At 55.7% G+C, this 68,455-nt stretch overlaps 2 protein-coding genes across 2 annotated transcripts in view; both read left to right on the top strand.

Annotated features, from left to right (window-relative positions):
* RXRG (retinoid X receptor gamma) overlaps positions 1 to 12,388 on the top strand; it is a 21,398-nt gene extending 9,010 nt beyond the window's left edge. Inside the window, exons 2-10 of the mRNA XM_067300430.1 lie at positions 931 to 1,190; positions 4,332 to 4,476; positions 5,152 to 5,331; positions 8,532 to 8,692; positions 9,147 to 9,276; positions 9,542 to 9,674; positions 10,178 to 10,269; positions 10,567 to 10,672; positions 11,938 to 12,388. Coding sequence (XP_067156531.1) covers positions 931 to 1,190; positions 4,332 to 4,476; positions 5,152 to 5,331; positions 8,532 to 8,692; positions 9,147 to 9,276; positions 9,542 to 9,674; positions 10,178 to 10,269; positions 10,567 to 10,672; positions 11,938 to 12,085 — 1,355 coding nt within the window. The 3' untranslated portion in view covers positions 12,086 to 12,388. The remainder of the gene's footprint in view (positions 1 to 930; positions 1,191 to 4,331; positions 4,477 to 5,151; positions 5,332 to 8,531; positions 8,693 to 9,146; positions 9,277 to 9,541; positions 9,675 to 10,177; positions 10,270 to 10,566; positions 10,673 to 11,937) is intronic.
* Positions 12,389 to 20,803: 8,415 nt separating this feature from the next.
* LMX1A (LIM homeobox transcription factor 1 alpha) lies at positions 20,804 to 68,232 on the top strand. Its single transcript, XM_067300429.1, has 8 exons — positions 20,804 to 20,879; positions 21,483 to 21,669; positions 62,939 to 63,171; positions 66,685 to 66,854; positions 67,099 to 67,176; positions 67,284 to 67,353; positions 67,548 to 67,718; positions 68,051 to 68,232. Exons 1-8 carry the CDS (start codon positions 20,804 to 20,806, stop codon positions 68,209 to 68,211), a joined length of 1,146 nt encoding a protein of 381 aa, XP_067156530.1. The 3' UTR covers positions 68,212 to 68,232.
* The last annotated feature ends 223 nt before the right edge of the window (positions 68,233 to 68,455 follow it).

Raw genomic sequence — 68,455 nt, 5'->3', positions numbered from 1 at the left:
TGTCACGTAAATAACTTTGCAATAATGTTAAAAGGAGGGGGGAAAAAAAACCCCAACCTGGCCTTACCTTCAATTGTAATGGGAACAAACATCCTCTGTGCCAGCCATGGAAAATCAACTGCGTGACATTCCTGAACAACATCTTGCCTTGATACTCAAGGGAATGGTCTCCTATGTTGAAAAGCCAACAGAAGAACAATGGTTCATTGAAATTTTAATGACAAATAATGCCAACTGGAGTCAGTAAATTCTAGGGGAGGGAGAAAAGGTCATATATAAATCCTTAAAAGGCAGCTAGGTAACTACCCCATCTAGATTGGTGGGCATTTGGTACCTAAATACCACCTGCAGATTTGAGATTAGTCTTGTTAAAGACAGCATTTAGGCCCTGGGTGATGTGTTCAAGCTCCAAGCCTGCCCCAACGTGACAATGCTCAAGGTCATATTGCTTTTCTGTGCTGCGTCCTTGCCAGCTGGGGAGGAAGAGTTTGGAGAAGACCAGCTTGAGACAGGCAGGCAGCAGCACCTTCTTCCTGAGCTAGCGGAGGTGCGGGAGCAGGGAGGGAAGACTTGATCATTAAGTATTAGCTTGATAATATGTTTCGTTGCTTTATGTGACTCTATTTCCTTTCCCATAATCCAGTGTTTTACTTTTTCCTGTGATAGAATAGAGCATGTTTGCTCACTGGCAAACGAAGCACCAGTGACGGGTGGGCATGTAGATGTCCTGTGACCCGAATTAAGATGAGCTTGTTTGGGTGAGGACACCTAGAAAGGTCATGGGTCTAATGGGAAGCTGGGCATGAGACCAGGAGAAATACATGCATGATGTGGACCACAGCTGCCACACTCCTCGCTATGCATATCCGTATGTATTTTATCCCCCCTCCCATGCCTCTCAGCACTCAGTGTTTCTGCCTTTCCTCGTAGATTCCCCTGTTCATGCCAGCTCCACGTCCGTGAGCCCCTCATCGAGCCTTCCCACGGGGAATTCGGCGGACGGTCATCACAACTACCTCGAGGTGCCTACGAATGCTTCAAGGGCGCTGCCGTCCCCCATGAATGCCATTGGGCCTCCTGTGAACACACTGGGCTCGCCATACAGGGTCATCGCATCCTCCCTCGGGTCCCACTCCGTCTCCCTGTCCTCGGCCCCGGGCATGAATTTTGTGACGCATGCCAGTCCGCAGGTAGGCAGATATCTTCATGCTCCCTTCAGACTATTGATGGTGCTCAAGGATTGGGATAAAGTCTGAAAATTTGAGAGGGTGGGTTGAGTGGTGGTGGTGGGGTTGGTGTGTTTTTGACCACGTATGGAGATAGGATGTAAAGAAGAATTTTTGTCATGTGAATCTTCCTGCGTAAATCCCCTTGGTGCAGACAAAGAGAAGACGCCCATATGTATTTCAAAACATCCTGTATCATAAAGGGAGAGAGCTAATTCCCAAGTTTGTTCTCACCAGGGGGCAATCTAGTCTCACTCCACTGCACTAGGGTGTAATTTTTCTATGTGGAAGCAGTCAACATAGCCAAGAGCTGCAGTATAGGAAGCACTTCCCTTCCTCCTGGAAAAGGATATCTGCTTCATTTCATTATTCAGAAAAGAGGCAGACAGTCAGAGACAAATGTAAATGCTAAATGCCAGCCGCATACTCTGTGTTGCATATAAACTTTGCATGATATGAATTGAAGGAAAACGGAGCGCTCCTGTCTTTATCGCCTGAACTACGTCAAGTGCTGAGGTTTACCCTCCAGACAGAGCGGAGAGATCCCTGGGGCTGGGGCCGATGCCTCCACTTCGCCACAGCAGGGACTTTGGTGACGGCATGGGATTTTGCCTCCTTTCATGCCCTGACCTTTAGTGGAGCTGATCATGTGCTGACGTGCTCTGGGGGATGTGGGTCTAAGTGAGAATATTGTGTTTCACGAACAAGATTCTGCATTTTATTAATGGGGTCCAGAGGTAGGGAATGCTCGAGAGCCTCACAGCTCCAGCTGGGTAAGTAGGGAGGAGATCACCTCCAAGTCCTCGTCGTCTCCTACCCCACTGCCCCAGCCAGACTGACCCATCTGCAGAAGCACTTCTCCCCAACACCTGCAGCAAATGCTAGAGAAGGATGGTGCATGGAGGTCCTTGAAGAGCTTGGAAAGTTATGAGGACCTGTGATTTGAAAGGTTTGGCCTCCCAGCACCTTCGCTTCTGCAGAGGTCTGAGCTGTCTGCGGTGGACATGCTCGGCCACCTCCTCCCCTCATTGCACCCGGCTGTTTCCCCATCAGCCTGACAATATCTGTGACCATGATACCTGGGGGCAGGTACTTCATCGTCCTGGAGCTCACAGCAATGCTGGCTGCGCGGATACCTTTCCCTCGGAGCTAGGGACGTACTGGGAAGCGGTTTTCTTGACCTGGGTGCTGAGCTAGCTGCTGCGTCGAGTTACCAGCTCTGAGGAGTGTGTTTCACTTGCCTTCACTCTAATGCAAGGAGACAGCTGAGCCTCGGGGATTCGGCAGGGAGGCAGCTAATGGATTTGGGTTCAGGCAGGTGTCCCAAATATCATACATGATTGCACTTAACCTGCAGGAGCTGAGCTCCAAAGGCACTGATGGCTAAACCGCCCTGTTTCTCCCCCACATACACCCTCTCTCTCCGTTACTGTCTAGAAGTGCAGCTAGAGAGAAAGAAAAGGTGACACCTGAGCTCTCAGTAGCATTTTAAACCATAAAAGAATTCCTCCTGGCTCAGCATCTTGGCAAGAGGTTTCCAGGGTAAGGAAAGTGGCTGGATGTTTGGAGCAGGTGGGGTTTGAGTTCTCCTTTCCTTGGGCCAAACTCAGGTTTTGGAGCATTTGGATTTACAGCTATGCAGAGCCTGGGCTGGCTCCCTGCTGGAGAGAGCGTACCTCTGTTCCTCTGGGCAAACCTTTTCTGCGAACTTTAGTTTTCTGGTGGGGGGAAAACAAGCTGGTTCTTAACATGGTAATTGCTGTTGGATAATTTGTATTTTCAATGTCATCAAACCTTTGAAACTTTGAAAATGAAGGGCCTGGGGGTGTGTGTGGGGAAGATGCACAGACTTACTCTGTCTTTGCTTTTTCTAATGAAAGGTCCAAAACCCGAATGGGACCAATCCTCTTGTTCTTTGCTGAAATTTCCCATGGACATTTTTATGCTTTTTTTTGTGAGAAATGGGCAGTTCCTCAGAGAAAAATGGAGAACTTGTAGCAATGGGCATGAGCTCAAGTGGTTTAGATATTACAGAGGCTGTAACTAAGGCTGTAGCTGGACTTTCCTCCAAAGTCTCATTTTTTGTCCCTACTTCTGTCCTTTTGCTTGAAGGAAGAAATACAGCTGATAAATTGGGGGGGATAATTAAAAACAACCTCAGTGAGACAGAAGCCATCCCCAGCCCTCAGAGCATGGAGGCTGCAACGCCGGTTTGAGGGTAGCTTTGGAGGGGCAGACCTCCGCATTGCCCTGCCCAGACAGCTTTCGACAAGACATGCCCAGCGGTCCTTAATCCTCACTGCCCTGCCATCAGCAGCTTGAAAGCAAACAGCAATAAAACTAAGCCCTGGGCAACATCAGGCTCGGGTCTCTAATCGATGTCCGTTTGTAACCTTTAACTTCCAGCAGCCGCGAGCAGCTCCCTGGGATCTCAGCTGGAGCCCTGAGCTTTTCGCCTGCATTTCACTGCAACTGGTTTTAGATGCTCGGTCTAGCCCCTTTTTTATGTCTGGGAACCCCAGATCTGCACCCTTCCCCAGCCTGTGGCAGTATTTGGGAACTTCAGTCTTAGGAAGTGACCGAGGTGGCCATGTTTTCATGCAGATTTGTACATCATGAATCAGGGAGGGACTTTTGGTTAGAAATAATAAAGTTAAGTGGGTTAACATCGTTTCAGCTCCTCCGGCCATGCAGCACTACAAGTTTAATTGCAACAAATCCCCTGGCTGCAAACCCCTTCCTTACTAAGCATTTAGCACCTGATGCTTCGAGCAGCCACTGATCCACATCCTCTAACGAAGCAGGAGGGATCTCGCCAGCCCCAGGACTCGGAGGCTGTAACTGAGCAGCTCATCTTCCCGTCTTCAGTTACAGCGTCAGGGCTGGGTGAGAGCGAATCTCTGCTACTGGGCAGCTGCTTAAACCCTTCCAGCTAGGTTCACCTTGCCACCCCCACGGGATCGCCAGGGATGAGCGGGAGGATGAGCCTGGCCCCATCCGGCACCAAATGCCTCAGGGTGCAGCTCGATTTTTTGGGTGGTTTTGCTGGGGTACTGGGCTCAGGCACTAAACCCGCCTCGTGTCCCATGAATTGTGCTTCTGCAGCTCAACGTCCTGAACAATGTAAGCAGCTCCGAAGACATCAAGCCCTTGCCAGGTCTCCCAGGGATCGGAAGCATGAATTATCCATCCACGAGCCCAGGATCCTTAGCCAAACACATCTGTGCCATCTGCGGGGACAGGTCCTCAGGTACGAGGTTTCCTTTCCCAGGGAAGGCTTTGGGCCACAAAAACCTCCCCAGGTGCCCCGAAGCGAGGCTGGCACAGTAACGAAAGCTGCGGGGTTTCACGGACACTGTACTGGCAATGCAGGACTTGTAGTTGGGCTTGGCTGACCCCAGGGCAGGCTGTCTGCTTTGCAGACGAGTGCCAAAAAGAGAACCACTCCAAAAGCCATGCTCCTCTCCCTCTGATGTGCGTGACCTCATTTTGCATTTCATCTCTGTTTGTTAAAAATAACTATACTGAAATCACTGTGTTCTTACAACCTGCGTTTTGTCTTAGCGGGGCTCTGGCTGTGTCTGGGTTTCCCTCGTACGCCAGGGGACCGCGACCTGGCCGTGCCTGGCAGACCCCTCTGTGGCAGTGCTCTCCGTGTGCTACCTGGGCCTCTCCTGCTCCTGCATCCCGGCTGGGGGGCTGCTCCGTAGCCCTCCCATGGGATGAATGTGGCCCCTCTGCATGACCAGAAAGTGGAGGTCTGGCCTGTATTTTGACTGCCACTGGTCATTATTCCTGCTAATGGCCCCCAAAGCCAAGCCAGTCCTCCTCCAGCGACTCTCTGCAGCCAGTCCTTTCACCTTTTGGGTTGGTTCAAGCTCATCCGTGCTGGCTCCCTGGTGATGGGCTCCCTTTCGCTCCGCAGGGAAGCACTACGGGGTGTACAGCTGCGAGGGCTGCAAAGGCTTCTTCAAGCGGACCATCCGGAAGGACCTGATCTACACCTGCCGTGACAACAAGGACTGCCTCATAGACAAGCGCCAGCGCAACCGCTGCCAGTACTGCCGCTATCAGAAGTGCCTCGCGATGGGGATGAAGAGGGAAGGTACGTGTGGGCAGATGGAGGGAGGGGGCATATTCCCTACATGCATGCTCTTTGTGTTAGTGTGAATCTGGTTCCTGGTGGCCCTCTGGGGCTGGAGCACTCCAAAAACCCATACTGACAATTTCAGGGCATTTTAGCCTGGTTTCATAAAGGAAATGAGGCTGGTGTGAATCCATTGAGATAAGGGTGTAGAGTGGGGCTCAACCTTTATCAGACATCAGAGAATCTGCACAGGGCTAGGCAGGGATGTTCTTCATGACTCAACTGCAAGGAGCAGTCCAGTCCCTGAGAGAGAGACCTGTAAAAAACCAGGCTGCAGGAGCTGAGCTGCTCCCAGAGCTGCTCCCTTCGGGTAGGACTTTTCCAGACCAGAAGCCGGTGATGCCAGTTGGTGGCCATGGGAAAGCTGTCCCTCAGGGACGTGGCACCAGGTCCTACCAAGCACCTCTTGCCAGGCAGCCACGCTGCCAAGGCCGGTCTGGGTGGCCAGAGCGGTGCCCATGGTCTAGGGAGACGTGTGTCCCCGTGGGTGCAGCAGGAAGACAGCGTGGGTGGGGGCAGTGACGGGACGGTGCCATCCCGTGAATGGACAGGATGAGCCAAACAGAGCTGCTCCCTGGGGCAGATCTCTGGGTGGCCCAGAGCATCCTGAGCCCCCAGCTGCAGCCAAGAGTGGGCAACTGGGGAGGAGGCTCTGCCCTGGGCGCTCTTGAAGCCACATGGGGTGTCTGGAGGCAGTTTTCATCTGGGCTTGTCCTGTTGCTTCCTGAGCCCCTGTAAACTTCTGCTCTCTACAATGTCCCGCAGCAGGGAGTTGGGCAACTTGTCTAGTTCCCCTGTGAAGGGCTGCCTCCTTTTGCTTGCTTTCAGCTTGCTGGCTTCGTTTGTTGCCCTCTAAATTCTTGCACTGGAAAATATAGGGAATGGTTTATTTCTATCTTTGATTTTATAGTTCTTTCTCATTTTCACACTTTCACTCTTTGGAGATGAGCTCTGGTACGGCTCCTGTCCTGTGGCATTTTCACGCCGCAGGAGAGCGCTGTTAGGAAGCAGCTTTTGCAGCCTCTCCCGTGCTCCACCTACGCTCACCGCATCCCCAAAGGACTGCGTTTCTGGCCCAAACCACCTAAGGTGTTGATCTGGAGCAACCAGCCGACCTGAGGCCGTTGGACTCAGAGATTCCTTGCATTGGCTTGAACGAAGCCTCAGAGAGCTGCTGACTGTGGCACGTGTCCGTGGCAAGCCCTGCCTCACTCCCACACAGCCTCTGGAGAGTGCAAAAGCCTTTGGAAAAGCCCCTGCAGAGCAAATCGGTGCCGCTGGAAAAGGCGAGCCCGTAGGCAAGGGCATTCTTCTGTCTGCCTCAGCTGGCCACCTGCAGCTAGCTGCTCCCCACATTGGCTGAGCAAAGAGGACCGATGAGCTAGATTCTCTCCTAAGTTATACCGGCAGATACGAGGTCAGGTAGTGGCACAGAGCCCAGCTTTTAAGCTGTTTTTTTCCAAGGTAAAATAACTGTGCTGCCTCTGGGGTTCAATGCCAGCACCAGTGTAACAGTCCCTCTTGGAAGCCACGTTGTCCCCTGCAGAGCACAGGAACGGGGCCCACCGGGAGCTGAGGTGGCGTGGGGCAGAGCAGCGATGCTGGGGCGCAGGCTGAGCCGTAGCCCCTTCGCCGCAGCTTTGGTAACACCACGCTGCCCCAGCAGCCAGCGACCACAAAATGTCACGTCCGGGTCAAAACCCCGGTCCCAGGCACCATCCTCCCCTCCAGCGGGCTGCAAAGCGCGTCCGAGGAGCAGGGTGCTGATGCTGCTGCCCTTTGCAGAGCAGGACGATGCAAACCCCGGGCTCTCTGTGGACGTTAGCAGCACAAGAACGACCCTCCGCAATCCTCTCTCGTCCTTCTTCATCCAGCAGCACTTACCTAACTGACAAAATGGGGTGCAATTCTCACGTGATCTTGGGGCTTTCGAGAGCGGCTTGCTCGTGGAGCTGGCTCCTTCCTCGGTGTTCGCTGGTGCTCACTCAGGTCCCCTTTCCTCTTAAGGGTCCTCTTGTCCCTTGGCTTCATACGAGGGGGGGTGGTTTCCCCATGCTCCTGGCTACTGACTGCCCCGTGCTTAGTTGAATGATGAGGAAGTCATTAAGCTGTGGCATAACAAAGTGCCTGGCAGGGTTGCGTTTTGAGACATTTCTCCCCAGCGGTGAGCTAAACTGATATGACACCTGCTGGTCACCCACCGTTTATTTTTCAGTAAGTTGTCCTTATTTTGCTCTGGGATTTCTCAAACAAAGATGTGCAGACAGAACTTTTTTGGGGCACGAGGCTCAGCATACAGCATGCGTGTGTCCTACGTCTGCCTGTCCTGCCGCACACCTGGAAATCCTGGGAGCTAATAGCGTAGGTGTGCAGAGAATTTCAGTGATCCTGTGGTTCCTATCAGATGATTTTTGGGAAAATGCTCAAAGAGACAAGAGAGGAGGGTGAAAGCGCTGGGGATAGTACTTCAGGATAGGTGCTGGGAAGAGCTTTCTGGTGGGGAGGGCCGGAGCCCAGGTTGTGTGGCTCCGGGGGGGGGGGTGGGGGGGCGGACAGCCAGCCCTGCCACCAGGTGCTCTGGTGGCTGTGGGACGCTTCTGGGCGGATAAATCCAGGTGCGACTTCTGGGGGCCGATTTTGCTGGCAAGTTACGTTCTGCAAGAGAGAGGGCTCCCAGCCCGCAGCAGCGGGAGCTCACAGGCAGCCCTGAGCCCTCATACGGCTCCAAGCACCAGCTTAAACCAGGGCTTCGGCACGCAGCAAAAGCGGCAGACCTGGGTGCCTTCGGTGTTTCGGAGCAGGCGTCCCTCCTCCAGCTTCTACTGACGGCTGAGTCCGGGCTGCCACCTGGAGGCATTAACTGCTCCTTCTTCTCTTCTGGAGCTTAACGTCTGTGAAATCACTGCCTTTTTGCCAGTCCAGAGGCAGTTGGTCTACAGCAACCCCAGAGTTAACTGGGATGGGGGCCAGCCTGGTGCTTGTCATTTTAATAGACCAGCATGTGATACATCTACTTATTTTCTGTTCTTCCCTTCGTTGCCCCCAACGGGTTTTCTCAGCCCTCCTCCCCAGGGACAGGGGGGTCCGCCACGAAGGGGGCGTCGGGAGAGCAGGTAGGCGTTGGCGCGGGTGTAAAGGACGGCTTCCCTGTGCTCCAGCCGTGCAAGAGGAGAGGCAGCGGAGCCGGGAGCGGAGCGAGAACGAAGCAGAGTCCACGAGCAGCGGCAGCGAGGACATGCCCGTGGAGAGGATCCTGGAGGCCGAGCTGGCGGTCGAGCCCAAGACGGAGGCGTACAGCGACATGAGCACAGAGAGCTCGGTAAGCGGCACCGTGCCATTTCAACAAAATCCCTGGCAGCTTGAGATGAGAGCCTCCTGGGTGAGATTTGAAAGGCCAACCCCCCCCCCCCCCCCAAGGAATGGCTAGTGTTTTCTACGGGGTTTTTGCTTTGCACCTCCTAAAAACCTTTGCTAAAAAGCAAGAACTTTGGGCTGCCTTGAAGAACTTGCTTTGCAAAGAACAGCAAGCAAACAGAAAGGGCTGTCAGCTCTCAAGTTTGTCTGTTTTTTGAGGGAATAATAAAAATAAAAGATCTCCTCTCCCCCAAACTGTACAGCTCAGATTACAGGTGATTTGATCATTTTGCTTGTGGCTCTGAGTGTTGTTAACACAATAGTGTGTGCAGTGCAGGTGGCGATCATCAGTGATTCTTACACTGATAAATTCTTTCCCTTTCCTCTGCTCCTTCCTTTTGGCGTTGCTCTTCCGTTAGACCAACGACCCCGTCACCAACATATGCCATGCTGCAGACAAGCAGCTCTTCACGCTCGTCGAGTGGGCCAAGCGCATCCCTCACTTCTCTGACCTGACGCTGGAGGACCAAGTCATCCTCCTCCGAGCAGGTACCGTCCCTGACCAGCAGCCTCTACAGCTTTTCCTGGTGCATCCATCTCCTCCCTGGGAACTGTGTGTCATGCCACCAGGAGGAAAGCAGCTGCCCCCCTCTATTTGGGAATGATGGTTTCTGGGTGCCGCACCCCGAATAGCTGCTGGTGTGGCATCTTTTATCCTCTGCCTATCCTCTATGCCAGGCGGAGAGAGACCTTGTTGACCTCCCCCCTCAGCAGCACTTGCATCCTGCACACCTTCCTCTCCTTCCTCCTGCAGGCTGGAACGAGCTGCTAATCGCCTCCTTCTCCCATCGCTCCGTGTCGGTGCAAGACGGCATCCTCCTGGCGACGGGCTTGCACGTGCACCGCAGCAGCGCGCACAGTGCTGGCGTGGGCTCCATCTTCGACAGGTACAGGGCCTGTTTCCATCATCCCCAGCAGTCATGGCCATCCTGCCTCTGTCCCTCCCCTCCAGAAGGGGAATGTCTCCTTGGCGAGAATTAGAACAAACTGATGGCGATTTGGGGCAGAACTAGCTTAGAACGAGGAGGGGACATTCGACTGGCTTAAAAACCAAGGATGGGATGAAGGCCCCCTGGAAAGGGATTTGCAGCTGCGAAAGAGTCTCCTCTGTTGTGTGCGCGTCTCTCCAGGGGTGGGTTGGCTTGTCTGCCCTCTCCTCACAACTTGAGGGCTAGCCGTAACTGGATCTAGAGCTAATACCGATCAACAAGAGCTTTAGCTGTCAAAGCCTTAAAACCCAGCTTGCTGCATTTGCCCGTGTAACGACTGCCCGCGCCACGTCTGCGCCCTGTGCAGCAGGACGCACTGCATTGCCGCTCTTGCACGTGTGAGGGCAGTGCCCCTGCTCTGCGCAGTGAAGCGGAGTGAAAACAGTGTCACCTCTGTGCAGGGTTTTGACAGAGCTGGTGTCCAAAATGAAGGACATGCAGATGGACAAGTCGGAGCTGGGGTGCTTGCGAGCCATCGTCCTGTTTAACCCGGGTAAGTGGTGGGGCTGCCAGCCCTCGGAGCCGGGGCAGTTGCACGCTGCTCCCTTCCCCGGGCCCTGCCCTCGGTCCTTCCCTACGGACGGCACCCGTCGCCTCTGCGGTCTGCTCCCACGTGTCTTTGCCTGCCGGCATGACGTGACATGCACCTGGTGTGGCCGAGTGCGTGGCAGGGACCAGCCTGGTGCTCCAGGTCATACGCAGGGGAAGATGAGCCAAGCTTGGCCTTCCAGAGGCAAAAAGCTTCCCCGCTGCAGTGATTCGCTCTGTCTGGGGTCTTTCCCTCATCCAGATGCCAAGGGTTTGTCCAGTCCTTCAGAAGTGGAGTCGCTGCGGGAGAAGGTCTACGCCACGCTGGAAGCCTACACGAAGCAGAAGTACCCTGAGCAACCGGGACGGTGAGTGTCCCCGGGATCCGGGTGGAGGATGAGTGTGAGTATGCAGGATGCTTCCTCCTGAGGAGCTCCGAGTCTCCAGCTGTTTTGACTTCCTGCATTGTAGGACCCAGAGTGGTTTCTATGAATTTATAACTGTCCCCAGAATTTGTCCTGCTTCCCTCTGAATCCAAGGAAACTCCTCCAGCCTTCATAGGATCCTGCAGCAAGGAGTTTGACAGCTCAGCTGCCCTCTGTGCTGGGAACTGGTTCCCATTAGCACCGTTTGAAGCTTCCGGTTTGGGCACTGGATGAAGGAGGGAGCTGGTCCCTGCTTGCCCATCCCTAACTGCCCACCCTGAAAAGAGGAGGCAGAGGCAAGGGGATCTGCACCAACTCCACAGGAGCTGCCCCATGGCCCCGGAGCAAAGCAAGGGCAAGATGCTGGCCAAAATTGCGTGAGAAATCCAGCTCTTGCAGGCTGGTGGATCCTGTCGGTGCCCTAACCCTGTGCCAGAGCCTTCAGGGTGTAGGTGGGATGCGATTTTCTCGCTTTTTGATCCAATCCTACCCTCTGCTGGCCAAGCTCTTGAAACGCCAGTTCCCGGATGCGGCCCGGGGCCGCTAGGCAAGGGATGCACCCACGGCATCTTCTGCTGTTTTTGGCTCTGAGCTTGGCTGCAGAGAGCCGCAAGGAGTAAGCGGGGAGGGAGAAGGGGGAGGAGAAGGTCAGCTTGCCGCGACCACGCTCGCAGCAGGGTGGTGAAGAGGGAGGGAAGGGCTGGCAGTGGTGTCGCTGAAGGGTTGCGCTGCCTCTCAGGAGGCTGTGAAGTTTTGAAGGTGATCTCGAAGGCACTGTGGAGATGCAAGTCCTTAGTTCGAGCCCTGGCCAGGTAGAGAGTGCAGGGGTATCTTTTCTTTTTTCCCCTTGCAAGTTTAAAAATGTAAAATTCTTTTTTTAAGATATGTTCTCCCCCTATGCATATGGAGAGGAATGCTTATTTCCCTGCTTTAAAAGCATAGGGAAAGAAAACTGGGACCTCCTTTTTCTTTGCACCCTGCTCAACCTGCCGGGGATGCCTCGGGGAGAGGGAACGCTCGGAGGCGTTTTGGTGCGGGACTTGGGCTCTGTTCCCTCAGGCACGACCCTGTCCCCCACCCCGGCCAGGCTGTGCATGCAGGACCGGCCCCTCCTGCCTCCATCCAGCCCCCAGCGCAGGCTCAGCCACACGTGGGAGAAAGCGGTCGATGCCTCTCCTGCAACTCTGACCTTGCTCCTCACCTTGCAGGTTTGCCAAACTGCTCCTGCGCCTGCCGGCACTGCGATCCATCGGGCTGAAGTGCCTGGAACATCTCTTCTTCTTCAAGCTGATTGGGGACACCCCCATCGACACCTTCCTCATGGAGATGCTGGAGACGCCCCTGCAGGTCACCTGAGGGTCTGGCCACCCTGGACGGACCCCAGCCCCTCTGTGGCCCTGCACAGCCTCCCACCCCTCCGCCCCAGCCCTGCGAGGGCTCAAGAGGCTTCCCCCACCCTCTGCTCCTCCTCGGTGGGATTGTCGTGGTTTTGTACAGCTGTAAATCACCCCCTCTAACCCTCCCTGGCCTGGCCCCAGGGGCTCTGCAGATTCTCCCACCAGCTAACCAGCCACCTCCCCCTGCCCTGTACAGATAATCGCTTTAAATTATTTTTTCACTCTCACTAAAGGCCAACGGAACAAATAAAATAATATATAAGAGAGGCACTGACTGGAGCCTGCAGCGCTGTGTCCTCCTCTGCTGTGGTCGCGGGTCCAGCCCGGGCTGGGGCTGAGGGGCTCTCTGGGGACTACTCAGCAGCCCCAACCAGGGCAGGAAGAGCCCCTGGGGTACTGCGCCTTGTGCGGTGGGGCACAGTGCTGGGGCCAAGGGAGGCCGGGTAGTGCTGCTTCTGGCTGTCACCCGGTCAAGGCGGAGGGGCTGGCCGGCTGCCGTGCGCGGGGTGGCCCGGCACCTTCGAGCTGCTCTTCCTGCTGAGGAAAGAGCTGGAGAAGTTTGCTTCAAACAGAATCATTTTATTTCAACATCTTAAAAAGAAACTTCTGCACTTTTGGTTTCTTTCACCTGTTTAAAAATTGACTTTTTTTTTTTTTTTTTAAATGCTCTTTTTCCTTTCTGAGCTAGTCTAACTGCCAAGGGGGAAAAGCAAACGCTTTCTTTTCGGGGTGACCCCAAACCCGGTGCTCCCGGTGAGCTCGCGGGCGGGCTGGCTGCCTTCGCGGCGCCCAAGCGGCAGGGCTCCGGGCCGCTTTCCGCCAGAGGGCTCCGCGAGATGCAGCGCTCGCTTCCCGACAGCACCGAGCTGGCCAGCCTCAAACGAGTTAAGGACGTGAATGTGTCCAATGCGAGGAGTTTGTCCTGGTGGGAAAGTGTCCTCCCAGGAACCCGCCCAAACTGTCTGTATTATTATTATTCTTAAAACAGGTGTAGTGTTAAGTGATCTGCCCCTCCTGACCCTCTCGGCAGACAGTGCGGTGAGATGCAGCCGCGCTTCGGCTGTCCGCCTGACGGATTGCAGTGCTGCCGCGCGGCAACGCGGGGAAGTTCGGGGAAAAGGAATAGTCACAACAGGAAAGAAAGAAAGATAAAAATGAAACAATTTGTTAGGACTCCCACGCTGGGACATGATTCATTCTCCAGTATTTCACTGTGAAAAGGAGAAAGAGAGAATCGAAAGAGTAAGGGAAAGAAACAGGAAATCAAAAACTATGAAAACTCCAAAATTTAAATTTTCCCAGTGACATGGGAAAAACAGGGAGAATTCCAGAAGAGGTGATAAGCATTGACCAAAGGATTATTTTTAAATTGAAAAGGAAATTTTCCATTGAAAGGGAATATTTTTAAGGAAGAAGCAATGTTCAACCTGCTCTTTGCAGAAGCTGTGCTGGAGTTCGTGGTGTCGTGTGTGCGCTCCTGCATGCAGAGCGTGCTGAGGCAGTTCACAGTGGGGGTGGCTGGGGTGTCCTGAGCCCCAGGACCTGGGCACCCACCCTATGCTTCTCTTTAAGCAAAGCAAGAGGTTACCTCCGGCCTGGGCTGCAGCGGGCTTCCCCCACCAAGAGCTGTGGGATTCTAAGAGCTGGGCACCAAATAGCTGGGTTTGGTTTTGTTTCTGATTACAAAACCTTGCATTTCTCTTGATTCCCCCCCCCCCTCAGTTTTGACAGTTTAAATCAAGGTTAGTTGGTGTTAGTAGGCTTAGCAAGAGAAGGCCTGCAGAAGTTGATGCCACCTTCTGAAGCTGATGTTGTATTAATGCTTTTTGTCCAAATACACTGAAAAGCCTAAGGTTCTTCGTGCCTGCAGAAGACCTCTTGCTAAGATGGTGTCTAAGTGCTATCTAGGATCAGTTCTTCCTGACATCCTTGGAGCAGAAAATTTCATTTCTGAGGAGCTTGAATGACTGCATGAGCTTTTGAACTACAGAGCTGAGGCTCTATGAATATGCCATGGAGCAAAACCTGCAGCACCAGGCAATAACTCAAAGTGTGCTTCTGCTGTGGGGTGAGCTGCTGCAGAACGTGGGGCTGAGAGGGCCGGGGAAGACTTGCTCAAAAGGACGGGGTGCTTCCTCAGCAGTAAAACTGTCCCTTTCAGGAGCTCACAGGCTGTGTTCAGCATGACTCTTGTTGCAGCTGTGATCATCAGTGTCTTCCTGGAGCTGCAAGGTTTAATTTGGCCAAGATATCCAAAAGTGTTTTGGGCCATGCTTGCTCCTCTCTGAGAGGGCTTTAATGTAGACAGCATGATGCCTCTCGGTGGCTTAGTTTGAGTGATGAGGGATTCAGACTCCCTACTATTACACATCAGCAGAGCAGCTCAACACACAGTCGACAGAGAGAAATAAACTGGGCAGCAAAGTGGGCTCCAGCTGCCCAGCTCAGATGTCCAGTATCTAGTCCAGATGGCCCTGCACGTGCCCACCACAGTCAGCACAAGAAGAGCTTGCTAATTCTTGTGAACAATTTCCCTTGACTGTCTTGATGCTGATCTCAATCCACTGTCTAGGGAGCAAATCCAGGTCATTATCTGCAATATGAACAGTCACATTTTGAAGTCTAAAGTTATGGGAGAGGATAACCAAGGCTAGGGCAGAAAGTCTCAGAGTAGCCATTTGCGGCTCCGGAACACCCTACTTTTGGTGGTCTACCTTGAGACACTTGTTTTTGGGCCACCAGATCTTCAGGTTTCATGTCAAGCAGGACTTCTCTTCTTTTTCCAGATCACTAGTCCTTTTTTTGGAAAAATTTTGGTGCTTGATCATCTGCTTGATCTCCCAGAATCTGGTAGAGTTGCAAGTCCATGAGACATGGAGCGTGGAAAATAAGATATCGCTTGCTTGTCTGAAGCTGTCATCAGCAGACAGCTGTCTTACGCAGAGGAAAGAAGTCATTGAGCAACCCAGATCTATCTGCAGTCATTGAGGACCCGGGGTACAAAGCAACGTCCTGGGTTTGGTCCCGTCCCTCAGATTCTTCATCTATGTGAAGGACTTCTAGGTACTTTAGGTGGTGTCTAAATGCTGCCCAAGAGCAGTCCTCCCCCAACACACTCCTAAAGAAGTGGGGCTGGACTCACCAGATACCCCAAGAAGCAAATCCCACAGCAGTTAGTAAAAACTTCTGGTGTAGTTTTGCTCCAGGGTGAATTGTTGCAGAACATCAGAATGACCTAGGTGGAGCTGACCATATCTGCAGCCCTGAAAAAAACAAATTTTTGTAAAATAGTAGAAATCACTGTCATGGGTAAGCCAAAAAAAAAACTTCTGTCCACACACACATCTCCAGCCCTGGCTTTTGCAGGGTTATAGTTGCACACTGAAAGACTGAAAACCCAAGAAATACCAAAGGTTAAGGTCCATTCAGTGTGGCCATTTTTCCTTGCAGACATAAGTCATGATGATGGCTTCAAACTCCAGGCACATCAGCTACTTTTCAGGAAAAACAAATCGGAGTGTGAGAAGTGACAGGGTCCAGCTACCTGCCCATCTTACTGAAACTTGGCTCCTCCTATCTCATCTGAATTTTGATCTTTCCAGTTTCCAGTTGCTGGGTCTTGCTGCCATGAAAACCCTCGTAGTCTCAGATTAAGCTCTGCATTTTTCCCTTGCTAAATCAATCAGACTGCAGGAATGAGTGGTACAAGGAAAAGTGTCAAATTCTCTTGCCTACCACGCATCACCTCTCATGAGCTTTCTGAGTTAGCAGCAAGTTCCCACCACCATGGATGAGCTCAGTTTTAGTGCATGGGCCAAATATTTCCAAATATTTATTAATTCTAAACTGCTCACTCTGTAGTTCTCTGTGGAGGGGACTTCAAAAAATGGTGGGTTTAGCCAGTTGTAGTAGGAACTTTGGAACAGGAAAAAACCCTCCTCAAATTCCACTGATTTCTGTAAGCTGGATTTGTTTCTTACCCAGAAATCAAATCAGAGTATTTTCCTGCTCTGTCATAGTTTGGGTTCTGTAGCGGCTTCTTCAGTTCCTGCTGAAGTTCAGCAAAGTTTGGAAGTGTTTGTTCTGGTTTGGGAACAAAAAAAAAAAAAGTCCCAAACCGTAACGGTTTGAGCTGGTTTGCATTTGGTTCAGCTCTGGGCTTCCTGCTGAGTTTGGTCATTCAAGGGCACATCCTATGGACCCCAGATGACTTTCAGCCACCAGTGTTGCAAGACCGGATGTGATCACGGCGTGACTCCGAACTGAGTGCCAGCACTTCTGCCCTTTCCTCAAGGACTTCTCGGCTGGGCTGGGCCTTGCTCTGCCTTTGCCATCACACCCAAGCTTCCCCTGCAGTGCTCTCTTTGCTGCCTGGTTTCTCTGCTCGTTCCCTCTCCTTCCCTCCCAACTGGCAGCCCTCCTCCTCCCCATCAAAGGGCCAGCATGGGTCCTGGTGGTGGTGGGGACGGAGAGGGTGGTTGGGAAGCAGGGCGCATGTGCTCTTTCAGGGGATGGTGGCTTTTATTTCACAGTGAGGTAAAAGGGCATAGTATGCAGTGAAAGGCATAGTACGAAGACAGAGATGCCTGATAAATCCGCAGACCTTTGTCAGCGTTAGTGGACTGGGACCAATTTACACCCAAGCAAGGCCAGTGGCTGCCAACCCCTTCTCTGACTCTCTCTCTGCCACCTCTGCCATTAACCCTACCCTGAGGCAGCCTTGGTTTGGTGGATGTTAATAGTAAAGCAGGTGTGTGTGTGTGTGTGGGGGGGACTTTTATCATGCCAGGGGTATTTTACAGTGTTGGGGCTGTGGGCTGATTTCTGGCCTACCTCCTTAACTGGGGCCAGCCCGCCCTGCGGGATGTGCAGCAGGTGATGCCTATAAAGGCGGTGAGGGTGGCAGGAAGGAGATGGTGCTGGGAGAAGGGCTGAGGGCTTTGCAGGAGTAAGTGATGCAGGAGGAGTGTTCCTGGTTGATTCCTATTTGTTCCTCTCTCTCTTGCCAGGTGGGACTTTGGTCTGGCTTCCTGGGATCAAAGGCTGGAGCCCTTGCTCTAATCAGAGATCGATTCCTGGCACCACAGCAGGGAGCAGTGAGACTGTCAGCTGGAGCTACAGGGCTCCTTGCTACTAGCACTGAGGCTCAGAGCTCTCCTCAAAGGGTCTTGTGTGCTGGGCAGACCCCACGTGGGGCTGCCCTGAAGGCTCCCCCCCAGCCTGGGAGCAGGGGTGCTGCTGCAGCTGGCAGCTCTCAGATATGAGCACCAGTCCTGCAGGCCAACCCAAGCTCCTCAACCTAAAACATGAGGGTTAGGCAATCCTGGCAGGGAGTGTATTGGAGAAGGTGTGCAGCTGCTCTGTGAATGTTGCAAGCTAGTGCCTGGCAGTTTGGTAGACAGTTCCTATTTAATGCTATTTTTTTTCCCCCTGACCACCCAGTTTCTACAGCTCCTGGCTGCCTGCAAACCCTTGAGCTAGAAGGAGAAAGCCCAGTCCTGTTTCTCCTTGTGTTTAACTCTCTTCAGCTGCTGCTGCTGTGGGCTGCTGCACCTAATTCAGCCCTGGGTGAGCTGATCGTTGCACCCATGACTCTTGGAGGATGCAGTGAGCTGGCTGAACTACCTCCAGCCTTCTGTTGGGCCACGGTTTGAGGAAAAGGTGTGGTTTGGGGAAAGGTGAAATTGCCAGGTGAGCCTGTAATTGCTGCTAGTGAGGGGTTTGAGGTGTGTGTACATGTTTTAGTGATGGATCTGGTGGCAAGCCTTTGCCCTGCATGAGGCATGGTGGGCTCCAGTCCTTGTGGTCTATGTGTGGGCTTGTTTCACTGGCTCCGCACCCAATTAGTAGTGTGATGGTGTCCTTCTTACCCCTTGGGATAATAACAGTTCAGGGATCCTTCAACCTCCACTCAGCCTGTGACTTGCTGCTTAGTGAAAGGAAAAGGAAGGGAAACTGAGTCATGTCTTGCCTTGCCCATTTAGATCCTTGTCTCTCTGTTAAATGCTGTGCAAATGCAGCAGACTGGGTGCTAACCTCAAGTTGGACTGCCAGACCCAGGCTAGATGTGTGCACATCACAGGCAGCAATGTTCTGCTGCACACCCATTTCTATTATATACCAGGCCCATACCATGAGCCTGATCCTTCATACACTGAGGTGGGAATCAAGTGACCAGACCCCTCCCCTCCTGGAGAGAAAGGGCACCATAGGGTGGCAGTATCTAGAGGACAGGGACTCCTCTCCAGCTGCCCCTGCATCTCTGACCCCACTGCATCAGGTGGGTGGTCTGAGTATGTGAGCAAAGTGCCTCGTGCAAGCACTACAATTTTTAACACTCCTGAAGGACAGCATCCCTACCCCATGGGGTTGGTTCCTGTCTGTGTAAGGGAAACCTACTGCCCCTGCAAAGTCCCTGCCTGTCCTGCTGCTGGAGCTGGGGCTGGGTGGGATGGCAGTGCTGTCTTGCACAGGGTGGAAGAGCAGCGTGCAACGCCCTGAGCCCCTGGTCACATTGCAGTCCTTGCTGGGCTGGTGTCTTGGCATTCTGGCTCCAATAGATCAGGCTACCTAGAAACTTGGCTGGCTGGAGCTGCTCAGGGACCTTCGGGAGGTACAAAGCCTGAGGCATCAGAGCATAATGCCTCTGCTGCAGTTGCAGCTCAGCTTACCTGAATGTCAGGGACCAGAGCTATTCCACACTGACCAGTGCAATTGTACTAGCGGCTTGGTGCCCAGGTTACCAGTCTAGTTATACCGGGAAACATGGGGTCCATGCTAGACACCCATATTTTTCTCTCGGGAAATGCTGGCAAGGTGGTGATCTGCCCACGCTCACCTGTGGCCTCTCTCCTTCCCATGAGCTCCTGAAGGATGTGACCTTGGTACCTGTGTCATCCATGCCACCCAGGTGCGGGGAACCTCTCGGTGACAAGGTTGCCGCACAGCTTTGCCTCCAGGAAGGCGGTGAGCGCTCCTACCCCCGGTCACTAGTGAACGCAGGAGGTGAGGCCCCTCAAAACCTCCCTGCCAACAGCCCCATCCTCCGCAAATCTGCAGCGGGTCCCTCGCAGCTCTGCAGCCAGCTGCCGCTGCCCCCCTGCCAGCCGGAGAGGGGGGACCCGGCAGGTACGCGGTGCGCCTCGGACCGCGACCCCCCCGGGAAACAGCGAAACCCCCGGGCGGCGGAACCGGGAAAGCCGGGGGTTTCGGGGGGAACAGGCACTTCCGAGGGGCGGCTGCGGGGCCGCGGCGCCGTCCCTCCCGGCTCGCCCTCGTTTAATTTTCCCGGGGCGGAACGGGCTCGGGGACGGGAACTCGTCCCCAGCCGGGCGGGGATTTTTCCTCCGCGGGTTTCCCCCCCGCGGAGTCGATGTGGTTTAGCGGAGCGGCGCTGCCGCCGGGGCCGCACCCGCCGCCGGGCCGCCCTTGAGGGCTCCGGGGCACCGGGCGCCCGCAACGAGTTGAGCCGTGCTCAGCGCCGTCCGGGGCAGCGGCTGCAGGCGCTGAGCCCTCCGGGACAGGTCTCCGGCCCTGGGCTTTTTTTCTCTCCCAGCACTCGTTTTCCTTAAATATTTGCAGACCGGGCTGGGGCGATGCGCAGCGCCGGGGAGCGCATCCCCGCCGGCGCCCTCCCTGGCCGCTCCGCTACCCCGAGCCGGGGACCGGCTTTCCCCGAAACGCCCCGGCCGGTGGGCACCCGCCCCTGCCCGCCCCGGGTTTCTCCTGGAACAGGCGAGCTGATTTCGAGCCGGTTTCACTACCGGGAAAGCCCCGGTGGCGGGGCATCACCCTTTTTTTTTTCTTTCTTTCTTTTTTTTCCTTCTTATTCTTCTTCTCCTTTTGGGGTTGCTTTTTAAGGAAAAAAAAATTAAAAAAAAAAAAAGAAAGAAAGGAAAAGGGAAGCGGGGCCGCGGCGGGGCTGCGCGGGGGCTCGGCCGTGCCCCCGGAGCCGGGAAGGGCCGCCGGCCCCTCGAGGCGTGGCAGGGCCGGTGTCTGCAGCCAGGCAGGAGAGCGGGGAGGAAACTTATTTCGAGTGGGGTGGAGAGGGGAGGGCAGGGGGTGGGGGTCGGGCAGGGAGGTATCAGCTCCAGGAAATGTGTCTTGGCAGCAGTCGGACGGGCGCTTCCCCGCAGGTTAGTGCGCTCCGCTCCGGAGCCGTCCAGGGCGCAAGGACTCGCTCTCCTCCGCGGCTCGGCCGCGGGCAGCAGCGGCCTTGGAAAGGACGGCGAAGAAAAACCCGGGGAGGCCGGAGCCGCGGCAGGACCCCCCCGGCCGGGGGGCTGCGGGGTGCCCCCTTCCCCTCGCCGCCGAGAGGCCGCTCCCCCCGCGGGCTCCGCCGAGGCAGGCGCCGCCCGGGACGCCCCAGGTAGGCGGCGGCGGCCCCGCATCCTCCCGGCGCGCTGCCGCGGGGGCCCGGGCGCGCCGCGCCCCACGTCGGGGCGGCGAGGCCGGGGGGCTGCGGCGAGGCCGGGGGGCTGCGGCGAGGCCGGGGGGCTGCGGCGCGGCGCCCACCCGCCTCCCTTGGGCCGCCGGCGGGGAGGCGGGCGGCGGGGCGGGCGGCGCGGGGGGAGCCCCGGCCGCGGCGGCGGCGGCGGCGGCGGGGCTGAGCGCTGCGTGTCCGGGCTGTGTTGGCAGGCGGGCGGCGCGGCCCCCTCGCCCGCCCCGGCTCCTCACCATGCTGGACGGGCTGAAGATGGAGGAGAGTTTGCAGAGCGCCCTGGACCCCGCGGCCCCCTTCTCCTCGCTGCTGGGTAAGTCGGGGGGCGCCGCCGGCCCTGCCGGGGACCCCCTCTGCCGGGCGGGCCGTGGCCCGCCGGGAGCGCGGGGCGCGGGGAGGCACCGGCCTCGCCCACGCGTGTCCGCGGCTTTCCCGCGGCCCGGCCCGCAGCCCTGCCCGGCGCTGTGCTGTGCCGCTGCGCCCTCCTCCCGGCTCCCTTTTCGTTCCGCGATTTATTTAAATTGTTCCCCGCCCGCACCCCCATCTTCCGCGAGATGAAGGGCTTTTCTTCGTATTGAAAAATAAACGGGTTTTTTTTTTGGTTATGCTTTTTAACGCCGTTCTCAAAGAATCGCCACCTCTCTGAGCTGCTGCTCTGCCGGCGCCTTTCCAAAAGGAACGAAATCGGGGCCGATTTGCCCCCCCCGGAGCTCCTATAAGGCACAGCTCCCCCCCGGACCCCCGAGCAGCACCCCGCACACCCGCCGCCCCCAGGGAGCGGTTGGGACGCCCCCAGCCCTCACCGGGCTCCCAGGCTGCGTGGGGAAGCAAGAGCAGCGGGATCCTCCGTCCGTCTACCCTTCCGCTACCCCTCTGTCCTCCCACCCGCCCCTTCCACTGAGCCCTTTCTCCGCAGGCAGAGCCGCGACCCCCAAGTCGGTGTGCGAAGGGTGCCAGCGAGTCATTTCGGACCGGTTCCTGCTCCGCCTGAACGACAGCCTGTGGCATGAGCAGTGCGTGCAGTGCACATCGTGTAAGGAGCCCCTGCAGACCACCTGCTTCTACCGCGACAAGAAGCTCTACTGCAAGCTGGACTACGAGAAGTGAGTGACCCGCTGCCCCCCGGGCGCCTTCCCCTGCCCGCCGGCAAAGCCCCGTCCCCTCTCCGCTGCGTCGCTCCCGCCGCCCGTGAAGCCCCGGCACGCTGCCGCAAGGGCAGGGGACGGCCGGGCTTGCCTCTGCCCAGCGGCTCCCGACCCGCGGAGCCCCCGGTGCCGGGTCCGGTCGCTTGGTGCCGCGTGTCCCAAGAGGTGTCAGCCTTATTGTGGTGTGTAGGAAGTTTTGCTTCTGCCTTGGAGCCTGATTGCATCCCGGTTTCTTCCATTCTTAGAGATGTTTTGTTGCTGTTGGTTTGTGCCTTGGGAGTTTAGGAGCCTCTTGGTAGGAGCCTATGGGGCCTGGGCACCCCACGGCTGCAGAAGGAAGTGGCAAAGCTTTTCCCTGGGTCCTCTGGCTTTGTTTTCCTATTGAGCACCAGTGTGAGGAACATTATATCTTCCCTAAGCCCGGTCCTGCTCAGGCCTGTTTTCCTAATATCCCCCTCAGGCAGGGCAATGCCATTGCTCTCACCGGACAGATGGGGAAACTGAGGCACTCGGTGAGGAGTGGTGAAGGCCTGGTGAGGGCCCTGCTGAATTTGGAGTGACTGCCGTCACGTGCTGGAGGCTTTTCCCACGTCTGAGGCTGTGATGGGGCAGGAATTAGGACCTAGGCGTCCTGAGGTCTAAAGCTCCCAGCCCCACTGCTGCCCCTTCAGAAAGTGTGGGGCTGGGAGGAAACCTGGAGGAGGAAGAGGCCGTGGGGATTTTTTTTTTCCTTCTTTTTTTAAAAAGAAAAACCTTGCCAGGGCAGAACGTTAACTGACCGGCAGTGGGAACGGGGAGAAGACTCTTACGTTCTTCCTGCAGTAATTTTTTTTTCTTTCTGCTTGCCCGGCTCTTGCTGTCCCCGCCAGACCCCACTTCCCGCTGGGGACCAGCCGGGGGCCCTGGCAGAGCCTCCCCCGTGGCGCAGGGAGGGACAGGGGCTCCTTTCCCAGCAAAATTCACAATAAGGCCCACGAACGTCTGGGAGAAGCCAAGGCAGGCGGCGTCTAACACGGCGTCTGCCGAATTTCCTTAGTCGTCTTTTCCCTGACTGGGTTTCAAAGCTGTTGAATTTTCGTGTTGCCTCTGGGCCGGTTGTTTCTTGGAGAGGGTGCGGATCAGAGATCAGGGGGGACAGATTTCTTCACTATTGCAATAGCACCGCTATTTAGGAGCGATATGATTTAATTCCCAGAAAGCTGGCCGGGTAGCTATTTTATGAGAAAACAGAGTCATTGGCAATATTCTCATCACTGGCCTTCAGCATACCGTGGGTTAGCTATGCTTGGTGCCTTTTTCTTAAACTTAAAGGAAACTTTAAGTCCTGTATTGTGGGTCCGAGTTTAATCACTATGGATACAAGGAAAATTGAAAGCAGAATTTGTGTGTGTGACCTTGTTTTCAAATGTTTACGAAACAGTGGAAGAATTAGTCGCTGCTAGAGTGGAAAGGAGAGGTCTGCGTTAAGTTTTTAGACAAAAATTTGTTGAGGTTGGGTGCGCCGCTTATTTGTCAGTAGAAAATCTGCTACTGGTTCTCACAGATTTGCGGCACAATTTAACGTGCCTCCTCTGCTTTATCAGCTCCTCCGTTCGGCACACGCGGGGCTGTTATTGTTAAGGGGAAACTGGAGTAAATGTTAGTGCAGAAGCGCCTTTCCAATTTGCAGTATGTGTAGGTTTTACCGTCTGTATGTTCTTACCGCAGCTTGTGAATGCGAGCAGCCAGGCTCAGACCTGAAATCTTCCTCCTGTGTCTCCTGGCCATGAAAGAAATCAGTGCCGCAGTCGGCTGCTTTGCTGTGCTGATCTCGCCTGACAGAGGACCCAGGACTGTTGGGATAGACGAGCACTGACTGCAAAAAAAAAGGCTCACAAATATTTCCAAGCTAGTGCTAAATTCTGCTGGTGGCATTTCCCCCCACCCCGGTTATTTCCCAGCTGCATTTGGGTTGGTAACTTCTGAGCGTTCGTGGTGACAGGTAGTTTTCCCTGAGCTGCCAGGGTTTCAGTCCTGACCCGCCGAAGCTGGGAGCACAGCGGCGGCCCAGGAGGCAAGCGGCAGCGGCAGGCTTGGTCCCGGAGTGCCGCGGGCACGGCCGCGCTCCGCCGCCGGGTCCCCGGCATTAACATGCTAATAGCGCGCCCCGATCCCAGCGCTCCCAGAGCTGGTCCCCGCGGCCGGCGCCTTCCCCTCCGCGAGCTACTCGTCTCCGTTGTTGTTCCCTCGATTTTCTTTTTTCCTGGCGGTGCGGCTGCTGTGTCCCAGCCCTGGCTGCCGCCGCCTGCTCCCTGTCCTTCCCTCCGGACACCGCGCGGCTCCAGCTGACAACCCCGGCTGTACCCGGCAACGCTCCCCGGACAGCGGCTCACCACCGCGCTCACGGCTTGTCCCTTCCTGGTGCTCCGTGCCTTTCTCACGCTCATCGCGTAGGAGCGGGGACATCGGGGACAAGAGGCAGAGTCCCAAAGAGCCAAGACTTGCATATGACTATATTTAATAATACATGTCTCTGCGAAAACTGCCAATTCTTTCGGTTTAGGGGTTTCCTCTGATACCAAGCGTAGGGACGGCCGTTCGGAAACGATGTGCCTGCTGAGGCTCGCCGCAGAGGCGTACAAAGCCCTCCAGTTTGGGGATAATGTAGATTACGGTGCTTTTAGTGTGAAATGCACAGGGGACGAGCAGCTGATATTGGACAGAGCAGGTTATTTCAAGCCGAGAGCGGGGTTTGTGCTGGTTAATTATTGCAGGCGATTGACACGTTTTATCCTGGGCGTCTCGAAGGCACGGCAGGGTAAAACGTCCGTTCCTCGCCGTGGCCGCTCGCGTCAGGGTTTATGAGAGCGGAGCCGGGCTCTTGGGGCTTATCGCATAGGTTTAAGGACAGCAGCGCTCTCACTGAGGCAGGAGGATTTCTTTGTTGAAGTGCTGGAGCTGGGGGCGTCAAGGGAGGGATCAGGATCCTACCTGGCAGTGTTTTGTTTTATTTTTTAATTCAAAGAAGGGATTTTTTTTTCCCCAGATGGTGACTATTGGGATAGCTTTCCAAACATGAATAGGTGCAGCATTTTCTGACATGTATCTACAACTTGCTATCTGTTCTGCTTATAACAAGGCTGCAGAGGGTTAATAACTGAGCACGAGACGGTGGAGTTATGCATTTAGTTATAAATACACCCGTGGAAAGTGTTACAGACGGTTTTAAGCAACCATCTGACTTGCTGGACTCTAGAAATTGATGAATCATTTATTAAAACAGATGTTTTATGTTTCTTAATCTTTTACAAGAGGAAGACCTTGGTAGAGAACCTGGAGAGGGTTCCCATAAAGAGAGCTCCCGTAAAGACCAGGAGTGCCAGGCCGGGTCTTGGCATCCTCTCAGGGCGGCTCAACGGTGGGGTAGGAGAAGGTGGATTACCTCCTCGCTGGCGGGGGCAGTGATGGTGGGGAGGGCTCCTTGCGAGAGGCCGCGCGGCCCTGTGCCCCTGGGACAGCGTCTATTTGGGGCAGAGGACGCGCGTTACAGAACATCCTGCATCTCGCAGCAGACCCCGGCAGTTGGCCAAACCTGATAAGTCTCAACTCTTAGGAGGTTCAGGCTGCGCCCTGGCCAGCTCTGTGCTTCACGTGATCACAGAGCAGCCCAGGGGACTTCCCCTGGCTCTGGGGCCCATCTCCTCTCTGCACTAGTGACCGAGGGGGTGGGATGGTGGTGGTGTTTTTGGGGGCCAACACGAAACCTGGCTGCAAGCTGGGGAGGGGAGGTTGTGGGGTGGTTGGGAAGGGTCTCCTCAAACTGCTCGGTTTCCTTGGAAAGGTTTGTGGCCCGGTATAGGACCACAGCACAGGGGTCTGGTGGGCTCTTCCATTTGGCGTTGGGGGCGAGGTGAGGAGCTGGGTGGTGTAGCTGGGCTGGCTGGCAAAGGTGGCTTCCCGGCACTCTGTGTCCCACTGGGAAAACCTATGGCTGTCTGCTCCAAATCCACATGAGCGTGGGCACACCTGAACCCCGCTCACTAAGAGGCATTTCGTGGTACCCTTGCAAGGGCTGGGAGGACCTGGAGCTGTGGGGACGTTCTGGAGATGAAGGCAGCAGAAGATGGTGGGGTAAAGAAACCCCGCCGACCACTTTTTGAGGCCGGGTCGGCTGACAGCGGTGCGGTCATGACGGGGGGGCGCAGCTGGGGAGCGTGGTGACGGCGTGACTGCTTGGCACGTCCCCAGCCGCGGCGCAGAGCCCCGGCTCCCACCCCCGCCTGGCAGGAGCAGATGGTCGGCACATCTCGGAGCAGGGCTGGCATGTGGGCCCCGGGAGCGGAGGGGCGGCCGCAGTGCTGCACCGCGATGCGGGGCTCCCCGGCGCAGCGAGGCACTTGTGTGACGCTTGCACCGTGTTAGCAAGACTTGACAGGTCTGTGCTGTTGCCAGCTTCTGCAGTTTTATTGCAAAGCTTTCCGGGCTTGGCATTTGCTCTTAAATCCCCTGCTCCTGGAATCATGTGATTGCATGGGCACTTCAAACTCCTCTTTCCTGAATTAAAACACAGAGGTGTGTCTGGTTGCAAGGAAAAAGCAGTGTGCACGGAGCCCTTTAGTCTCTGAATGCATGTGAAAGAAAATGCATACAAAGAAACCCGCAAGCGTTGGGTTTTTAAGTCACGCTCAGTGTCCTGATCTGGGAGGTGTGCGCGGGTAGCTTGAATCCCTCGGCAGTGCGGAACTGGGAGGGTGAAGCTGGGTCTGCCCAAGAGGAGAGTAAGAGCCATCGTGCCCAGCGCGAGGCAGGGACTCCAGGCAGCAGAGCCTCCTTTTATCCACTAGAGACTCTTCCAACAGCTGTTGCCGTAGGTGAGAGGGGAAGGGGTTTAAAGCATCATTGCAGTTTATCTTGCTTAACGTGGGTAACGGAGGCAATTGCACAATTAGCTGCAAACTGTGGAGCTGCTTCCCCAGCCTAGAGTTGTTATGAGAGGGATAATCCAAAATGGATTGAACAAATAAGGTGATGCCAATGTGAAATGCTTAGGACAGCCTGGTTCCCGCTGACGGGAGATTTCCGGTGGCTTGAAGAATTTCTGTTGTCAATAAATAGTTCTTCACCTTCTCTCAGAGCGAGGCATGATGAAAGGAGACTATTGCTCCTCTTGTAGTTGGTGGGGAGAGAGCAGCTCCTCCAGAGAGGTGCAATTCAGCCAACTTAGGATGTAACGTGTCCTCTAGTGTCTTTTTCTATTGTCGTAAGGGATCCTACAGAGATGACGGTGCTAACTTGGGTTTCTCCAGCTGGCTGGGGACTGAGGGCAGCCACGCTGGCCTGGGCGGTAGCAGAGAGCATGGCAAGTCTCTGTGGTGGCACTGCCTGTGTCCCTCTTGCCAGTCTCTCCTTCCCTCTTACAATCCCACGGCTTTTTCTTCTAACATCTCCCATCCTTATTGCTGTCCTTCCCTCCCTACCCATCTCCCACCGCCTTTTCTCCCATAGCAAGTCCCTTCTCTGTCCTCACCTCCTTTTCTATAGCTCCCAGTTCCCTGCCTCTTCCCAGAGGATCATTCTGGTGTCCCTTGGCCTAGGTGGGGAGCTGGGACCCTGCTCCTGCCCCCCTACCCTAATCTGAAGTGTCCCGAGGGGAGGGAATGGCCTGTGTCCTGCCTCCCCAGCGTTCCTGGCCCTGGGCAAAGGACGTCTCTTTCCGTGCCCAGTTTCAGGTGGAAATGGGTCGTTTTATTAAGTTGCCTTGTTAGGCCGGTGTGGGGTGAAAAAGAAGCGAAACAGTGGTGCGCGGTGATTAGAGGGGCATTAAGGAGGCGGCTGTGAGATTTGCCCCAGAAACACGAGGCAACTGCAATACGTTGCTGCTTCTTGCCTGCACCTCCGCCGCGTGAGACGGCGGCCCGTCCTCCAGCACGCCGCTCGCAAGGCTGCTATTTTCGAAAGGGAGCAAAGAATAGATCTGGCGACGTGCCCCTTCCCCCTGCCCTTAATTAGATTTGTGTCTTACAATTAACGTTTCATATAAAAGCCTGGAACGGAGAGACGTTTGGCAGCTTGGGAGCGAGGCAGCCTTGTGTGCAAACAAGCCAAATATACTCGTCATCTGTCCCTGCGTGGTGGGGACAGGGATAGCTTCGGAGTCGGCCTCTCTTCGCTTGTCGGAGGCGGCCTTGGCGCGGGCTGGCTGCGGCCCTGGCGGCGGCTGCGGGTCGGTGCTGGCAGAGTCCCGTCTCGGCCACATCAGCAGCTTCCACCACCGCTGCTGCTGCCCTGTTTTGGACCTGCGATTTCCCCCCTGCCTTTTTCTTTTTCTCCCCCCTCGGCACCTCTCTCCCTGCTCCGGCAGTAGGCCTAAATGGAGCAGTTGGGGCTGGCTGAATCGTTTCGGGTTTTGTAATCCCAGCGAAGGCGCCAAGGAGAGAGCGGCATGGGGAAGAAAGGGGGGTTTGTTTTGTTTCGAGGCGAATTTGGTGTCCACCAGCTGGAACGACAGCTGGGTCCTCTCCTGCCCAGGCTCTCCAGCCTTTGGGTGACCAGTTCCTCACCTGCTCGCAGCCGCTAGGCATGGAGATGAGTTTTCCAAATCCTGTTTTTAGAAGAACCCAGAGTTGGGTTTCTCGCGCTGGGCGTGCCGAAGCCCGGCTGCGGCGGTCGGGGCTGATCTCCTCGCGGCCGCGCGCCCCGCTGAGAAGGCAGCGCTCTGCAGCCTGCCTCCGCCTGGGCTCACAGGAAGGTGGCTGTCAATGGGGTGAAACCTCCTCAAAACACCTGAATCTGCAGCATTTTCCGAAACCGATGCTGCACGGTCACCTCGGGGTTCCCAGTGCGTCCGGGAGGACCCGAAGTGTCCCCTGCCTTGGAGGGGGCAAAGGAGCCGATGCCTTTGGGGTGAGGGTTGGCCTCTGTTGCTGGGGCAGTACCTCTTCTGGGCACGAGGGTGCAAGCCCTACTTCTGCTTGAGGGGGGAAAAAAACATGGTTTGAACCAGATTTTGGTCAGCCAAGGGAAGGGACACTTTTCTTTTTTTTCTTTTTTTTTTTTTTGAAAACGTGTTTTTCCATGGGAAATTAGAATTTGTGTGTGTGTGTAATAGGTTTCTGAATGAGGGGGTGCAAAAAGGAACTAACAGAGTTCCCAGAAATTGCAAATACTACACAGATTTATGTGACAGCGTTTGAAGCCACAGTTAGGCTATATTGTAAGTACAGTAACGCTTTTCTGTTTATGTGACATCAATACTTATAACCTGGAAGCAAACTGATAAATTCTGCCGGGGTAGAACCAAGGCAACTGTTCCCCAGATATGTTTTCCCGATGTTGTTTGTCCTCAGAGGCAATGTATGAAACCAGGTTGTCCCTTGTGTTTTTAGTGAGTAATTCAGGCTGACTCAAAGCGCTTGGGCTGTGCGTCTCTGAAATCAGCAGGCGTTTCATTCCCGTCTATTTTTTTGTTTGTTTGTTTGGGTTTTTGTTTGTTTGTTTGTTTTTTATTTGTCTGTTTTTCTTTGTTTGTTTAAGATCATCGAACCTTAGTTGCTCAGGAGAGGCGTTCTGTAATCTTAGGCTTTCTGCCCCAATATTTAAGGGCAGCCAGATCTTGAAGATTTTGCTGAGGGGTTGAGGTTAGGATGAGTTGTGAGTGGTGCCGTGCCAGGATTTCGCTTGCAGCAGGGGCACAATATCTGCACTGTTTTCTGTTTATTTGGGGTTTTACTGTTGGAGGACTCTGGCCTTCTTGCTTATTTGTTTTGCTGGGATTTATTAATGAAGGACCAGTTTCATGAGTCTGTCGGGGTCATTCAGGTGCTCCATCCTTTGCAGGTCGACTGTCTGAAAATAGTTATTTTCTCCCATGAAGGTTTTTTTTTTTTCCTTTCAGAAGGAAGGTGAATATTTCTCAAAATAGGGGTGAAGTCATGATGTGTTCAGTGTGAATTATTTATTTTATGGTATCGTACTCATGTGTGTGCACCTACCTGTTTTCATTAGAGGCTTAGCATTTCCTGCGCCTGTGGATATGGTTCCGCTCTTGCGTTCAGGTCGTCGGGATTCGGTGTCTGGTTCTGCTGTGGGGGGTCATGGTAGCACGCAGGCGACTGAGCAGTGACTCTGCTCCTTCCCCTGTGAAATGGAGCTGGAAATATGAATGTATCTATAAAGGCTTCGTTCGTCATCGCAAGTGCTTTGGGCGTGTTGCATGGGGCGTTTGAAGGCAGGGCATTAGTTCTCAGTCTCTCTCTCTCTCTCTCCAGATTTGCCTAATTTTTATGTCATGTCTGCCGTTGCGTTTTCCACCTTGGGTCGCCTTTGACCAGAGGTGTCGGAGAGGTGGTGTTGCAAAGGTAGCACGTTCTCCCAAGTGTTGGGGAAAGAGTCAGCCAGGCCGAGGAGAGAGAGAGAGAGACTGAGGGAGTGGCTGGTGTACAGCCTCATGCCTTCCTTGATGCGCCCAAATCCGTCAGCCTGCAGGGCACAAATCCGCGGGAGAACGGCTCTCCTCCGTTCCCGTACCCTCGGCTCTCCGTGGTAGGCGGCGGCGGCAGCGGTGGCGTTTCCGCGCGGCCCTGCGCCTCCGTGAGGTTAAGCCCTGCCGCCTGAGGCCGTCGGCGCGGGCCCGGCTCCCCCGCAGCACCCCTCCGCCTCTGCTCCGAGCCGTGGCAGCGCTCCCTCCCGCCGCCGCGGCCTTTCGGCAGCCGGAAGATTTGCCCTCCAAACCCCGGCCCGGGGTCGCCGGGGCTCCACGGCTGCACATGGAAGGTCTGCCCGGAGCGGAGGCATCTCGCTCGTCCTTGGGGCAAATACCTAGAAGGGCAGAGCTCCCTAGAAGGGAGGAGGCTTCCTCGGCCCGTAATCCTGCTTCCCGAGCCCATCGGGCCCGGTGTCGATCCTTCACAGCTGCCTCCCCGGCGCTGTTGACTGTACGTTGTCCCTGGCCGCTCCCTACCCCTCTCCTTCCCTTGTGGGCTCCGTTCCCTAATGCCGCTCTCGGGGGGATCTTTCTGTCCTTGACAGCGGAACAAATCCCTTTGAACACGACCATCGCTCCTCTCGCCATTGTCCTCCCCCGGCCCTCCGCCCCCGCCGCCACCGTGCAAAATCTCCCCGTGGCGCGGCTGTTCCTCTGGAATGATAACCACCATCTCCGCCTCGCTGCGGGACCGCGGCCCCGGACGTCGCTCCGGGCAAGGCGGAGAGTCCCCTGCCTCCGAAGAGAGGAAAGCGGGGTCTTAAAAGCGCAACGAGGGGCAGTGGCGTTTCGTGGAGAAAAGCCTTCCTCAGGACTGCTTTGATTTAATTCGCCTCTTTGGTGCGCGCGCCCTCCTCTCTCGTTTTACGCTGCAGAGCTTCTCGGATGAGTCTGGGATCGCTGCATGTCAAGGGCTCCTTCTCCCCTGCCTGAATTCAGAGGGGCCATGTTATAAGTTGATTTTTTTCACTGTGTAATATCACCCCAAGGCAGCTGAGCAGGAAGAGGGAGGCTGGAATTTTCTCTCTGTTAGTGAAGCTCAGGGAAGCATTTGGCATGAAAAATTTGGAAAGGGGAGAGAAATAGGTTAAGGGAGCTGAAGACAGTTCTGAGACGCGGCATTTTTTTATTTGCAAGACCCAGTGTTGTCTGTTCCATGCCTCCTCCTCCCCCCCCCCCAAATTTTTTTCAGGGACGTTTCAGTTGTCATTTCTGCTCGGCATTTGTCGACCTTGTTAACGGAGTGCTTATTCCTGGAAAAGAGCATCTTAGCTGTGCAAAATGTTCACGGTCTCTGCAATAATGTGTTCAAACAGGTGGAGGGAAAAACAACGTGGAGACTGCGCCGCGTTCACCGTTGTCTCCTCAGTGATGATCTTGATGCCTTTTGGATAAATAAATTCTCAGATGCTGATAACAGAAGTGGCCGTTAGATCTTCTAATTTGGATGTTTGTCAAAGCAAGCCCAAAAACTCACCCAGTGATGTCTATGCCAACCCTATCATTGGGACTGCCCTACAGCAAGCCCTTTTGGGGCATCTTCTCCATTTCTGATTTTCAAGAGGATGGTCCAGGCATCAGGCGAGGAGGAACACATTCCTGGTCCAGCCCTTCTGGAACCAGACTCCTTAGGAGCTTTGCCCGAGTGCTGGGGGACGAAAGGATGCTGCTTGCCTTTCTCTCCTCTTCCCACTCGCTGGCAGGGAGGGCGAGGATGCTCCTTGCCAGATTCTGTAAGCAGCCGTGCAGTGCATGCATTGGGCGTGCAGCACCATCAGCCCTGTAAGAGGTGTTCAGGGTGGGGGGAACAGGCTCCTCTCAATTTGCAGGCCACTTTCTGCAGGCTTCTGCAAAGACTGAAGGGGAGATCTCAAGATCTGAAGATTCAAGATCTGAATTGCTCATCTCTAGCCCTTGGCTGTGGAGGGAGCTGAGGGCACTTTGCTCACCTGAACCTGGGTCTGTGAACCCAGCCTTACACTCAGCTCAGGCACTGCGGTCTCTGGTTAGGTGGGATGGGTCCAGGCTCAGCGCGTCTTGAGTCTCACTTGCATTAACCAGCTGGGTTGGCAACGGAGAACTGAAATACTTAATTATGTATATCTTGGTCTCTCTGCTGACGGGCAGAGCGCTGCAGTGATTTTGAGTATACCCTTTCAAACAGCAATGTGGATGTGGGAGCTTGGACAGGAAAGCCATTAAGCGTTTGAATCTTCTTGATGTCTGCTCAGGTGAACATTGCTCCTTCATTCTGCGTCCATAATTATGAGGCTGAAAGAGCAACCTCAGTGGACTGGCTTAAAAGTTTAATGAAGCTTAAAGACTTGTAGGTTAGGCCCTTGAGTCCGAGCTTGTTTCAGCTCTGGCCCTAGGAAGGAGGGTTAACCAGAAGGCGGGAGAGACTTCCTGCGCACATTACCTTGAGGACATAAAAACCTGTTCTGTTATTGGATGGATTAGGAGAAAGTAATGGGAGAGGAGGTCTGAGATGGGTGCAGGGACCTGAAAGTAGGTCCAAGTGAGGCTTGTGTCCTTGATAGTGGGAAAGCTATTCTCCCCATTGCAGGGATTCCTGGATGAAATTTTCTGGCCTCTGTTGTGCAAAATGTGTGTGTGTGATGGATGGTTTCTAGTCTGCAGCCTCACAACCAGGTAGCACTGAAGGCAGACTGCAAGCACGTTGCAGGATCTGGGTCACTCACTCGCGTGTCTGCTGTCTGATACAACACACATCTCCACCCATCAGAGAGATGCTCCAGGGGGAGGGTTGCTAACTTGTCCGCAGTCTGTGCCCTCGGCATCATCATTTTGGAAACTTCCTCCGCAGAGTCAAACCCGCTTTTGCACCACTGTTGGCTGGCTCAAGCCGAAGCCTTGAGCAGACAGTGGAGTCCACTCTCAGCTGAGCTGCCTCCGGGACGGGGTTGGGGGGAGAAGCAGTGTCCAGATGTGCTGCGTTGCAGATCTCCACTGGACTCAGTTTTCGGTTTCATGGTAATGGCTTGCAGTGGAACGACCTCTGGCCGAGCGCGTTCTGGTCTCCTGCCTGCTCGCAGCCGTTCACCTTTCTCCTCCTCTAGCCTCGCGGCTAAACTCCAGCCGAGGCATTGTAGCGATTTTCAAACTCTTTAAGAACCGCTAGAGTGAGGAAGGAAGGAATATGGCCAAAGTTTTGATGCTGGGATGCATACAGGAATGCGGGTAGGTTCATGGGTCCGTTTCTCCAGGGCCACCCATTTGAGAGACACCAAAGGACCCATGCTGCAGTGCGCCGTTGTGACCCATCCTTACCCAGGCAGGGTGGCTTGATATGCCCAGCCATCCCGTAGCAAGTTGTGTGATGGATCTGGCCGCTGAACCAGACAGCCCAGACTCACACCGCTCTGCTGGAATGGCCCATCCCTAGTCTTTGCAAATACGGTCTTTTTATGCTATTTTCAACTGGATAACCCCCCCTCCCCCCCCAATCTCTGCCTTTTAAAATAACTCTAGCCCCCCCCCCCCACCCCCAACTGTGATTTATTTTTGTTTCAGGCACTTTTGCCTCCAAATATCAGCCTTGGTCCTTTCCTCTCTAGCCTGGCAACTGCGGAGCGCCGTTCTCCGTGCAGAACAGCTGCTGGCCTCCGCGCGGAGGTGACGCTCTGCAGCCGTGGGGAAGCGACTCTCGCGTGACATGTCCAGCTTGCTTGGTCAGGGAAGCGTGTTGGGCTCGTGGTGGGTGAAAGGTGCTAATGAAATGAAAACCAGATCCGTGTGTTCTCCTTTAGTGCCTTCGTACTGGAAAAGTGCAGCAAAAGTCAACCAACAACGCATCCTGCCGAAGTTGCGTTTTTTTTTTCTATAAGGATTAGTGGTTCAAGAGCGAGGATTTTCAAACTGACAAGCCCTTGGCAGAGAAATAATTATAAGCTTTATATGCTTTGTGTTTCCTAAGTAGTTCTAAATGACTCTATCCCTTGGGGCATTTTTTAAGCCCACAAAAGGGGGGAAAAATGTGTATTTCCTCAGTGTCCTTGAAAATATGCAAGATGTTTGTGGAGATCATTCAAGTCTTAACTAAAAGATTTTTGTGTTTGTTTATTTAACTGCATCCAATGAACCAAAGTTTTTTGGACAATGATGCTTCAGAAATGGATCTTAGAAATCAGAGATGGAAGGAGATAGATGCGATCATTTTTAGACCTTCTCAGGAATGCAGGTTTTGCCTCAGCAGTTCTCTGGAGTTTTTACCCTGCTCCTTTCTATAAAAGATGACTTCTGGGTCCATCAGAGCTCGTTTTCCCCATCAATATTTATTATTTGCTTGCACCGAGTTACTTCTCATTCCTCTTTCCTCTCTCTCAATACATTTCTCACTGCATCCCCATGAGTGCAGCCTGATTTGATGGGTGCATGGACTTCACCGTATGGCTTCACTGCGGCATCACTGCTAAGAGGGATGGTTCCCGTGCTGCTCCCCTCCTCCCCAGCTGTGTCTTCCTGCCCTCCTCCCCTTTTCAGCCCTAGCAAGGCAGCTCGCTGATCTGGCTGAAAACATGTCACAGGGAGAAGTCATTTCGCTTCCCTTTTCAAGGGAGGTTTCCAGCCCGCCCCAGCAGCTGCTCTGAGTGCCCCCTTGGCTGTGCACCCCGTGGGATATGCTGCGATACAGAGTTTAAAGTGCTTTTGGAGATGCGAGCTCGTGGAGTCACAGCCCTCCCCTCCTTTAATGTCTCTTTTCTTCGTTTCTGCTGTGCTCCGAAGGTGTTTTGGGCCCCACGTTGTGGATCAGCCCAGAGAATGACTCGGTCCGAGAGGTTCGTTGAGGTGCAGTGCTGTTATTAGCACCCCATGGGGGGGGTGCTAATAAACCCTGGGGGGGTTCCAGCCTGGACTTCCCTTGTCCCTCGTGCCAAGGGGATTGGGGACTGCACATCTGTCTGGAGAACCCTCTACCTTGTCCTTGGCATGGCCATCGCCTCTGCCTCCAGCCCTTCCCTCCTGGGTGTTGGCTGCTATCAGCAATGGCAAGGGTAAAACTCCCCATGAGCTTCAGAGCCGACTGGGACTCGGCCATGCCATAGCCTGGGGATAACCCAGGAGCCCCATCCTTCTAGGGTCAGGTCCTCTCCTCACCTGCACTTCTGTCCTGCTGGTTTTTGCTAGTCTTTTTGCTAAGGCAATTTAAAAAGGCAGCTTGATGTTGAAAAAGCCACCTGTGGGCAGTTGGGGGCAGCTAAAATCCCACTGCTTTTCAAAGGGCACACATGAGCTGGAGTCATTTAGGCACTAGTATAATTCCTGCCCTCTAAGCTCCTACGTAAGCTGTTAATGAGGAGCCCTGATTTTCCATCCCCACACCAGACGCCTCCATGTTGCAGCACATTTTACAGTGGCTCAGCGCCAGCCGAGAGCTATTTGCTCCCTGCTTTTCTGCCCTCGCTGGCAGAGTCCTCTGGCGGGTGATGTGCAGGATGCTGTCCTGAATCTGAGTTACCCTGCGTCTGCCCCCCTCTTGCAATGCTGCTTGCAATTTCGGGAGTATCTGCGAGAGGTCCCTATTGGCATTTGCACTCGCAGGCTTGTTACTGGTCCAGTGGCATCCCTTTGCCCTGCCTTCTCCCCAGTTTTTCCCGGTGCAATACCCCCCACGCCGTCTTCCTCCCTCCACCCTGCCTCTGTGCGAGGTCTGGGCTTGAGCGGGGAGCGTGCAATATAAAAGGGCAGTGCCTGGGCCTGGAGGGACCCGGAGCGGTGTACGGGGGCCACGTTATTACATCTGCTGGCAGGGCAGTGCCGGGGCGCTCTGCTGGGATTACTGGTGCAATATTCCTGCCGTCGGTGGGGAGGGGGGATCGCCAGCCAGGCAGGCCGCTGTTAATAACGGCATTGCTCTACCTTGCCTTTATTAAGTGAGGGAAGTCTCTGTTCGTCGCGCCCGCGGCACGTCTGGGTTCAGGCTGCTCGGAGAGAGGGGAGGGGGGCGGCGGGGAGATGACATTTGATGTAATTAGAGCGGCTCGGTGGAAACGCAGCGCGCGGGCTGATGGGGGCACGGCCGAGAGGCAGTGGCGTACCTCCGCTGCGGCGCCGGGGCTCCCGGGGCTGGGGGGTCCTGCCCTAAAACCCAGCTGCGGGCTCTGCCCGCTCCACGTGGCTCCTTCTCACCCTCTTCCTTCATCCCCCTCGGGACTTGGTGCCCAGCCCCGTGGTGTCTGGCTCCTGTCTCCGTCCCTCCCTCTCTCTGTCCCCTAAGGGTTTGACTGGGGGGCTCCGTCTGTACTCCCTCTCCGTTCCCGGGAGCGGTTGGCTTTGCTGTCTCTCCCGACATCCCCTTGGAGAAGGGATGTGTGCCCTGGGGCTGGAGGGCCCTGCTGGCACCTCGCACACCTCTCCCCAGGCCACGTGCACCCCTGTGAGGGCTGGGGTGGCCCCAAGACACCTCCGTGCAAGATGCCCCTTGCCAGCACAGGCTAGCGAAGCATCAAGCTTTTAGCAAGAGGAGTGGTGAGCGCCTCGCTTTCTCCACTCCCCCATCTCCTGGAGACCCTCTTACGTTCACTGAAGTCTGGTTGACACTGGGGGGAGGCCATGCTGCAGCCCCAGGGCTAGCAAAGTCCCTTGTGCCCTGCAGATGTGACAAGTGGCCCTTGTCAGGCTCAGCCCAGAGCTCAGCAGGGCTGCGTTGGGAGAGGAGCGTGGTCCTTGGCAGGCAGGAGGGGACCTGTCTGTTCTGGCTGTGCTCTGTCCTGGCCATAATTTCTCAGGGGAAAGGGTTTTTTCTCAGCTCCCCTATCCAGACGCTGCGAATCCCACTAAAACTTTTGACTGGAGGAGGGATTACGTGATCGAGTTTCAGCCCCTCTCTGTAAGTAGTGTAAACTCTCTGCCCAGAGCTCAAGTGACATTTTGTGGGAGATAGGAGGGTATTAAGTGTTGGTTCTTGCAGATAAAAATAGCCAATGGCCTGACGATGTTTTCTGTCTTCTCGTCCCTCTGGTCGCTGGTCTGACCTGGCTCTGTCGCCTCCACTTTGGTGCTCCCAACTTGATCTTTTCTTAGCATCAGGCACGGGGGGCTCCGGGAGCCGGACGCTGCTTGGTCCCCCTCGAGCATCCCCAGCTGCCTGTCACTGCACCGCTCCTTTCCTCCAAACTCTCCATAAGCACTTGGGGCAGACGTGCTGGCCTCTCCTGCGCTTGCGCGGGCCTCTGAGCATGCAGGGTGGTGTGGTGGCCTGAGCGCCCGCCAGACAGGGAGATGCGTGTCCCAGGTTCGTGGTCAGAGAGGCTGGAAGCAAATGCTGTCCGACCTGCTCAGTGTGAGCGTACGCTAAAAGCACCATCCCTCTGCCCTGCAATCATAGCCCACCCTCAAAGTGGGTGCCCAGAATTGTCCATCATTGCAAACCTTGCCACTAACGTAGGAACTCTCCTAGTTACAGGAGTCCCTATGAGCGCACACGTGTCTGTGTGTCTGTTTTTCCCGTTGCTGTGTTTCAGAGCTGATGTTTTCATCCTGAGGTTGCAGCCAGAGCTGGCTCGGGGCCCCTCAGCAGCATCGGCAGAGCTGACTCTTGCTGCTCCAGCAATGAGGGGTTGGGGCCAGTCGAAAGGAAAGGGACGGAGAGGAGGAGGAGGGAGCGGCAGAGCCTGGCTTGCTCTGAGCTGGGACCAGACCTGCTGCTGGGAGAGGCTCTACTGCCCACCCAGCCAGGGCAGCAGCCAGGCCTACTTTCCCAGGCCCCGCTTCAGCACAGCATCAACCTGCTCCACCACCGCCTACAGCCCCCTTAAACCATCAGCCACGGGGCTGGCAATGGCTGTCGACAGACAGGAAGATGGTTGGAGGCAGGGTGAACACAGGCAATTTCTCCTACCATTGAGACCAATTTTCTTGCGGTTGTGCTGGAAAGTCCTGATGCATCAGCCTCCCTTGCTCTGTGGCCGTGGACTGACTGTTTCCATTTTGGTCCTTTGAGGATGTCTCAGTTCCAGGTGGCTGTTCATCATCTTTGTAAATTGTTCTGATATCCACCAGAGCACTGGTCTCTCTAAGGAGCTGTTGATGGACCTCTTAGCTGCATAGTCAGACTGTCTTCATTGTGCCTTTTTAATTGTAGACTTATTTTAAATATCTTTCTAAAAACAAGTGATGCTTTTGCAAACATCATCTTTACATGCTTCCCTTTATGAGCTGTTGGTTGAAGGGTCTCTTTTGTCAGGAGTAAGGTTTTAGGTTCTTGTGTATCTGGAGCTGAAGTGATGCTCTTGCACTTGATCGCCTACAGTAGTGGGCGATTATTGAGCCCCTGCCAGGAATTCTTCCAGTGGGATCAGGAACACTCTCGGGTGTTGCATTTGTCCTGTAGTGTGTAACCTCTAAGTAGAGCCTGTCGCGTTTCATAACGTATCATATGATGTTGGTGATGTCAACCGAGCGCCCTGTGTTTCAAGGTCAGCCGTAAATGTTTGGGTTCGCGTCTCCTGGGGCTCTGTTAACTCCTGGGGTGAAGCCTTCAGTACTTCCGGAGTGCAGACGTGAAGACCAAGACGGCTTTGCTCTAGGTTAGCCGTCCGATTTGCTTTCCACCCAGCAAGGCTGCTGCCCAGTTGTCAGGCGCAGGCTCTCCCTGCGCGGGGTGTGCTTCTGGGGACCACGGTCAGCATGGCTCTGGGACACAAACCCTGCTGTGCTTGTCCTACAGCCACCTGAGTGTTTCTCAGGTACTAATGTCACGCCGTTTCCACCTCTGGAAACCGCTGCCCCTGCTCCAGGCCCATGTTGTCAGGTGCAGCACTGTGTCACGCTAACGGCAGGAGGGTTCAGTGGGGACAAGCAAACATGTAAACAATAGTCCTTGTCTCTGTGTCTTAAATACCTCCCCATAAGGACTTCAGCTTGTGTTCCTCAAGCTGGGGAGCTGCTGCCCAGAGAAGGAGTCTGTTTGCTGGCAGAGGTGAGGGGCAGGGTCCTTGTCTCAAGGCAATGGGAGCCTCCTGGTCTGCTCTTTCTCCCAGGAGTTGAGAGAAGGTGAGTGGGGAGATGATTCAGGGTGAAGGTGGGAGAAGAGGAGGAGCTGGAGGAGGTCGCACCTTTGGCTCCAAGTGTAATGTGTAATGCCCCCAGGCCAGCTGATCATCTGCAAGTCTTGTGGCTACTGGGGACTTGGGTCCACCTCGGGGCCCTTTCTCCCACCAGTCTCACTAGTGGGAGCCCCCAGGCCCAGTGGGCTCTGAGCCGCCCTGCGTGCCAGCGGAGGTAGCCAGGACGGCAGAGGTGGCTGGGCAGCCCCATTTCACACGAGGCCTGGTGCTTGGGTGGACAACTGGCACGATGATGTGCTCTGTCCCTTGGCTCACAAGCCTCTCTAAGGACAGCACAGCCACCCCCGTGGGAACAGCTGGGAGAGTCTCCCTGCGCTCTTTATCAATAAATAAATGTTTTAGGCCAATGACTATATAATACAATTAAAGTGGCCTTTTGGATGTCTTGTTAAATGAGAATTAGAGTATGTTTAAAATATTAATGGACAATTGGCTCTCACCAGGTCTCTTGTTACATGAACGTTTCATTTATAATTTGGCCCAAAGTTGGGATGTACTGAAAGATACTCAGTCTGCAGCTTGTGCAAGGGGGTTAGCGTGGTGCTCTCTCCTGCCAGAAAATAATAGAAGCCAGGGACTGTCTAGGGATTGTGCGTGAAGGATTAGGAAGAGGATATGCACTGGTCTGTCTGCAGCTGGCTGAAGTCTAGCTCAGAGTGGTAAGCCTGGAAATCATTGCCTTCTGATGGCTGCGAGGGGCCTGATGGAAAGGGAGCTTGTATCCTAAGACCTGGGGAACTCTGCAGCCGGGCGATGTTCTTAGTGGGAGGCAGCGGGGGGATCATCTGTGCTGCTGAGATGTTTATCACGGTCAGGAAGGAGGAAGTGCAGTGGTGCGAATGCTTCCGCTTCTGCTTTCCAGGAGCCATAGTTGCCTGGTGTGAGCAGAGGGTGCTGGGCTCCAGGGACCAGGGCTTTCTGCACGACGCCTTGCCAGATCTGCACATTCTGCTGGGAGCCTGCCTTTACCTGCAGCATAATTTTTGTTTTTTAAAGCTCCAGGTCCTTGAGTCAGGGGATTCAATGAAATCCTCCTATACTTTTTAATAGGGAGCATTTGTAGGTATCTGGCTCAGGGAAAGCTTGAAGATGCTCAGATTCATGTTGTTTGACTTCCTGATGCTGGCAGTGCTGTTTCCTGAAACATCCACCTCTGACTGCCTCAGGAAGCTGGAATCACAGCTCTCTGGGTTAGCGAGTGCATGAAGATTACCCAGCAACAGTTATTCAGCGTTAGGATGTGTCTTGCAGACACCATGTTGATGGAAGAGGTCTGCAGAGATGGAGCACGACATCTCCCCTCTAAACACAGGACAGACTTCGTATGGGCATTTTGATCTAAAAATAAAGAAGTGAAGAAACCTGTGAAGACCCTGTGGCCATAACCTACCAGGCTGTTGCCCTGCTTCCTCAGCTGAGGTCTGACACATTATGTTCTGGAGGATTGCAGTGGTACCTGACCTCCACAAGGCGAGCTGGGCCATTATGACCTTCACCCAAGAGAAGCATGTTGCTTCTGTGGCAACTATTAATTGCTTCCTGAATTTAAAAAGCATAAATAAACTAGCTTGCCTGGGAATGAGTTAGCCGGTGCATAAATGCTTTGCCATTAATGCATTGCTGACCCTGACGATGATGTGAGGACCAGAAGAGCTTTCAAAGAATTTACCAGAAACCATTTCAGTGGAGGTTGTGTGTTGTAAATCCTTAAGTAATGGCATGGAGGGAATTAGATTAGATAATAGTTTGCAGAAACTGGGCATGATTCCCCATTGAGGTTCCTGAGATCATTAGAAACAGCGTGGTGAGGCGAGTCTTTTGTGTGTCCTTATCCCAGCAACTCACAAGTGATTTTACAACCTGGAAAACGAGATTATCGAGGAGGCTGTTAGGGTTTGTTTTACACATGGCAATAACAAGTGACATCCTGGAGAAAAACAGGGTCTTGTTACATCTGAAGGCACACCATAAAACCACGCCATCACGGTTCCCTAATGTTTGGGCTCCCTGAGACCAAAGCGGTGGCCTTGGCTGCAGGGGTGGCGGGGAGCCACTGGTCCAGAAACTTTGCTTTTGCAGCGTTGCCTGGAGGAGGAGTCCAGGAACGGGCCTGTTTGTACTGGGTCAAAGCTGCTGGTGACATTTCCCATCGCAGAAGTACCGGGGCACCTTGCAGACTTCTTTATGGGCTCTCTCAGACAGTCCCATACCTACGCTGAGGTCACCCCAGCTTGTACAGCAACTTTAAACCAGCTGCAGCAAAGGAGGTAGCATCTGACCTCACTTTTGCAATCTGCCATGTGTGTCCTTCTCTCCTCTCCTTTCCTCTCCTCCCATCAGCTGCTCTAACACTTTTAGCAGGTTTCGAGGGGGCCCCAGCACCTCTGTGCTAACTCTTCCGCCCAGGGACAGGACTGCTGAGCTATTTCGCATGGAGATGCTGGCGTGTGGGACTGTTTGCGGCCTTTCCCCCTCGGCGACATCTTTCATTTGCTCGCTACCTCTGCTGCTTTGCTGTGACTGCCTTGGGCTCACGCAGCACCGCGCTCAGGTCTGGCCGCTGTCGGGCTCTGGTGCTGCCTCTCCTCCCCGGGGTTCCTCTGGGCACCGAGCTGTGCACGAAAGCAGGGCAAGGTGGGAGGCTGGCAGCTCCGTGGGGCTGTCCATAAGGTTTTCCTAAGGCGCCTGGGGTGAGGAGTGTGTCGAAACAGGGTTTGCCAGGGAGAGGAGGGAGTAGGTACCAGTGGGATGGGGTTTGGTGGGGGACAAATGCTTAGAGAGCAGATCTATGGGGCAGAATTGGGGACTTGCAGGTCAGTGGCTTTTGATGACAGATTTGCTTTTATCATCCGGCGCACGTGTTGCATCTTCCACAGATGTTTAAGGACGTTGCCTGCCACAAAGAGCTAGGACGCTCGGCAAACAGTGTTAAACCGCTCTTGTTTGAAAGGGTGGGCATGGGAAAAACCGCTTCACCTGAGGCAGAAGAGTATTTCCCGAATCCAATATCTATGCAATGAGACACAGTGCAATGGGAATTGCACATCGTTTAACGGGGCAGCGCTCACAGCGAAAGAAGTCAGGAGCCAGGCTGCCGCGAGCCCTAATAATAGTCTTGCTGCCTGCCTGGGGCAAGGCGCTGGTGCTGAAAAGATCAAATCTAGCGGCTGATATTTGGATGCCCTTGGAGGACGTGGCCGTTAATGGCTGCGTAGCAGATCACGTCTGGCTTGTCCTTCTGTCAAGTGAGAAGGGCTTCCCTGCGCGTGGTGTCTCAGGGCCACCTGGCACCCACAGAGATTGCTGTTGTTTTCAGCAGGATGGCAGCGTTTGATACCAGCAAAGGTGTAAACACAGATTAGTGCTGGGCTGTGCGCTTCTGCAGCTACAGATTTTGCTCTCTCTCCAACAGAAGGAGGGAGTTCAAAGAGGCTCTGGCCTTCCCAGAAAAGGAAATTCAAGGATCCACCCCTGAGCCTTTTATTCTCTTACCCGGAAGGGTCCCACCCCAGCCAAGCAAGTCCTAAATCCAGCTGGGAGCAGAAATCAGGAAGGAAAGGTCCGTGCAAGGGCCGTGCTTCATTCATCCCGCTCTGCAGTGCTGCTCATTCCCCTGGAGCACGTGCAAAGTTACGTTTGGTCTGGGTCTACGTGAGTGCTTTTTGTTTATTCTTCCTTAGAAAGGGAGAAAAAAACCCGAGGAGGCCTCGGTGAGTCAGTTTGGAGCCAAATGCCTCACAATCCTCAGAGCAGACGCTTGCATCCAATTTTCTGTCTCTCTTTGTTTAATGGACCTCAGCACACGCTGCAAAGCTGAAATTGCATATGCAAACATCCTGCAGCCAGATTGCACGTTCTTGCCTAACTCGGAGCTGCTGGGTTACTTTCTGGAGGTTTCATGCGAGGTCTCGGCCTCACCTTTTAACCAGTAAGAAACTCTCCTGTTCAGCAAGGCCAGCCTCAGGGGCAGGGGTGTTTTGTGGTGGTGGGAGTTTTGCTCAGCCTTTTAGATACTTTCTGTTGATGCGTAGGTAGAGTTGGGAAAGCTGCTTTGCATCGTGTGTCGGAAGTGAGTTCCCTGCTTTCTCCCTGTCGTGACATGGTTTGGAGGTGCCTGTCTGTGTTGGTGACCATGGCTCGAATCCGTCACTCTTCGCCTTAATCACCTGGGGTGGTGTCAGCTTGGAATGCATTCAGGAGGTTGGCATGTGCTGTCGTTAGGCTTCAGTGGTAACACATAGTTGCTGTAAATGGAGACTGTCTGAGCAGCTGGTCTCCAAAATCAGGTGTTCTGGTTGCTTTGATTTTGACCTTATTTATGCTCAGATGACTTTTCTTCCTGAGGCATGCTCTCGCTACAAGCTTTCGCAGTAGACTCCAGCGCACCTGGGCTTTTGGGCACGTGGCAGTTTTCTGCCGGAGGATACGTAGCCTTGTGTCATTGGGTCAAATCAGCACCGTGTTTCAGCCGTGTGAGAGTCCTTTCCCTTCTCCGGGGCCTAGAGAGGGCTCCCAGGGGCAGGGGAGGACTCGGAGGGAGGGGAGATGGCGCAGGAAAGGAGCCTCGCAGCCTGAAGGGCCGTGTCCCTCGCCCCCAGCAGCCCTGCAGAGGGATCACATCCCGGGCTCGCCTTGGGGACCACCGCGGCACGCACCGGTTCCCTGCCCGCAGGCGGCCGTGCCGAGCCGTGCCTCGGAAGCGGGGAGGCGAGCCTGGAGACAGCAGCCAGGAGCAATCCCGGCCCTGAAACAGCAACCGCAGCCCGGTGCCGGGAACCGGGAGGAAAGGGCTGGGCCTCGCACTCGCCGCCCGCAGCCCGGAGCGAGCGCTCGCATCAGTCACTCTGTCAAGCGCTCTCGCTGCTAATCATTTCCACATGGTGCTTACGGCCCCCAGGAACACGAGGAATGTCTTCAGCGCGGGATCTCGCTGCGGACAGGGTGATTCCTGAGGCGCTGTTTTCCCACGTAGGGTGGGGACATCCCTTGCCATCGCCTCTAATAACCATCGTCTTTGAGAAAAGGCTGGGGTGGGATACTGCAGAGCTGCATCAAAGCCTGGAAATCTTTGGTGCTCACGGTCCGGGTCCCAAAACTAGGTTTCACAGCCGGTTAGGCTGGGAGGGACTTTTGCAGCCTGCCTTCTCCTCCATCACCGGTCCCGATGCCTGTTTTGATCCGGCCCCATGGGCAAAAGGGCAGCTCGGTTCCCACGGCTTGTCCAGTCCTCAGGCCATCGATGCAACCTGCCAAGAAATGAGGCCAATTAGTGCCAAGCGTGAGCGCATTTCCGGGCCGTGAACGCCCAACAGTAGCTGTGGAGCAACGTGATTTATTTTATGGAGGCTGCAAAACAGGGTTGGATGGTGCTAGCTTCGGGGCTTGGCTTGCGGAGGGACCAGGCGGAGGTTCAATGGTACCTTTCCGTCGGTGCCAGCACCACCAGGAGATGACATGTTATTTAGCGTTTTAAGTGGGTGGGCTCGTGGGGCGGCGGCGAGTTGAACAGAAGGTGAAGTCTCTCCTCCTCCTCCTCTCCTGGCCTCCTGTCAGGCGGCGACGGCTCTGCGCAGCAAGGCAGCGGGCAGGGGAGGGAAGGAGGAGAGGATAACGCCCCAGCCGTGGGCCCTGGCCATTTCTGGACGAGTAGGTCATCTGGGTGTGGGAGGGGAGCCGGTGTCCAAGCCAGCCCGGAGAGGCTGAGGTTTGGGTGTATGTGCGATTTGGGGGAAAGTGAGAAGGGATTTCTTACAAGAGAGGAATGCGAGTTTCCTCCTTCACATATGTCTCCGGTTCTTCCAGTTTGCAACAAAGTCCTCAAATTGCCCAAGACCTGGCAGCAGGGACAGCCCGAGAAGCGAATCATTGCAAAGCAGCTCCCCTCCTCCCTTTCTGCCTCCAGATACTTGTGCATCAGGAACCACTTTAATCCCCATTTGGGTGATAAAACTCCTGCCCTTCCTGATGCTGGGCTGTTTTAAGGCCAAGAGCCTCAGGAGTTCATACACATTGCAGCACCGGTTCTACTCGGTGTTGCTGGTGTAAAAGGTCTGGCTTTCCCTTGACTTGGTTGCACTGTAAAACCCTCCAGACAGTCCATGGAAGGACTGGGGTGCTTGGACATTAGGGATCACTGCAGCCATTTGGAGGAGAGCATGTGACGTAGCCCATGTGGCTTTCCTCATCCCTGTATCAGGACATATTTGAGGCCAGAGTGATGGTGACTAGGTTCCACTTGTTCTAGCTGAATTACTGGTGGCTGAGACAGGAGCCAGTGTCCCCTGAAGATGCCCAGCCCGGAAGCATCACGGCAGATACTGGGTCTTGGTGATGTAAGATGCTCCAGATGGGTCAGGATCAAGGCCTTTCACTTGCAGTCCTGCATGGTGCTTTTTTTGTGGAAAGGACAGTTGATAAAACAGAGCTGCAGAAGTCAAGAAAGCCCTTCCAAGCTTTCCCATTCACTCTATACATCTCAGGGGCTGGATAAAGTCCTCCCTACCCTTGTAATTGTGAGGAGCACGAGATGAACCAGTCCATGGGTTAGGATAGCTCCTTACGGGGTGTTTCATGCTGTTTCATCCATCTTGCTTGGGGCGCCTGTGTCATTCCACAGCTAAGAGCAGCTGCAGTGAGACCGTCCTCTCCCCCGATGAGCATTGACGTCCTGCCTGGTTTGCAGCCGCGCTGGTGGGATCCCCTCCTAGCGGTGGCTTAGCCGGCACACGCGTGCTAGTCCTTCTTTGATCTCCCTCCTGGGGAAGCCCTCTGGGTTGCTGCAGATCTGCCTCCAGCTTCTTGAGCTGTCTGTGGGTGACACCCGTGACCTGTATTGCCGGGAAGCCCTGAAAGAGCTGGTTACGTCCGTGCTCCGAGGCGCGCTGGGTACCGCTCTGGTAGCAACACATGCGCTCTTCGCTCGTGTGCCCAGTTCACAGTCTGATCCTGCACTGGGCTGCCTCTCTGCTTCTCTGCTCCTGGATTCTTCTTCCTGTTGAAGGATCTGCTCCAGATGTTTTTCCTCCCGATGCAGAAGCTGCATTTTTCCAAGTTGAATTTCCTTTGTTATTTTTTGATCTCTCAAGGGTCCCCTTGAGATCATTCTGCACTGTTCCCATCCTTTTCAGTTCATTATCTCCTGCTAATGTTATTAACATGCTAATTAGTCCTGAACTGCAATCACCAATGAAGATGTCGGATCGGGCTGATCCTAACCCTGTTCCTTCAGGAAGCTCTGCTTCTCCAACTTCTGCAGATCCCTCTGTGCCTTTCCCTCCCTTCTGGTGATTTTAACTGTTTTCACTTCACAAAGGGATGCTCATCCCTGCGCTGGGCGTAATTCCCCTTTTAGGAAGCACTTGGTGAGACGCAGTTGGCACCCCTGGGGCCAGGTCAGTGATAGGTGGCTCTTTGCACAGGTCTGTGCCAGCAGTTTCCCAGCTGATGTCAAGAGCAGGTCTCGTTCTTGAGGCCGGGTGAACGCGTCACTCTCCTTGCGAGTCTCCCCTGGGAGGGGAAGGAAAAGGGCTTTGTCACCGTTAGAGAGCACACCGCCTTGGGCAACACCTCCAGCTCATGGGTGGAGAAATGGCGTCCCGTGGATGCGACTGAAGCCAGCGTAAGGCAGAGCTGAGAACACAAGTCATCTCTGTGCTGCTGTGATAGCATCGTCCGTGCGGGAGAAGCAAGGAAGGAGGACCTGTGGGCGCAGGGTTATGGGGCTGGATTCACCCCACAGTCCAGGATGTCCTACAAGAGGTTGGGGAGCAGGAGTTAGGGAAGAGCCACCACTCTCCAGTAAGAAAGCGGCATTCACTAGCCCACATGTATGCGCTACCCGCCAACTGCTCAAGCATTGTGCAAAAGTCTTTCAGGGTGGCAGGACTATAAATAGGCAGATAGGTAGGCAAGTAGATGGTGAAATGGGATGAGTCCAGCAAAAGGACAGGCGGTGAGCCAGCCTTGGCTGGGACGTTGAGCTGCCTTCACGTTCGTGCGCAGAAGAGGTGTGGTTTGTTCCAGCCGCGCTGGACTCTGCAGGCAAAGTTGCCCCCACAGAGTTTATTTTTGAACACAACCCCCCTGGCTACCTCCTGGAGGTGCTGCGAAGAAGTGGTAGCTCCCACAGTAACCGGCCAGCCCCTAATCGGCCCGGCCCGCGGAGGCTTAAGGCGAGGTGCCGCGGTGCTGTTGCGTGACTTAGAGTCACATGCTTCAAATAGCTCCTTGCAGACGTGGACTACGGAGATGAAATGTGGCTCTTGACCGATTGCGAATAAATCAGGGTCAGGAGCTTGAACGTTTGCCAAGAAACCCAAAGGGATAAAATATAGTCTCTCTACAGACTATTAGCAAACAGCACGTGGGCTGAAATCTGCTAGATAAATTTATGCACTGTGAATTGTTCACCCAGCTGTAGTGGAGGGGTGGCTGGACCCATGGAGAACTAATAACCATATGTGTTGGACATGCCTTTGGTGCTGACCTTTAGCGGGTTCAGTAGGCTCGGTGATAGGGACTGGGAGGCCAACGGTTGCGCGTCGATGTCTTCTTAGAGATGTCATTGGGAGGGAATAGATGCCTGTTTCTCGGCACGAGGGAGGGGGATCCGGGCTATCTCTGTCCATGTCCTCTCTTCCTACGCATCCAGCAGGCAGGCCTGCAAAATGAATTAATAATCCTCAGATTGGTTTTCCAATCATATCATTTAAAACAAATTGATAATAAATGCCGGGCTCTTTTTGTTTGCCCCCTAATTTCGGAGCTCTTAGGACTTGCCTGCTCAAGGTTTCCCCTCCCGAAAGCAGGCTAGCAAGCTAATTTTTAAAAGTGGGGGAGGTGGGGGGGGGATGAAAAGAAACTTATGAGAAGGTGAGATTCCCCCTCAGTCGCCAGGCTGCGGGAGCAGGGCCTTCAGCACCCGGTACTGCAAGTTTCCGAGCGAAGCGCTGCGAGCGGCCTCGCTTCCCCGGCCTCCGGGGGCTGCCTCCCTCCTCTCCCTCGCCCCAAATTCCTGTTCGCCTCGAACAGCAACGCGGGCTCCGCGTTACGATGACACGTCCTGGCGGGGTAACCGGCTCCAGAGACACCGACTTAACGAGCCTTTGGGCTCAGTTCAACTGCTGTAAACCGGAGAGATGGGCCCGGGCCCAGCGCACGGAGCCAAGCAGCCTCACGCTCTTCCAAGACGCAGGTCAGCGCTGAGTGGTTTGTAGCGAGTTCCTCCTCTCCCTAACGGAGAAGCTGCTTCCCGCCCTCCCCTTTCCGAGCCGGAGCCGAGCTCTGGACGCGTGCACGCTGCCGTCGGGCGGGACCGGGCCGTGCGTGGTGTCGACCCGATCCCGAGTCGGCATCGGCGCTGGAGGCAGTGGGTTTATCCGCTCGTCCTGCCGCCGCGGGGGAACGGCGGAATTCCCCAGGGTGCCACGTGGGAGCGACGTGGGGAAGAAACCCGCGGGGGGAAAAAGCCTGTCTGCCGGTGCGGGGCTGCCTGGCGGCCGTGCCGGCTGCGAAGCCGAAGCCTCTCCGCTACTTCCACGTTAGTTTTGCTAGCGGGCTTCGAAATGGGTTCCTCCCCCCCACCCCAACCTCCTTTTAAAAATGCGTCCGCTTCGTTTTTACTTTTATTTTTAAATGTGAAAATTAGAAGTTCCCAGCTTTAGAAAAACCTGGCAAGGGCCAGCCTCTTTCCCCCCCTGCTCCCCCCATTTTTTTTATTTTTGACAAGGTTGTAACTTTTTCATCATTAAGGAGATTTTTGGAAAATTACAGACTGTGAAAATAGGAAGAAAAAAGGAGAGGTGAAATATAAATCTGGATGGTATCAGTTCTGTGGCAGAAAAGATGAAAATGAGATGCCCCCCCCCCCCCCCCCCCCCGCTTCAAGACTCTGGAGCTACACAACATATTCAGTGAAATCATTTTTCTTTTAAAGTTGTTTAAAGTACGGCAAAGCGAAACACAGAAATATTTTATGATGACTGGTTTTTCTACCAAGACACCTTTCCCTTTTTCCATGTCACAGTGATGGTTTTGGCAAAACCTCCAAATGAAACGCTGAACGTCGCTCCTTCCCTGCTTGGGCAGGCTGCAGGCAGAGCCCTTGCTAAGGCTCCTCCACCTGAGCCTTGCCAGCAGTAGCACCCGCCCTGGGATGCCGATGACTTACCCCGTGCCTGAAAGCATTGCGCGACTTACCCATGCCTGCTCCGGTGTGCTGGGGATTTAATGTCTGAATAAAAGAAATAAGGCTTCTCATGTTCTGCTGGGGATGGGGGGCTTTTGTGTCTAATGGGCCTAACCTATTACCTGGATGCACTTGCTGTTGCTGTTACTGGCATTAGTAATGGCCATAGGTTGCCATCATTAGGTTCCAGAGTCAACAACAGGCACAAGGAAGTTTACGCTTGTCTCAGGCTAATTGTCTCAGGTGCAAAGGGATACCCCAACATTAATTTAATACCCTTCAAAGATTTTGCTCTGTAGCTGGAAGGATTAGCACCCCTTTGGGGTGTGGGTCACCCCCGTGTCCCCCTGGTCCGTTCAGCTGATGTCGGAGCTGAGCCCAGGGCTCTCGGCACGTGAAGGGAGGGCTGCGGAGCGCTGCTCCCCGTGGGGCTCGCCGGGGCTCCCGGCTCCCTCAGCCGTCTTTCGCGACGGCTTCGCAGCTAATTGGTACAGTCAATATTTGTTTTGCAAATGCAATTGGAGGGATAGAGGGACTGCGAGAGCCAGAAATTCAATTGACCTGTAAGAACAGATACTGCGTAAAGGGAATCCTTTCCCTGCCAAGCAAATATTTAGAAAAGAGAAGCAATAAAATGAATAAGCGACAAAGTAATATCCTGCCTCGCCGGCCGCCAGAGGCTGCGGGAAGGGCTGTTGCCCCCGATGCTGCGATAACCCCATGGAAACTAGAGACAGAAGCCTGTTTCCTAGAGAAAGCTCTGTTTGCTTTTACACTCTAATCCGTCGAAAGCGCTTCCTGGCGCCCCGGGAGCCGGCTCAGGTACTCGGGCAAGCCGGGCGTCAGCCCCGCGTCTCTGTAACCGCGAGCAGGGGCTGTGCCGTGCCGCGGGGGCTGCGGCGCGGGGGCACGGTCGTCCCCGTCCCCTTCTCTCCCCTCGTGCACGTGCTCCCCGGGCCGTGGGCGCGACGGCGGGGCGGCCGGGAGCCGCTGGTGCTCGGGCCGAGTGCAGCGCCCGCGATTTCTACCCGGCAGGGAATTCTTGCCCTGGTGTGCAAAGCAAAATGGTTGAAAAAGAGGGGGGAAAAAAAAGGGCGAGGGGAGAGAGAGAGAGGTTTGCAGATCGAAAAGCTCCAGAAAAACGTTTTGGCTGGGGAATGGCGGAGCTTGCATGGGCGGCGGAGGCCCGCCGAGGCGCTTTGCCGGGCAGGAGCACGGAGCTGGGCGTCCCTGTCTTCGAGGCTGCTCAGCACCCCCGGGCACGGCCCTGCGATCGCAGCGGCGCCCTGGGCCTCGTGTTCCCCCAAGCCCTCCCCCGTGAGGTCCTGCTTGCTTTCGTCTTGCCAGTGAACTGTCAAAACCCTCAATCCAAACTGGAAAACAAACATGTTGCAGAAAAAAATTATGTATGTACATACCTGCGTACGTATATATATTTTTAAGGGCAAGCAGAGGGAAGGGGAATGATTTTATGGGGAAATTCCCAACCGGCTCCGGTGTCAAGCACTTTCAGGCTGCTTTGGAGCTTTCTTCACGTCTTTCCCCAGTGACGGTGCTGACCCGCTCTGATATCAGGGTCCGGGGCTGCTTCTCAGTTACTGGCACCAATTAGAGCATTTTTTTTTGGGGGGGGGGGGCTGTTCATGGCTGCGGAAGCCAACTTGAAACACGGTCACGACGCCAAAATCGAAAAGAGCTTTGAGTTCACGCTGGTGCAATACTGAATTTTCAAGAGACCGAAACTTCCCCAACCTGAAGAACAAACAGCTCTAAAGAAGAAAGCGAATTTTGAACCCTGGCCGAAAGTGGGACCCCGAAATGCAGCGCCGCCCTGCTCTCCGCCTGTGGGGGTCCGTGGGCCGGGCTGCCCGCCGCGGCCGGCCCCGCGCGCGGCTCGCTTGGGGCGCGCTAACGAACGCCCGGGCCCTCGGCAGGCGGCGGCTCGGGTGAGAAACCCCCCGCGTGCGCGTGCGCGCGTGCGCGGCGGTGTGTGCCTGCAGGGCCGCCTTCGGCGCTGCTGAGATCGCAGAACGCGGCCGAAGAATTTGTTTTCCTAAAAAAAACCCCAACCCGAGAGCGTGTGCAGAAGAGGACTGCAACACGAGACCAGCGGAGGGGAAAAAAGATGGCTTAAATTTAATGTCTTTTTAGATGAATATTTCCATTCATTCCAGAGCATATTCCTCTGGCATTTCCAGGACGCTTGTTTAGCCGAGCAGTTAACAAACTTCCCTGAAACACATGTTACAGTGCTCTCTAGTGCACGGATCTGTGAATGAAGGATGCCTCTTCGGAGAGGTGTCCGTGTTCAGCGCAGCCTTCGCTGGAGCGCGGCCGCGTTCGGCAAACCGCAGCAGCTGCTTCGCCTCGCGGAAACCAGCCCCGGCGACCTGACAGCGCACGCAGCCGGCGTTCGGGCAAAGCCCCGCGCGAGGGTGAGCCGAGGCACGCGAAAACCGTCGGTGAGGCAAGCAAGGAATAAGCTAACGGGAGACCGATAACTCCGCGCTGCGAGGGCCCCGCTTATTCCCGTGACCCTGCGAGCTGGACTTTGTTTGCCGAGCTGGTCCGGGACAGCCGGCCTCTGCGTCGGACTTAGTTTACTCTGTTTAAATTTTACGCAGCCGAGCGGTTTTTATAGCTGCCGAGGCGTCGGGGAGCGACGGGGAACTTGCTGCGTTAGCGCATCTGCGGCTGGGGCCGTCCGAACGCCCCGGGAACGCTAAACGCCGGGGAAGCGGCGGTGCGGCGAGCGGGTCCTGCGGCCCCGTGTGTGGCTGTTTGGAGAGTCCTCGGGGGGACGCGCGGTTTGCGTTTAATGAAGGAAACCGCAGTCCTCGATTGTAACCTAGGAGACACGAGAGCCGTCGGGAGCTGGGTCTCTTACGGCTCCCGGCCTGCTCGGATGTAGGTCGATTCCTGAACCGCCCCTGTCGATGTGGGGGGGTCCGAGGCGGGTGGACGATTTGGCTGGGCTGGATGCCCCCATCGCGCTCTCCATTGGCTTCTGGGGGGCCTGACACGGTCAGCGCAGGCACCTAAAGGTGGGTGAGATACCTCCAACCAAACGTGGTGGGCTGCTTGAGGTCTTGAAAAGCAGACCCTCGTTTAGCTAGACTTTCCTCAAAAGGAAGCCGTCCTGTGCAAGCTGATTTAGGGTTATGGCATCATGGAAAAGTTGAGGCTGGAGGGGGCCTTGGGAGGTCTCCGGTCCTACCTCTCCTTGAAGCAGGGCTATCTTCAGCATTGGATCAAGTTGCTCAGGGCTGGGCCCAGTCGAGCACTGGCTGTCTCCAAGGATGGAGGTTTCGCAACTTCTCTGGCTGGTCTGAATGCTCTTTCTTTTGTTTTTAATCCTCCCTTTGAAATTCCAAACGGAAAAGAGAAAGCTTTTATTTTATTTTATTTTTTTTTAAAGATTTTCATTTTCCATCGCGGGAGGTTTGCAATGAATTCGGAGCCAAATGCACTGAAATGCAAGATGATGTACTGCAAGCTGGAACAGAATGAGAAGAGTTCCCTCCCCCACGACGATACGGCATATCAAAAAAGTGTGGGTGGGTGACTGGGGGCGTGTAAAATCCCCAAGGTGGTAGGAAAACCAACCCCAGGTTTTATTTAGCCAAAATTCCAATTTTTTTGGAAAGCAACAAAATTGGTTTCAAGGTTATCGCACTTTTAACTGTAAAATGAATGACCTGAACAATGCTTCCTCTCTGCTAGTTGTTCCTGCCTTCCTTACAAAGCTGGCCAAAATTGGGTGGTGGTGGCGATGGCACATCCTCTCGCTCATGGTGACTTTGCTTTTCCATCGTTTGCCTCCCCATTAATCTCAGTACAAACAAAGGCTCTGAAGAGACAAGCTGAAAAGCTCCTGGGGGTACGTTTAAATCAGTCCTTTCTAATAATGTCTGTCGACCTCTCTGTGGAAGCACTGCTCCCCTAGGAAAGGACATGGAGACGCGGCAGTGTGCTGAAATATGGTGGGGTGTAATTAATTCTGACCTCTGGCTCCCGCTCACTCATTCTCAATATTAAATTTGACTAGTGATATTGTGGTTTTTCAATTACCCGTGTTTTCTTGGGGGCACAGGGGGAGGGGGTTGCTGCTAGAAAGTCAGCTTCGTGGAAGATCCATCCTCTGTGAAGCAGAACTGCCATTATGTGGGCTCGTATGGGCGCAAGTGATGGGATAAATCCTTGGCATGGTGTTTGGGGTTGTACGCAGTGTTGTGCCTCTCTCCCTGCTCCCTGCATCCCCCCTGCTTGCCAAACCAACGGGCCGTGGAGCTGCGTTGGTGCTGCGATGGGGCCAGCTCCCTGCCAATGCTACAGTCTGTTATGGAGGGTTGGTCTCCAAAAACAAGCAGTCTTTGGGAAAATGGGAAGGTCCCGGGATAAATCCAGCATTTTGGGCTCGTTCTTCTGGCCTGGAGCAGGTATTCCCTTTCCTGCCACCGCTCTTGGCCAGAATGTGCTTGCCTTCCCCCCTTGCCCTTGCCTTGAGACTGAGGTCTTCCTCCTTGAGACCCCTCCTGATGTCAGCAGAGGATTTTTATCAGATTCCCTCAGGGCCTGGATGGGCCTGGGATTCATCAGCTCCTATAGGACCCCGTGGGTGAAATTCGTGTTAGTATATCCTTGCTCAGAAATGGAGCGAATTAAAGCAGCCTTAAAAGCCTTGTGCCTGCTTGACCTTTTATTCTGGTATGAAGAAGGATCGAAAGCCGCTGGCGCTTGTTGGCAGTCTCAGGTGTTTCCACATGTAACACCAGGAGCATTAAACCCCCCAGCTCCGAAGCCGTCCTCCTCTCTGCTGTGCCACGTCCCCCATCTGCCACCACCTCACCAGTCCACCTCTCCTCGCTGGCGTCCTCTCCTACGGCACTGGGCACCGAGGAAGTGACCCCAGAGCTGCGCGGGCGCCGGGCAGGACCAGGGCCGGCGCTTGGCCAGGGTGCACCGAGACTGGAAGGGCTCCCGTGCGTGGAGCAGCCCGGTCCCACCACCACCTTCAGAGGCCCCCCAAGGGCCCGAAGTGGGGCTGTCCCCCTCCTCCAAGCTCTGGCCATCCCCAGCGGGGGCTCTGGCTTTGAGAGCAGGTCTTGCCTGCTTGCAGCCGCGGCTGTGGCTCGCGGATGACAGCGGGGCACGGCAAACCGAGATGCTGAACGCAACGTCGCGGTAGGGACGCAAGGTTCGGACCCTTCAGAAAGAGCTGGATTAAGTGAAGAAAGGCGGATGGGGAGCGGGGAGGACTCTCAGACTTAACCTCATCTGTTCGCTTTCCCCAGCCTCTATGAGAACGTAGCTGTGGGCTAAAAATTCAGGTGTGGCTTTGCGACAGGCCAGGACTTGGCTTTGAGGACTCGCCACCCCCAGCCTGTCTGTAGCAGCTCAGCTGCACCCTGGGGAGAGCTTCCACCCCAGGACGGGGAGAGGCAAGCTCCCATTAACACCCTGGATAAAATAACGCCGTTTAACCCCGGTTGCTATGTCCCCTCGAAGCGCTGGAAGATGCATCCAGCCAGCAGGAATGAGGAGGACTGGAGCTGGGGGGAGGGAGGGGAAGGGAAATTAAAAGAAAAAAAAAAAAAAGGGAAAACGCCACTTGCTGCAAAGCGAGCGAATTCCCCAATAAACCCGAATCTGCTGAGAATACATTTTACAAACATGCAGCTAAGTTGGCCGCTTTTGTTTGGGCGTTTGTTAAGCATTAACTAAAGAATGCCATGGTCCAGTCTGCTCGGTGTGAAATCTAATTCTTCCCCTTTCTGGAGCCATGGCATGGAGTGTTCAATTTTTTTCTCTCTGTAGGACTGCAGCCTTCTGGTACTCCAGCCAAAAAACACTCATATTTTAGCAAGCTTAGCCTCAGCCCGGTTGCCAGGCAGTAAAGCGAGCACTTGTCCGCCTCGGGGGGAGGGAGGCGTGGAGACGGAGAAGGGTCAGGCGAACAGCCTGGAGAAGACATCTCTCCTTCGTGCCGCCGGAGCGCTTTCCAAGCCGTTCGGAGCGCGCCGGCGGAAAAGCCGGGGCCGGTGTGGAAGAGGGTTGATGTTTTTCTGCGTCGGTTTGGGAGCTCGGAAATCGTGGGTGGGTTCGGAGGCCCCTCGGGCTTGCCCGTGGCCGGGTTGCCCCCAGCTCGCCCTCCGCGTGCCCTGGGAGCCCACTAGCCCACTCCCTGCCGCCCGTTAGCCCCAGCTCTTCCCCAGGCCCCCGGGTCCTTCCCTGTTTTTGCAAACGATGGTCTTGCTGAGCAAGGAACAGCGCTATCCCGCTCGCTCGCAAGCAGAGAAAAGCAGCGCCGTGAGCCCTGGGATGGCCACGGCCGGCTGCCCCAAATTTCTGTGCGGTGTGGATTCTCCAGTGCCTAATAAAGGCTGAGCACACGCGGGGCCCCCTGCTTCCTCCCCGTCTCCAAACACACCTTTCTCTCCTGGCGACTGCATCCTGCTGGCCGCAAGCAAAGCGGCACATGCAGCAGCGCAGCCCCTGCGCAGGCCTTTCCTCAGCACCATCCGGGCCGTCCCCTCCCCTGAGCAAGGCAGAAGGCACGCATTTTTTTCCCAACCGAGCCCTGCTAGGGGCCGGATCCGTGGTTGATGGGGACTGGCATTTTTCCACCGCCGTCCCGTCGCGGACCCGTTCCTCCCGTCCCCCATTACGACCGGTGACAGTGAGTGAGAAGATGAGCCGGTGCCAAGACAACTCAATCCAGCTTGCGCGCTCCCCGCGGCGCGGTGCGGCGAGCCGCTGCTCCGGCCGCCCCCAGCTCCCCGCGCGGTGCGTGGCGCCTGGGCTCTTCCCCGGCGGGCTCCCTGCTCGCGCCAGCTGCCTTTCCAGCCTCCGACGGGCGCTGCCGGCTCTGCCAGCCTGCTCCTGGGTTTAGCCGTCCCCCGCGCCTGGCGAGCCCCACGTGTGGCTGCGGGTCTGCGGCGAGTTTTGTCTGGTCTCTGTGCAAAGACGGGCCGGGGGGCCGCGTAGTCTTTGCTCCTTGTCACACGCGTGCGCGCGAACGCCGGCACCTTTTGTGGCTGGGGAATCGGGGGGAAACGCTTTTGCTGCTCTCGCCTTCGTACAACAGCCCCGCGCAAAGCTGCTCTGATTTCGGAAGCGGCGGCCCTGGGTGGGAATCACAACCTTTGGGCTTTCAAAAATACTTTCCACCCCAGGCTGGGGGCATTTTGAAGGCTGCTTCTGTTCAAAGCAGGAATCAACTGCGCTTTTTACTGAGACTGCAGACGTTTGACCAAAACCTTTTCTGATATTATTTTGGTATTGTTCTGTCTATTGCTAGGGTCGACTAGTTCTTATTATTAACGTTATTAACAGCACGCCTCTCTTTTCCCGGGAGGCTGTCCGTCCGTGGCAAAGCGGCCGTTTGGGAAGCCTTTTCGTCGGAGAGGTGCCGCTGCTCAGATCTCCCCCGGGGCTGGGCCCCTTGCGACTCCTCCTCCCTCCTGCCCCAAAGAGTTGGACCTTTTAGTGCAAGACTGAAGCGGGCGCTAAAGCGCACGCTGCAAAAAGCCTGCGCCTTCCTCCTTGGGCGCGGTGCGAGGGCTGCGGCGGCCGGGGCCCTGCGGCCGCAGGCGCCCGCGCCCTTCGCCCCCGCCTCCCGCGCCGCTCCCGTCTGCTCCTGCGAGCGGTCGCGCTCCGCGGAGCGCTGGGGCTCGGGGGGCTGACGGCACACGGCTCCCCACCCCGCAGCGCTGCCGGCGGACGCCTCTGCGCCCGTTTGCGGTTTGTCCGTCACTATTTAATAACGGCGGCCCCGAGCCGCTGCAGCCCGTGCGGGAAGGCTCCCGGCGCCGCTATTTGTATGCGGCGCACACAGGCAGCGCGGGAGCAGACGGCAGCCGGGAAGCGCCTGTCAATCACGGCCCCTTTCACGCCGCCGGCTCAGAAAGAAAAGGCAGAAAGGCGCCTTCGCAGAGCCTCCTCATCGTCGTCGTCGTGTCGTCGCCGCCGTCGCCGCGGCCCCGGCAAGCAGCGCCAGCCGCCTCCCCGAGCCCCTCCCGCGCTGCCTCCCGCCGGCGCTCGCGATGCTGCGCGCCCCCGCGACGGCCGCCCTCCCGCCACCGAAGGGTCTTTACGTTCGACTGCGCCCCGGGAAGAAAATGAGGGAGAGGTGGGCCGGCGGACTCGAGTGTTTTTTTTTTATTTGCAAACTTTCTGTGTCAGCTTGTCGCGGAGGCTTTTACTGCGGCGCCCGTCGCGTTGGGGGTTATCATCAAGGAGCGCCAGGATGGGGCCGGTCGTTCCTTGCAGACAGGGCTGCGGGTCGGTGGCGTTACCCAGCTGTTCCGGGCACCGGGGTGTCCTGCCCCCGCGCCTGGCAGCTTCATACATGGTTAAACAAACCCAAAGGCAGTGAGCTGGGCCTGGTTTAGCTTTTGAACCCCATGGTATGGAAAAAAAAAGAAAAATCTCCTGAAAACTAAAGCCTGCTCTCTGCAGGAGAAGCTGTGGCAATCCTAGCATCACAGAAATACATGTGCTCCCATTGCCTTGGCTGGGTGGACAACTTGCTCTTGCTTTAAAACCTGTTGAAGTCCCCGGTACGATCGCTTTGCCTTGGGCAGCCCTGGGCAGAGCCGTTCCTTTTTCTCCTCCGTGCAGCGCGCCATGTAGAAATGTAGCCTCAAAGTCCCGTTTGCAACTTCAGAGGGACAAAAAAGAGGTGGAGGAGTGACAAAATGCGGCATCTGCTCAGTAGTCCGCTGCTTGCAGCAGGAAGGAGTTGGGTGTAGTGGGGTAGAGCTGAAGTTCCCAGAAGTGGAGAAAAACGTCTCTGGATCCTGGCTGGGGTGTCTTGTTCAGGCACAACACCAAATTAGTTGCCTGATCCAGGACTAGAAGAGAATTTTCCGCCAGCCTCCTCCCAGGCAGACCACGGGTGCTTTGGTGGGGTTATCCATGTGTAGGGTTATCTGTGCACGGGGTTATCCATATGGGAGTTATCCGTGCATGGGATTATCCCTGCAAGGAGTTATCCCCATGTGGGGTTTTCCATGCACACTCTGCCCCCCCGTTCCTGGTGACTGCAGGGACCTGGGCCACCAGCCACTTTCTTCGGTCTCTCCCCCTCCCTGCCTGCGATAGGTTGCAATTTTGGGGCTCTTTGGCCTTTTCGTACCATAGATCTGGGTTTATCATGGGGTTATGAGGCGTGTGTTATAGCTTCATGCTGTGGGGGAAGTTTTCTGGGTATTTCTCTGCATCTTGTGCTGCCTAGGGGTGGGACAGTTCTGCTTTCGGTGGTGAAAGACACCCTGTCCTTTCTGCACCCCGTGGATAGGTTGTAGGTACCTGAACCACAGTGGTGTGGAAGCCAGCAGGCAAAGCTCTTGACAGAGCCTTCATTTTTGAAGAAGAAAACTGATTTTCTTTTAGAGACCGTGCGAGAAAAGCCCCCCACCGGCAAGGCTGCCCTCGGGTGCAGGCGGGTGGACACAGCTCGTGCTCCCGGCCAAGGCCGGGATCTCCGGAGGCTGCTCACGGCTCTGCCGCGGGCCCGTTCACCTTAGCGGGAGCTGCTGCGGGCTCAGCAGTTTGGAAATTAAGCCATTTATTCCGGGCCTAAGCATGGCCTTAAGAGTCGAATATTAGGCAATCATTTACCTAGGTCTAACACCTTCCTCTTTTGCAACATGCTGAATGCTTTGGGCTTAGAAAAGTCCGTTGTTCAGCTGAGGCTGATGTGTCTAGTTAACACAGGTTTATTGCTTTCTAATCAATGCACTGAAAACAGATATTTTGGGCCCATTCATTCATGAAGATTAGGCAGCACTAACTTAATAGCTTATCAGTATATTATTACTGAGAACACTTAGTAATCCCAACAGGTAGGGTTTAAACTTCATTTAAACAGGATGAGACCGTGTTGCCAGATGAATACAAATTACCTCTGCTTTGACATAAAAGAGACATAATTAAATACAAATTGACTACAGAAATACACAGTGTTAACACCAGCCTGCATTGCTCTGAGCTAGGACTGGAATAAATGACCCTTCAGAAGGGATCCTTTCAAGGGAACATGCACACCTCTCCTCCCAGGGGATTCATAGTGACGTTCCGGATATATATATATCTTAGAGACAGACGATTGTATGTAAACCTGGGAAATTAAGGTTGAACATACACAAAGAAAAGTGGCTAACAGCACTGTTTGGAATTTCGAACTCCCAACCCCCCACCTTTTATATGATGATTTTTTTTAACCCACAGCGCTGAAAAGTTCAGGGTGCTGGAAGGAGCTGGCACCGAGCCCCGCCGGGCGCTGCCCCGCAGCTTGGGTACCAGCGCCAGCGCTCCGTCCTCGCCTCGGGAACAGGGCTGGAAGGAAAGGCGGCGGAGGCATCCCTGGCAGATGGTTTTTCTTGCAGCCCCCCAGTTAAAGCAGAGCCTGTTAGCAGGGGGGTGACGTCCTCTGCTCCGAAGCATCCCCATCCGATGGGGGGAGCAAACGCAGCAGAGAGCCCCGCTGTTTCCCAGTGCATTCGTCGAGCTGCAGCCGGCCGGACTCCTCTCCCGGCTCGGATGCAGGGAAAAACCCGCCCCGCGGGGCCCCGGCGCGGAGGGAGGTGTCAGGAAGGAGGCGAGCTGATTTATGCTGGTGCTCGCCAGAGCGTGGCGGGGAGGGAGCGCTGCCGCGAGGATGCTTTCCAGGTGGCTGTTGCTCGCGGATCGGAGCACACGTATCCCCCCGCTCGGCCGTGGCAGATGAGCTCACTGGTGCGCTGGGGGATTTGCCGGACGTGTACAGGGTTCGGACGGCGGGTGGGAAGAGCGCTGCGGCATGCATCTGTGAGCGCAGAGCCCGTCTCCGCGGAGCGGCGCTCGCCGCAGCCGTTACGGCAAAGCCTGGGAAAGAGCCAGGCTGTATCCGCCAGGTGACCGTGCCCATCGCCGTGTCGCGCGGATGTGCACGCGGATGTGGTCGGCCGTCCACGCCGCTGCAGCGAGGCTGGAGGGCCTTTCCTGGAGTTGTTTAGCTGCGAAATCCTGCTGTGCAGCTGCGGTTAAACCCAGCCCTCTAGTCGAGCCCGTGTGGTTCCCGGGCTCTGCAGACCGGCACGACGGCTTGGGTTGAAGCCACCAGGAGGGAGCTGATGCCGAAGAAGGAGGATGTGTTTGGAGGCCCCATCCTTGTCCCTTAACACCCCAACCCCAATGCATGGAGACAACAGCTGGCGGGTGGCTCGCCCGGCCAGCTGTGGCACCCAGGCAGCTGTGCGCACATCTGTCCAGCAGCTGCCAGGAGCTGGAGCCCGCTCCCAGCCCGGGCAGCATGAGGAGGCGATGCCCTGCGGATAACTCCCGCGCGGGGAGCTGGAGCGGCTCCTCTCCCAGGTGCGCGTCGAGGCTCCCGCCGCGGTCTCTGCCCCTCTCCGAGCCAGCACGGCGCGCGGCTCTGCCACGGCCCGCTGCCTCCGCGCGGCAGGGAGCGCCGCGAGAGGAAGCGGTTAATCGGCTCCTAATGAGCAGGGCACAGATGCTACCAGCTGCTGCGGGTTCTCACGGGCTTGCTGCCTGCGCGCCCCGGCCCCCTCGGCCCCCTCGGGCAGTTTGCACAGCTGACCGCGTTATTTATCCGGCTATTGGGCAACTAAACCGAGGCGAAATGAAGCCTGCGCCCGGCTGGGATTTCAGGAGAGCGCGGCAGCATAGGAGCTGGCAGCTCGGGGGCTGCAGCAAGGCTTGTGCTCCCTTGCGGCGGGGGAGCTTTTGCAAAGCCCCCTGCGTGCTCGGTGCTGCAGATCTGGCAGGTCGACGCTCTGCGCCTCAGTTTCCCCAAGCGGCGAGCCCTGCCTGGCTGTCAGCGCAGTCGTGGCAATGCACACATGAAAAACCAAGGTGCTCGGAAAGCAGGTTCAGGAGACAGTAGTGTCAGGGGAGGCATATAACCACCCAAACCAGGCCAGTTTGGAGCCAGATAATCTGCTCAGGGTCATAAATGCAAGACATTTCCCGTTTTTCTGATTGTTTTGCTGCAAGGGTTTTGCATACATCTGGTCTTCTCCTTATTGGAATGGGGCTGACTCAGCACTTTTCATTTCCTGCGTGGGATTTTTTTTTTTTTTTGGTAAGAGCAAAAAATGTTTTAAATCGGTCTGCTTGAGGCTCTGGGGAGGCAACTTTGCCGCCGTTTTGCGGGAAACCTCTGGGATGGGAAAGATGTTCAAAGGAAATGGGGCATTTATAACCGCTTAAACTCTTTAAGCAGAGCTTCGATGTCTCTTTTTCTTAAATATAAAAATATGAACGCAACAAGAAACTCCAGGCATCCCCTCCAGGCCTCTTCGCTGACAGGTCTCGGCCGCAGAGGCTATGCGCGTCGCACCTGGGCCGCGGCGGCGGGAGCTCCCCATGGAGGCTGGGGCTGCAGGAGGCCTGGATGCGCCCCTCTCCCTGCCCGGTCCCTGGGCATCTCCGGGGAGGGCGACGGGAGATGCTCTGAGATAACCTCTGCAGGATGTGCTGCTGACTTACAGCTTCTCTTTCGAGGCCAAAATCATCCAGACAGGGGAATAATAAAGTACAGTTCCCACATATATTTAAACAACGTTGGGTAAATAGGAAGTTTTTCTTTATGGGGCCCAAGCCAAAAACACAGATATTTGGGGATGACAAAGAGGTTCTGGTTTAGTACCACAAAAAAATCCGTATTGGGGGAAACGTCTCGTTCACTTAAAGCATCCAGCCCAGGCTTTAGCTCCAGATCCTTCAAAGTCCTCTCAGGCCAACACTGATTTTACTGTGGTGCTCCCTGCAGGAGGCAAGACGTATATTGCTATTATTCGCCCTGTTAACCATCTCCTTGGGCCTTGGGCATAGTGGGGCCCATATCCACACCCCAGATCTGCCAGCAACAGCAGGGAGCAAGATTTTCTCCCTGTCTCCCGCAGAGAGTGGCCATCACCCTGAGCCCCAGGCTGGTTTTTGTAGGTGCTTGTTGGTGGTCATGGATGAGTTTGCGAAAGGTGTTGCAGCCTTCAGCAGCTCCTTACATCCGGGAAGTGGACTGTGAGCTGGCCTGTGAGGCAGGTGGATGGGCAGAGTTAATAAAACTCACGTGGGCATGGTGTGCCCACGTCCTGAGGTGACGGTAGCTGGTGCGTTAGGTTTGACACCTGTCTGGTTTCACCTGGAGCATCCAGACATTGGAGTCTTCGTCCACTGCCTGCTTTGATGGCAAATGTTGCAATAGGTCAACCCGCAATGCCAAAGTTGGCCCAAAGACAGCATCCCCCCCATCGGCCTAGGGCAAGCTTGCACCCGGTCACTGCGGGGGTGCCAACACCGTTGCGCCAGGTCCCGCGGCACAGCCAAAGCCCTGACGGCTGCTGGGGGGAGCAGGGGAGATCCCGTGCTGACACCCACCCCACCCCACGTGGCCGTGATGCTCCCTCCCCGCTGCAGGCGCCCCGGGGCTCCCTCCTCGCCGCCGGGCGTCCCACCGGGGCCTTCTCTTTGCTCCCGCAGGCTCTTCGCGGTGAAGTGCGCCGGGTGCCTGGAGGCCATCGCGCCCAGCGAGCTGGTGATGCGGGCCCAGAAGAGCGTCTACCACCTGGGCTGCTTCTGCTGCTGCGTCTGCGAGCGGCGCCTGCAGAAGGGCGACGAGTTTGTGCTGAAGGAAGGGCAGCTCCTCTGTAAGGGCGACTACGAGAAGGAGCGGGAGCTGCTGAGCTTGGTGAGCCCGGCTCTGTCGGATTCCGGTAAGGGGCCGCCCGCGCCGGCCGCCGCACCGCCCCGGGGCCGCCGGCACCGCCTCGGCCCCAGCCCCCCGAGCCCCCGGCGGCCAAGTCCCCCGGGCAGCAGGGAAGAGCTTGACAAGCCCCTCTGGGTTTTCCAGCCAAAGCCGTTTCCAGCCAGAGTGCCTCCTGGCCGGGGCTTTGCACGCAGGGATGCGAGCAGGGGACCTGGGCAGCGGCGTCAGAGGAGGCCCGGAGGATGCTCTGGGGACCTTCCTCATCGCGTTGGACGTGTGCTCCTGCTCGTGCCGCCCTGTCTCTGCTCCTGGTCTGTCCCCTTCCCGGGGTGCCCGGCCGCCCCGGGAGCCGCGGCTGGAGGTGGGCGCAGGGGAAGGGGCTTCCTGCAGCAAAGCTGCGCCTGGCGTCCTGCTCCGTCCCGGGCGCTAATACCGGGGAAACTTTCTGGCTATTAATGAGGTTAGGTTGCCCTGAGCATCAGATGAGCATTTCAATACATACCTACAGTCAATGAAAATAATATTTGAGTGTTTCCCAGGAAGACAAATTTAGTAAGAAAACGCAGCAACGGAGGCTGAGGGGGGGGGTAAAAAAATGAACTGTTAGCAGATATCTTTGCGCTAATGATGTCCCAAAAGACCCCTGCTCCTAGCAAGGCTCCGTGGCCACATGCCATTTGCCTGGGTCACGTCGTTGTGCACGGGTTTCCAAACAACGCTCGGCTCCTCTTAAAAACCGTCATCAGAGGAAAATCTGCTTTGCGGAGGGCGCATTCACCTTTGAAAGGCCGTGCTCTGCAAGGGGCGGCCAGCGCGCTAGCGGCAGCCTGCCTTTTTCCCACTAGCACAAAGCACCGGGGGGAAAAAGAGCATCGCCGGCTCCTCTTAGGAGGGGGGAGCTGAGGCACGGAGCGGCAGGTCCCGCTCAGCGCCCACGCTCGCCGGCGCGCCTCGGGACGGTGGCTGGGGAGACGGTGACGGCTTTGGCGCCGGTGTTGCGAGAACTGCCCAAAGCCTACACTGCTTTTTAATATTGTGATCTTGCGGAGCGAGAGCCTGGCGGTTTTGCGGTGCCGTCTGCGGGTGGCTCTGCCTTGGGAGAGACTGTCTGCTTTAAGGGAAAAAAACCCTCCCCCAAAATAATGATGATAAAAGCAAAAATAATCAGTGAGGAAATAGGAGGAGGTCACCGAAGAAAGCCAGCGAGTGACTGTCCAATGCTGGAGTAAACGAAGAGGCAGGAAAACACAGAGATTCATTGCACTGGCTCTGGCTCTTGGATTAGGCCTGGGAAAGTCCATTTGGAAAACATCCATCTCTGCTCTTAATTGATTGACGAATTATTATTTTTCCTTATGGGATATGCAATCTCTTCTAGTTAAAATAGGAACCAACAAGGAAATGTCACGCAAGAAAATAAGCGAAGCGGCCTCCTGTCCCCGTAGCGCTTTGGGTTTATTCCAAGCGGGGGAAAAGGGCAGCTTGGGAAGGGTCGGGGAGCTCTTTCTCCCCAGCGGCTCCACGTCCTGCGGCTCCGCTTCCAGCGTTTCTGGCTGAAATGAGAACTAAGTAGCAAAAAATCTCCAGGGGAAGCACTGATTTCGGTGGAGGCTCCGGCCAGGTCCCGCGGGATCGGGAGGGCCGGCGCGGGAGCCAGCAGGACCGTGCAAGCCCGTGGCCGGTCGGAAACGCAGCCCGGACCCTGGCACCCGCCGGGGGCCGCGGGCAGGCGGTGCGGGCTCCCCGCTTTGAAGCCCCCCGTCCTCCCTGCCCCGGCCCCCGCGCACCAAAGGCCACTTTTATGAGAAAGCGCAGATAAAAAGCGAGCCATATGTTGCCCGTAATCTCCCAAACCCTCGCTTCAATTACCGCCTCCCCTGAGCCTCCGCGGCCGAGCCTAAGTAAACAAGCGCCTCTGAAAGAGGAGCCCGGTTTCCAATTAAAAGCGTCCTAGCGTTTCTCCTCTCCCTAAATCCTCCCAGGCGAAGAATGGCCCTTCCCCGGCGGCGGGTAGCGGGGCGCTCGCCCTCGCCGCCGAGCCGGCGGGTCGTGCCGAGGGCACGCCGCACAACATCCGCGGCCCCCGGCGCTTTCCCATGTGACGTCAGGGGCGGCCCGAGACGGTCATTAATTTCTCCCTCGTTCGGGGAGAGGCTTGAAAGGGAGAGTTAATTAAAAGTAATACCCCCGCCAAATCCGGCTCCGCTGCTCCTTCTTTTTTCTTCGGCACTTGGAGGGATTTGGGGAGCAGGTGTTGGGGAGGGAGGGCTCGGAGGGGAAGGGGGGGGGGTCGCTCGAGGCTGGGTTCCCCCCCTCCTGGAGCACTCTTTTTTGAGCATTATTTGCTCGATCTAGTTCGTGAGCCTCCAGCACCCCTCTGCTGAGCTGGTCCCCGGCGGGACTGGTGGCTGGAGAGGCGTTTGGGCGGCCACCTCTTGTTAAAGTGCAGCGGGGTCTAGGCACCTAAATGTCTCCATCAATTGACACCTTCCCTGATATCTGCCAAATCTCTACCCCCATATACCCCTCTACCCCCCTATAATCCCAATTAAACCCTTTCAAGTTTCAGCAAACCAGGCAGCTAGATGGAGCAGGGAAATCATATTTGTGCCTGCACCGAGGAAAGGGCAGCGGGTTAGCCACCCCCGGAGCGATCCCAGCAGCGTGGAGGAATCCGGTAACGGGCTTCGGGAAGCCCCCTCCCTCTGCTGGCAGCGTTGCCTCCCTTCCCTTGGGAAAGCCTTGGAAGAGCACAGCGCCAGCGGGAGCAGCCCAGGCTCTGCCCAGTGGAGTTGCAAATAAAGAGGGCTGGTAAGGGGCAGAGTAATGCAGCCTGCTTTCCCGTAGCAGCTCGTGCCCAAAAGCCCCCCAGCACCGAGAGCAGAGAGGAATTAGACACCAGTCCCCGGGAATGCGAACGAGCAGTGAGAGCTGCTTCAGCAAGTACCGGAGGAGTGAAACTTGAAGTGGTCTGGGCTTTTATCGAGGGAGGTTTTAAGAAAGGTCATGGGTGGGGAGAAATATAAGCAAAGACACCCCTCAGATTTATGATTAAAACTGTGCTTTAAGTGGAGCTGATCTCTGTGGTAGGGAAAATAAGGACTGAGGAGGTCCTGTATGGTGGTTGTCCACACCATTTTGGGGCTAGTACAGCCCCAGCACGGTTTTGTCCTGTGCCACCCCTGATGGGGTTGGGAGGACACCAGCAACCTCTCAGACACCAGCTGTGCTGCATGGATGGCCCTGGAGCTGGAGGACAGTCCTTGGCATCGCTCATTCACTAGCATGGATGTGACCTGGCTGTCTCTGCCCAGATGTGTCCCCCGCTGTGGCCTGGAAGGAAATGCCTGTAGGGCAGACCCACTTTTGGGTCAGATGCAGTGAAAATGAGGTGTTTCTAGAGTTTCACACTGCAGCTGCTCAAATCTTTGCATTTAAACTCCCCCAGATTATTTGGAACATGCTGGAATATGGACTGTGCTGCCTGTTGTCTGTAAAGGACCCGCTTTCTCTTTTCCAGGCAAAAGCGACGACGAAGACAGCGTCTGCAAAATGGGCCAAGCCTCAGGGAAGGGTGCCGAGGATGGGAAGGACCACAAGCGGCCCAAGCGGCCCCGCACGATCCTGACCACTCAGCAGCGGAGGGCCTTCAAGGCGTCGTTTGAGGTCTCCTCCAAGCCGTGTAGGAAGGTACAGAGAGAGAAGGGCCGGGCACCTGCCCCAGAAAGCTCGCGGTCCTGCCTGCCTCCGTCCCCGGCGGCAGTGCCGGCGCTTGGCAAGCTCCCAGCTCCAGGGGCGGCTGCTGGCTGGTGCTGTCCTGCGACACGGGGCAAGGGCTTGTCCTAGCTGCTCTGCCCCCTCCAAAAGCCGCCCTGGGAAGCCGAGCAGACCTGCTGAGCTGACTGAGACACTGCTGTTGTGTCCTCTCTCCAAGGTGCGGGAGACACTGGCGGCCGAGACGGGGCTGAGCGTCCGCGTGGTGCAGGTCTGGTTCCAGAATCAGCGAGCAAAGGTGGGTGGCGCGGGGACAACCCCGGTGGGTGCTGGGGGCTCCCTCCCTCCTTGCTCTGCTGGGGGGATGATTTCACGCCCCTGCCTTTGCCCCTTCTTCTCACCCAGATGAAGAAACTGGCCAGGAGGCAGCAGCAGCAGCAGCAGGATCAGCAAAACACGCAGCGCCTGAGCTCAGGTACCCTGAAACCTTGCACCCAGCCCTCCTCGCACCCCCGCGAGCCCTCCTCCTCGTGCTCAGGGTGTCCCTGACGGGAACATCCCCTCCAGGCTTCCCGAGCACCCTGCGCCTCGGGCCCTGCAGGGGAGGGCTGGGGCTCCTCGAAAAGCAGCAACCCCAGAGCAGCCCGATGGTTTGCTCTCGTCTTGCAGCCCAGCCCAACGGAGGTGGCAACGCCGGGCTGGAGGGGATCATGAACCCATACACCTCGCTGCCGCCGCCACAGCAGCTCCTGGGCATGGAGCAGAGCGTCTACAGCTCCGACCCTTTCCGGCAAGGGCTCACTCCGCCGCAGATGCCCGGGGACCACATGCACCCCTACGGTAAGGCTCTGAGAGGCGCTTTTGCCATGCCTCAGTTTACCCCTGCGGTCATGTAGGGATGATGCTCCCCACCGCGGGTGAAGGAGATGTCGGTGGGCTTCCTCCCCTTGTGTGGCCATGCCCTGGGGAGCTTCTGGGAGCAGGGCTTGGCCAGCGGAGCTGCGCTGTGGACCTGGGGGGCCAGTCCCACTGGAGGCTGTCGCCCGTGGGCCATGGCACGGCGCAGCATTTTTGGGAGCCTGAAGCACCAGGGAGAGCAGATGGGGGGGGGGGGGGAGCAGAGCTACCTCAGCGCGCAGCCCTTCAACGTTGCTTCTCTTCTGCTCGTGCAGGTGCTGAGCCCCTCTTCCATGACTTGGACAGCGATGATACCTCACTTAGCAACCTGGGTGACTGCTTCCTGGCGACGGCGGACGCGGGACCCCTGCAGTCGCGGGTGGGGAATCCCATCGACCACCTTTACTCCATGCAGAGCTCCTATTTCACGTCCTGAGCGTCGCCTCCCCCCGCGGGGCAGGCGCGGACACGCGTGTCCGCGGCGCTACCCGACGAGCGGCTGCCGAGGCCGCAGGCAAGAGGGGTTTGGGAGGGAGGGGGACTCGACACTGCTGGGATGCTGTCAAACAATGTTCTGTAGCTTGGTGTTCCCAAGGACTGAATAACTTATGGGTTGCATAGTTTCATGTTTCTCTTAGACTCCTAGGATTAGAGACAGGAGCGTTCATTGCAGCTGGCTG

The sequence above is a fragment of the Apteryx mantelli genome, chromosome 8 (genome assembly GCF_036417845.1).
Source record: "Apteryx mantelli isolate bAptMan1 chromosome 8, bAptMan1.hap1, whole genome shotgun sequence".
NCBI lineage: Eukaryota > Metazoa > Chordata > Aves > Apterygiformes > Apterygidae > Apteryx > Apteryx mantelli.
Note: the sequence above shows the minus strand (reverse complement) of the source record. Positions and strands in the feature narration are given on the sequence as shown.

What these genes read in the sequence shown, in the direction of transcription:
- LMX1A (XM_067300429.1), top strand. Translation starts at nt 20,804, where the DNA reads ATGCTGGACGGGCTGAAGATGGAGGAGAGTTTGCAGAGCGCCCTGGAC. An exon ending in TCCAGAATCAGCGAGCAAAG is followed by an intron (nt 67,177 to 67,283) that starts GTGGGTGGCGCG and finishes CTTCTCACCCAG; the next exon opens with ATGAAGAAACTGGCCAGGAG. An exon ending in CACGCAGCGCCTGAGCTCAG is followed by an intron (nt 67,354 to 67,547) that starts GTACCCTGAAAC and finishes CTCGTCTTGCAG; the next exon opens with CCCAGCCCAACGGAGGTGGC.